The sequence below is a fragment of the Corythoichthys intestinalis genome, chromosome 14, assembly GCF_030265065.1.
Source record: "Corythoichthys intestinalis isolate RoL2023-P3 chromosome 14, ASM3026506v1, whole genome shotgun sequence".
NCBI lineage: Eukaryota > Metazoa > Chordata > Actinopteri > Syngnathiformes > Syngnathidae > Corythoichthys > Corythoichthys intestinalis.
The window spans coordinates 54,227,189-54,299,277 of record NC_080408.1 but is presented as its reverse complement, the minus strand read 5'-3'; positions in this window follow the sequence as shown (position 1 = coordinate 54,299,277).

The window sequence follows — 72,089 nt, the reverse complement described above, 5'->3', positions numbered from 1 at the left end:
AACTTCACCCAATAGTGTATTTTATCACAATCTAGTAGTTACATTTGGAAATTTAGTTCTAGGAAATTTGGTTTGAGCGCAATCATCAAACTTAGGTCAAAAAAGCCATTTAAGCCTTTTCACAGTGAGATCTATGCGATATGGCTGAGAAATGTAATTTTGATGTTAACTCCCAAACTACTGCGCAGAAGTCAACCAAACTTCACCCAATAGTGTATTTTATCACAATCTAGTAGTTACATTTGGAAATTTAGTTTTAGGACATTTGGTTTGAGCGCAATCTTCAAACTTAATTAAAAAAAGTCATTAAAGCCTTTTCACAGTGAGATCTATGCGATATGGCTGAGAAATGTAATTTTGATGTTAACTCCCAAACCGCTGCGCAGAAGTCAACCAAACTTCACCCAATAGTGTATTTTATCACAATCTAGTAGTTACATTTAGAAATTTAGTTCTAGGACATTTGGTTTGAGCGCAATCTTCAAACTTAATTAAAAAAAGTCATTTAAGCCTTTTCACAGTGAGATCTATGCGATTTGGCCGAGAAATGTAATTTTGATGTTCACTCCCAAACCGCTGCGCAGAAGTCAACCAAACTTCACCCAATAGTGTATTGTATCACAATCTATTAGATACATGTGGAAATTTGGTTCTAGGACATTTGATTTGAGCGCAATCCTCAAACTTAGGTCAAAAAAGCCATTTAAGCCTTTTCACAGTGAGATCTATGCGATATGGCCGAGAAATGTAATTTTGATGTTAACTCCCAAACCGCTGCGCAGAAGTCAACCAAACTTCACCCAATAGTGTATTGTATCACAATCTAGTAGTTACATGTGGAAATTTGGTTCTAGGACATTTGATTTGAGCGCAATTCTAAAACTTAGGTCAAAAAAGACATTTAAGCCTTTTCACAGTGAGATCTATGCGATATGGCAGAGAAATGTAATTTTGATGTTAACTCCCAAACCGCTGCGCAGAAGTCAACCAAACTTCACCCAATAGTGTATTTTATCACAATCTAGTAGTTACATTTGGAAATTTAGTTTTAGGACATTTGGTTTGAGCGCAATCTTCAAACTTAATTAAAAAAAGTCATTTAAGCCTTTTCACAGTGAGATCTATGCGATATGGCCGAGAAATGTAATTTTGATGTTCACTCCCAAACCGCTGCGCAGAAGTCAACCAAACTTCACCCATTAGTGTATTGTATCACAATCTAGTAGTTACTTGTGTAAATTTGGTTCTAGGACATTTGATTTGAGCGCAATCCTCAAACTTAGGTCAAAAAAGCCATTTAAGCCTTTTCACAGTGAGATCTACGCGATATGGCTGAGAAATGTAATTTTGATGTTAACTCCCAAACCGCTGCGCAGAAGTCAACCAAACTTCACCCAATAGTGTATTTTATCACAATCTAGTAGTTACATTTAGAAATTTAGTTCGACATTTGGTTTGAGCGCAATCTTCAAACTTAATTAAAAAAAGTCATTTAAGCCTTTTCACAGTGAGATCAATGCGATATGGCCGAGAAATGTAATTTTGATGTTAACTCCCAAACCGCTGCGCAGAAGTCAACCAAACTTCACCCAATAGTGTATTGTATCACAATCTAGTAGTTATATTTGGAAATTTAGTTCTAGGACATTTGGTTTGAGCGCAATCTTCAAACTTAATTAAAAAAAGTCATTTAAGCCTTTTCACAGTGAGATCTATGCGATATGGCCGAGAAATGTAATTTTGATGTTAACTCCCAAACCGCTGCGCAGAAGTCAACCAAACTTCACCCAATAGTGTATTTTATCACAATCTAGTAGTTACATTTGGAAATATAGTTCTAGGACATTTGGTTTGAGCGCAATCTTCAAACTTAATTTAAAAAAGTCATTTAAGCCTTTTCACAGTGAGATCTATGCGATATGGCCGAGAAATGTAATTTTGATGTTAACTCCCAAACCGCTGCGCAGAAGTCAACCAAACTTCACCCAATAGTGTATTTTATCACAATCTAGTAGTTACATTTGGAAATTTAGTTCTAGGACATTTGATTTGAGCGCAATCTTCAAACTTAATTAAAAAAAGTCATTTAAGCGTTTTCACAGTGAGATCTATGCGATATGGCCGAGAAATGTAATTTTGATGTTCACTCCCAAACCGCTGCGCAGAAGTCAACCAAACTTCACCCAATAGTGTATTGTATCACAATCTAGTAGTTACATTTGGAAATTTAGTTCTAGGACATTTGGTTTGAGCGCAATCTTCAAATTTAATTTAAAAAAGTCATTTAAGCCTTTTCACAGTGAGATCTATGCGATATGGCCGAGAAATGTAATTTTGATGTTCACTCCCAAACCGCTGCGCAGAAGTCAACCAAACTTCACCCATTAGTGTATTGTATCACAATCTAGTAGTTACATGTGGAAATTTGGTTCTAGGACATTTGATTTGAGCGCAATCCTCAAACTTAGGTCAAAAAAGCCATTTAAGCCTTTTCACAGTGAGATCTATGCGATATGGCCGAGAAATGTAATTTTGATGTTAACTCCCAAACCGTTGCGCAGAAGTCAACCAAACTTCACCCAATAGTGTATTTTATCACAATCTAGTAGTTACATTTGAAAATTTAGTTTTAGGACATTTGGTTTGAGCGCAATCTTCAAACTTAATTAAAAAAAGTCATTTAAGCCTTTTCACAGTGAGATCTATGCGATATGGCCGAGAAATGTAATTTTGATGTTAACTCCCAAACCGCTGCGCAGAAATCAACCAAACTTCACCCAATAGTGTATTTTATCACAATCTAGTAGTTACATTTGGAAATTTAGTTCTAGGACATTTGGTTTGAGCGCAATCATCAAACTTAGGTCAAAAAAGCCATTTAAGCCTTTTCACAGTGAGATCTATGCGATATGGCTGAGAAATGTAATTTTGATGTTAACTCCCAAAAAGCTGCGCAGAAGTCAACCAAACTTCACCCAATAGTGTATTTTATCACAATCTAGTAGTTACATTTGGAAATTTAGTTTTAGGACATTTGGTTTGAGCGCAATCTTCAAACTTAATTAAAAAAAGTCATTAAATGCTTTTCACGGTGAGATCTATGCGATATGGCTGAGAAATGTAATTTTGATGTTAACTCCCAAACCGCTGCGCAGAAGTCAACCAAACTTCACCCAATAGTGTATTTTATCACAATCTAGTAGTTACATTTAGAAATTTAGTTCTAGGACATTTGGTTTGAGCGCAATCTTCAAACTTAATTAAAAAAAGTCATTTAAGCCTTTTCACAGTGAGATCTATGCGATTTGGCCGAGAAATGTAATTTTGATGTTCACTCCCAAACCGCTGCGCAGAAGTCAACCAAACTTCACCCAATAGTGTATTGTATCACAATCTATTAGATACATGTGGAAATTTGGTTCTAGGACATTTGATTTGAGCGCAATCCTCAAACTTAGGTCAAAAAAGCCATTTAAGCCTTTTCACAGTGAGATCTATGCGATATGGCCGAGAAATGTAATTTTGATGTTAACTCCCAAACCGCTGCGCAGAAGTCAACCAAACTTCACCCAATAGTGTATTGTATCACAATCTAGTAGTTACATGTGGAAATTTGGTTCTAGGACATTTGATTTGAGCGCAATTCTAAAACTTAGGTCAAAAAAGACATTTAAGCCTTTTCACAGTGAGATCTATGCGATATGGCCGAGAAATGTAATTTTGATGTTAACTCCCAAACCGCTGCGCAGAAGTCAACCAAACTTCACCCAATAGTGTATTGTATCACAAACTAGTGTTTACATGTGGAAATTTGGTTCTAGGACATTTGATTTGAGCGCAATCCTCAAACTTAGGTCAAAAAAGCCATTTAAGCCTTTTCACAGTGAGATCTATGCGATATGGCCGAGAAATGTAATTTTGATGTTAACTCCCAAACCGCTGCGCAGAAGTCAACCAAACTTCACCCAATAGTGTATTTTATCACAATCTAGTAGTTACATTTGGAAATTTAGTTCTAGGACATTTGATTTGAGCGCAATCTTCAAACTTAATTAAAAAAAGTCATTTAAGCGTTTTCACAGTGAGATCTATGCGATATGGCCGAGAAATGTAATTTTGATGTTCACTCCAAAACCGCTGTGCAGAAGTCAATCAAACTTCACCCAATAGTGTATTTTATCACAATCTAGTAGTTACATGTGGAAATTTGGTTCTAGGACATTTGATTTGAGCGCAATCCTCAAACTTAGGTCAAAAAAGGCATTTAAGCCTTTTCACAGTGAGATCTATGCGATATGGCCGAGAAATGTAATTTTGATGTTAACTCCCAAACCGCTGCGCAGAAGTAAACCAAACTTCACCCAATAGTGTATTGTATCACAATCTAGTAGTTATATTTGGAAATTTAGTTCTAGGACATTTGGTTTGAGCGCAATCTTCAAACTTAATTAAAAAAAGTCATTTAAGCCTTTTCACAGTGAGATCTATGCGATATGGCCGAGAAATGTAATTTTGATGTTAACTCCCAAACCGCTGCGCAGAAGTCAACCAAACTTCACCCAATAGTGTATTTTATCACAATCTAGTAGTTACATTTGGAAATATAGTTCTAGGACATTTGGTTTGAGCGCAATCTTCAAACTTAATTTAAAAAAGTCATTTAAGCCTTTTCACAGTGAGATCTATGCGATATGGCCGAGAAATGTAATTTTGATGTTAACTCCCAAACCGCTGCGCAGAAGTCAACCAAACTTCACCCAATAGTGTATTGTATCACAATCTAGTAGTTACATTTGGAAATTTAGTTCTAGGACATTTGGTTTGAGCGCAATCTTCAAACTTAATTAAAAAAAGTCATTTAAGGCTTTTCACAGTGAGATCTATGCGATATGGCCGAGAAATGTAATTTTGATGTTAACTCCCAAACCGCTGCGCAGAAGTCAACCAAACTTCACCCAATAGTGTATTTTATCACAATCTAGTAGTTACATTTGGAAATTTAGTTCTAGGACATTTGATTTGAGCGCAATCTTCAAACTTAATTAAAAAAAGTCATTTAAGCGTTTTCACAGTGAGATCTATGCGATATGGCCGAGAAATGTAATTTTGATGTTCACTCCCAAACCGCTGCGCAGAAGTCAACCAAACTTCACCCAATAGTGTATTGTATCACAATCTAGTAGTTACATTTGGAAATTTAGTTCTAGGACATTTGGTTTGAGCGCAATCTTCAAACTTAATTTAAAAAAGTCATTTAAGCCTTTTCACAGTGAGATCTATGCGATATGGCCGAGAAATGTAATTTTGATGTTCACTCCCAAACCGCTGCGCAGAAGTCAACCAAACTTCACCCATTAGTGTATTGTATCACAATCTAGTAGTTACATGTGGAAATTTGGTTCTAGGACATTTGATTTGAGCGCAATCCTCAAACTTAGGTCAAAAAAGCCATTTAAGCCTTTTCACAGTGAGATCTATGCGATATGGCCGAGAAATGTAATTTTGATGTTAACTCCCAAACCGTTGCGCAGAAGTCAACCAAACTTCACCCAATAGTGTATTTTATCACAATCTAGTAGTTACATTTGGAAATTTAGTTTTAGGACATTTGGTTTGAGCGCAATCTTCAAACTTAATTAAAAAAAGTCATTTAAGCCTTTTCACAGTGAGATCTATGCGATATGGCCGAGAAATGTAATTTTGATGTTAACTCCCAAACCGCTGCGCAGAAGTCAACCAAACTTCACCCAATAGTGTATTTTATCACAATCTAGTAGTTACATTTGGAAATTTAGTTCTAGGACATTTGGTTTGAGCGCAATCATCAAACTTAGGTCAAAAAAGCCATTTAAGCCTTTTCACAGTGAGATCTATGCGATATGGCTGAGAAATGTAATTTTGATGTTAACTCCCAAACCGCTGCGCAGAAGTCAACCAAACTTCACCCAATAGTGTATTTTATCACAATCTAGTAGTTACATTTGGAAATTTAGTTTTAGGACATTTGGTTTGAGCGCAATCTTCAAACTTAATTAAAAAAAGTCATTAAAGCCTTTTCACAGTGAGATCTATGCGATATGGCTGAGAAATGTAATTTTGATGTTAACTCCCAAACCGCTGCGCAGAAGACAACCAAACTTCACCCAATAGTGTATTTTATCACAATCTAGTAGTTACATTTAGAAATTTAGTTCTAGGACATTTGGTTTGAGCGCAATCTTCAAACTTAATTAAAAAAAGTCATTTAAGCCTTTTCACAGTGAGATCTATGCGATTTGGCCGAGAAATGTAATTTTGATGTTCACTCCCAAACCGCTGCGCAGAAGTCAACCAAACTTCACCCAATAGTGTATTGTATCACAATCTATTAGATACATGTGGAAATTTGGTTCTAGGACATTTGATTTGAGCGCAATCCTCAAACTTAGGTCAAAAAAGCCATTTAAGCCTTTTCACAGTGAGATCTATGCGATATGGCCGAGAAATGTAATTTTGATGTTAACTCCCAAACCGCTGCGCAGAAGTCAACCAAACTTCACCCAATAGTGTATTGTATCACAATCTAGTAGTTAAATGTGGAAATTTTGTTCTAGGACATTTGATTTGAGCGCAATTCTCAAACTTAGGTCAAAAAAGCCATTTAAGTCTTTTCACAGTGAGATCTATGCGATATGGCCGAGAAATGTCATTTTGATGTTAACTCCCAAACCGCTGCGCAGAAGTCAACCAAACTTCACCCAATAGTGTATTTTATCACAATCTAGTAGTTACATTTGGAAATTTAGTTTTAGGACATTTGGTTTGAGCGCAATCTTCAAACTTAATTAAAAAAAGTCATTTAAGCCTTTTCACAGTGAGATCTATGCGATGTGGCCGAGAAATGTAATTTTGATGTTAACTCCCAAACCGCTGCGCAGAAGTCAACCAAACTTCACCCAATAGTGTATTTTATCACAATCTAGTAGTTACATTTGGAAATTTAGTTCTAGGACATTTGGTTTGAGCGCAATCATCAAACTTAGGTCAAAAAAGCCATTTAAGCCTTTTCACAGTGAGATCTATGCGATATGGCTGAGAAATGTAATTTTGATGTTAACTCCCAAACCGCTGCGCAGAAGTCAACCAAACTTCACCCAATAGTGTATTTTATCACAATCTAGTAGTTACATTTAGAAATTTAGTTCGACATTTGGTTTGAGCGCAATCTTCAAACTTAATTAAAAAAAGTCATTCAAGCCTTTTCACAGTGAGATCTATGCGATATGGCCGAGAAATGTAATTTTGATGTTAACTCCCAAACCGCTGCGCAGAAGTAAACCAAACTTCACCCAATAGTGTATTGTATCATAATCTAGTAGTTACATGTGGAAATTTGGTTCTAGGACATTTGATTTGCGCGCAATCCTCAAACTTAGGTCAAAAAAGCCATTTAAGCCTTTTCACAGTGAGATCTATGCGATATGGCCGAGAAATGTAATTTTGATGTTAACTCCCAAACCGCTGCGCAGAAGTCAACCAAACTTCACCCAATAGTGTATTGTATCACAATCTAGTAGTTACATGTGGAAATTTGGTTCTAGGACATTTGATTTGAGCGCAATCCTCAAACTTAGGTCAAAAAAGTCATTTAAGCGTTTTCACAGTGAGATCTATGCGATATGGCCGAGAAATGTAATTTTGATGTTCACTCCCAAACCGCTGCGCAGAAGTCAACCAAACTTCACCCAATAGTGTATTTTATCACAATCTAGTAGTTACATGTGGAAATTTGGTTCTAGGACATTTGATTTGAGCGCAATCCTCAAACTTAGGTCAAAAAAGCCATTTAAGCCTTTTCACAGTGAGATCTATGCGATATGGCCGAGAAATGTAATTTTGATGTTAACTCCCAAACCGCTGCGCAGAAGTAAACCAAACTTCACCCATTAGTGTATTGTATCACAATCTAGTAGTTACATGTGGAAATTTGGTTCTAGGACATTTGATTTGAGCGCAATCCTCAAACTTAGGTCAAAAAAGCCATTTAAGCCTTTTCACAGTGAGATCTACGCGATATGGCTGAGAAATGTAATTTTGATGTTAACTCCCAAACCGCTGCGCAGAAGTCAACCAAACTTCACCCAATAGTGTATTGTATCACAATCTAGTAGTTACATTTGGAAATTTCGTTCTAGGACATTTGGTTTGAGCGCAATCATCAAACTTAATTAAAAAAGTCATTTCAGCCTTTTCACAGTGAGATCTATGCGATATTGCCGAGAAATGTAATTTTGATGTTAACTCCCAAACCGCTGCGCAGAAGTCAACCAAACTTCACCCAATAGTGTATTTGATCACAATCTAGTAGTTACATTTGGAAATTTAGTTTTAGGACATATGGTTTGAGCGCAATCTTCAAACTTAATTAAAAAAAGTCATTTAAGCCTTTTCACAGTGAGATCTATGCGATATGGCCGAGAAATGTAATTTTGATGTTCACTCCCAAACCGCTGCGCAGAAGTCAACCAAACTTCACCCATTAGTGTATTGTATCACAATCTAGTAGTTACATGTGGAAATTTGGTTCTAGGACATTTGATTTGAGCGCAATCCTCAAACTTAGGTCAAAAAAGCCATTTAAGCCTTTTCACAGTGAGATCTATGCGATATGGCCAAGAAATGTAATTTTGATGTTAACTCCCAAACCGCTGCGCAAAAGTCAACCAAACTTCACCCAATAGTGTATTTTATCACAATCTAGTAGTTACATTTAGAAATTTAGTTTTAGGACATTTGGTTTGAGCGCAATCTTCAAACTTAATTAAAAAAAGTCATTTAAGCCTTTTCACAGTGAGATCTATGCGATATGGCCGAGAAATGTAATTTTGATGTTAACTCCCAAACCGCTGCGCAGAAGTCAACCAAACTTCCCCCAATAGTGTATTTTATCACAAACTAGTGTTTACATGTGGAAATTTGGTTCTAGGACATTTGATTTGAGCGCAATCCTCAAACTTAGGTCAAAAAAGCCATTTAAGCCTTTTCACAGTGAGATCTATGCGATATGGCCGAGAAATGTAATTTTGATGTTAACTCCCAAACCGCTGCGCAGAAGTCAACCAAACTTCACCCAATAGTGTATTGTATCACAATTTAGTAGTTACATGTGGAAATTTTGTTCTAGGACATTTGATTTGAGCGCAATTCTCAAACTTAGGTCAAAAAAGCCATTTAAGTCTTTTCACAGTGAGATCTATGCGATATGGCCGAGAAATGTCATTTTGATGTTAACTCCCAAACCGCTGCGCAGAAGTCAACCAAACTTCACCCAATAGTGTATTTTATCACAATCTAGTAGTTACATTTGGAAATTTAGTTTTAGGACATTTGGTTTGAGCGCAATCTTCAAACTTAATTAAAAAAAGTCATTTAAGCCTTTTCACAGTGAGATCTATGCGATGTGGCCGAGAAATGTAATTTTGATGTTAACTCCCAAACCGCTGCGCAGAAGTCAACCAAACTTCACCCAATAGTGTATTTTATCACAATCTAGTAGTTACATTTGGAAATTTAGTTCTAGGACATTTGGTTTGAGCGCAATCATCAAACTTAGGTCAAAAAAGCCATTTAAGCCTTTTCACAGTGAGATCTATGCGATATGGCTGAGAAATGTAATTTTGATGTTAACTCCCAAACCGCTGCGCAGAAGTCAACCAAACTTCACCCAATAGTGTATTTTATCACAATCTAGTAGTTACATTTAGAAATTTAGTTCGACATTTGGTTTGAGCGCAATCTTCAAACTTAATTAAAAAAAGTCATTTAAGCCTTTTCACAGTGAGATCTATGCGATATGGCCGAGAAATGTAATTTTGATGTTAACTCCCAAACCGCTGCGCAGAAGTAAACCAAACTTCACCCAATAGTGTATTGTATCATAATCTAGTAGTTACATGTGGAAATTTGGTTCTAGGACATTTGATTTGCGCGCAATCCTCAAACTTAGGTCAAAAAAGCCATTTAAGCCTTTTCACAGTGAGATCTATGCGATATGGCCGAGAAATGTAATTTTGATGTTAACTCCCAAACCGCTGCGCAGAAGTCAACCAAACTTCACCCAATAGTGTATTGTATCACAATCTAGTAGTTACATGTGGAAATTTGGTTCTAGGACATTTGATTTGAGCGCAATCCTCAAACTTAGGTCAAAAAAGTCATTTAAGCGTTTTCACAGTGAGATCTATGCGATATGGCCGAGAAATGTAATTTTGATGTTCACTCCCAAACCGCTGCGCAGAAGTCAACCAAACTTCACCCAATAGTGTATTTTATCACAATCTAGTAGTTACATGTGGAAATTTGGTTCTAGGACATTTGATTTGAGCGCAATCCTCAAACTTAGGTCAAAAAAGCCATTTAAGCCTTTTCACAGTGAGATCTATGCGATATGGCCGAGAAATGTAATTTTGATGTTAACTCCCAAACCGCTGCGCAGAAGTAAACCAAACTTCACCCATTAGTGTATTGTATCACAATCTAGTAGTTACATGTGGAAATTTGGTTCTAGGACATTTGATTTGAGCGCAATCCTCAAACTTAGGTCAAAAAAGCCATTTAAGCCTTTTCACAGTGAGATCTATGCGATATGGCCGAGAAATGTAATTTTGATGTTAACTCCCAAACCGCTGCGCAGAAGTAAACCAAACTTCACCCAATAGTGTATTGTATCACAATCTAGTAGTTACATTTGAAAATTTTGTTCTAGGACATTTTGTTTGAGCGCAATCATCAAACTTAATTAAAAAAGTCATTTAAGCCTTTTCACAGTGAGATCTATGCGATATGGCCGAGAAATGTAATTTTGATGTTAACTCCCAAACCGCTGCGCAGAAGTCAACCAAACTTCACCCAATAGTGTATTGTATCACAATCTAGTAGTTACATTTGAAAATTTTGTTCTAGGACATTTTGTTTGAACGCAATCATCAAACTTAATTAAAAAAGTCATTTAAGCCTTTTCACAGTGAGATCTATGCGATATGGCCGAGAAATGTAATTTTGATGTTAACTCCCAAACCGCTGCGCAGAAGTCAACCAAACTTCACCCAATAGTGTATTGTATCACAATCTAGTAGTTACATTTGGAAATTTAGTTCTAGGACATTTGGTTTGAGCGCAATCTTCAAACTTAATTAAAAAAAAGTCATTTAAGCCTTTTCACAGTGAGATCTATGCGATATGGCCGAGAAATGTAATTTTGATGTTAACTCCCAAACCGCTGCGCAGAAGTCAACCAAACTTCACCCAATAGTGTATTTTATCACAATCTAGTAGTTACATTTGGAAATTTAGTTCTAGGACATTTGGTTTGAGCGCAATCTTCAAACTTAATTAAAAAAAGTCATTTAAGGCTTTTCACAGTGAGATCTATGCGATATGGCCGAGAAATGTAATTTTGATGTTAACTCCCAAACCGCTGCGCAGAAGTCAACCAAACTTCACCCAATAGTGTATTTTATCACAATCTAGTAGTTACATTTGGAAATTTAGTTCTAGGACATTTGATTTGAGCGCAATCTTCAAACTTAATTAAAAAAAGTCATTTAAGCGTTTTCACAGTGATATCTATGCGATATGGCCGAGAAATGTAATTTTGATGTTCACTCCAAAACCGCTGTGCAGAAGTCAATCAAACTTCACCCAATAGTGTATTTTATCACAATCTAGTAGTTACATGTGGAAATTTGGTTCTAGGACATTTGATTTGAGCGCAATCCTCAAACTTAGGTCAAAAAAGCCATTTAAGCCTTTTCACAGTGAGATCTATGCGATATGGCCGAGAAATGTAATTTTGATGTTAACTCCCAAACCGCTGCGCAGAAGTAAACCAAACTTCACCCAATAGTGTATTTTATCACAATCTAGTAGTTACATTTGAAAATTTTTTTCTAGGACATTTTGTTTGAGCGCAATCATCAAACTTAATTAAAAAAGTCATTTAAGCCTTTTCACAGTGAGATCTATGCGATATGGCCGAGAAATGTAATTTTGATGTTAACTCCCAAACCGCTGCGCAGAAGTCAACCAAACTTCACCCAATAGTGTATTGTATCACAATCTAGTAGTTACATGTGGAAATTTGGTTCTAGGACATTTGATTTGAGCGCAATCCTCAAACTTAGGTCAAAAAAGCCATTTAAGCCTTTTCACAGTGAGATCTATGCGATATGGCCGAGAAATGTAATTTTGATGTTAACTCCCAAACCGCTGCGCAGAAGTCAACTAAACTTCACCCAATAGTGTATTGTATCACAATCTAGTAGTTACATTTGAAAATTTTGTTCTAGGACATTTTGTTTGAACGCAATCATCAAACTTAATTAAAAAAGTCATTTAAGCCTTTTCACAGTGAGATCTATGCGATATGGCCGAGAAATGTAATTTTGATGTTAACTCCCAAACCGCTGCGCAGAAGTCAACCAAACTTCACCCAATAGTGTATTGTATCACAATCTAGTAGTTACATTTGGAAATTTAGTTCTAGGACATTTGGTTTGAGCGCAATCTTCAAACTTAATTAAAAAAAGTCATTTAAGCCTTTTCACAGTGAGATCTATGCGATATGGCCGAGAAATGTAATTTTGATGTTAACTCCCAAACCGCTGCGCAGAAGTCAACCAAACTTCACCCAATAGTGTATTTTATCACAATCTAGTAGTTACATTTGGAAATTTAGTTCTAGGACATTTGGTTTGAGCGCAATCTTCAAACTTAATTAAAAAAAGTCATTTAAGGCTTTTCACAGTGAGATCTATGCGATATGGCCGAGAAATGTAATTTTGATGTTAACTCCCAAACCGCTGCGCAGAAGTCAACCAAACTTCACCCAATAGTGTATTTTATCACAATCTAGTAGTTACATTTGGAAATTTAGTTCTAGGACATTTGATTTGAGCGTAATCTTCAAACTTAATTAAAAAAAGTCATTTAAGCGTTTTCACAGTGAGATCTATGCGATATGGCCGAGAAATGTAATTTTGATGTTCACTCCCAAACCGCTGCGCAGAAGTCAACCAAACTTCACCCAATAGTGTATTTTATCACAATCTAGTAGTTACATGTGGAAATTTGGTTCTAGGACATTTGATTTGAGCGCAATCCTCAAATTTAGGTCAAAAAAGCCATTTAAGCCTTTTCACAGTGAGATCTATGCGATATGGCCGAGAAATGTAATTTTGATGTTAACTCCCAAACCGCTGCGCAGAAGTAAACCAAACTTCACCCATTAGTGTATTGTATCACAATCTAGTAGTTACATGTGGAAATTTGGTTCTAGGTCATTTGATTTTAGCGCAATCCTCAAACTTAGGTCAAAAAAGCCATTTAAGCCTTTTCACAGTGAGATCTATGCGATATGGCCGAGAAATGTAATTTTGATGTTAACTCCCAAACCGCTGCGCAGAAGTAAACCAAACTTCACCCAATAGTGTATTGTATCACAATCTAGTAGTTACATTTGAAAATTTTGTTCTAGGACATTTTGTTTGAGCGCAATCATCAAACTTAATTAAAAAAGTCATTTAAGCCTTTTCACAGTGAGATCTATGCGATATGGCCGAGAAATGTAATTTTGATGTTAACTCCCAAACCGCTGCGCAGAAGTCAACCAAACTTCACCCAATAGTGTATTGTATCACAATCTAGTAGTTACATTTGAAAATTTTGTTCTAGGACATTTGGTTTGAGCGCAATCATTAAACTTAATTAAAAAAGTCATTTAAGCCTTTTCACAGTGAGATCTATGCGATATGGCCGAGAAATGTAATTTTGATGTTAACTCCCAAACCGCTGCGCAGAAGTCAACCAAACTTCACCCAATAGTGTATTGTATCACAATCTAGTAGTTACATTTGAAAATTTCGTTCTAGGACATTTGGTTTGAGCGCAATCTTCAAACTTAATTAAAAAAAGTCATTTAAGCCTTTTCTAGTTCTATGCGATATGGCCGAGAAATGTAATTTTGATGTTCACTCCCAAACCGCTGCGCAGAAGTCAACCAAACTTCACCCAATAGTGTATTTTATCACAATCTAGTAGTTACATGTGGAAATATGGTTCTAGGACATTTGATTTGAGCGCAATCCTCAAACTTAGGTCAAAAAAGCTATTTAAGCCTTTTCACAGTTAGATCTATGCGATATGGCCGAGAAATGTAATTTTGATGTTAACTCCCAAACCGCTGCGCAGAAGTAAACCAAACTTCACCCAATAGTGTATTTTATCACAATCTAGTAGTTACATTTGAAAATTTTGTTCTAGGACATTTTGTTTGAGCGCAATCATCAAACTTAATTAAAAAAGTCATTTAAGCCTTTTCACAGTGAGATCTATGCGATATGGCCGAGAAATGTAATTTTGATGTTAACTCCCAAACCGCTGCGCAGAAGTCAACCAAACTTCACCCAATAGTGTATTGTATCACAATCTAGTAGTTACATTTGAAAATTTTGTTCTAGGACATTTTGTTTGAACGCAATCATCAAACTTAATTAAAAAAGTCATTTAAGCCTTTTCACAGTGAGATCTATGCGATATGGCCGAGAAATGTAATTTTGATGTTAACTCCCAAACCGCTGCGCAGAAGTCAACCAAACTTCACCCAATAGTGTATTGTATCACAATCTAGTAGTTACATTTGGAAATTTAGTTCTAGGACATTTGGTTTGAGCGCAATCTTCAAACTTAATTAAAAAAAAGTCATTTAAGCCTTTTCACAGTGAGATCTATGCGATATGGCCGAGAAATGTAATTTTGATGTTAACTCCCAAACCGCTGCGCAGAAGTCAACCAAACTTCACCCAATAGTGTATTTTATCACAATCTAGTAGTTACATTTGGAAATTTAGTTCTAGGACATTTGGTTTGAGCGCAATCTTCAAACTTAATTAAAAAAAGTCATTTAAGGCTTTTCACAGTGAGATCTATGCGATATGGCCGAGAAATGTAATTTTGATGTTAACTCCCAAACCGCTGCGCAGAAGTCAACCAAACTTCACCCAATAGTGTATTTTATCACAATCTAGTAGTTACATTTGGAAATTTAGTTCTAGGACATTTGATTTGAGCGCAATCTTCAAACTTAATTAAAAAAAGTCATTTAAGCGTTTTCACAGTGATATCTATGCGATATGGCCGAGAAATGTAATTTTGATGTTCACTCCAAAACCGCTGTGCAGAAGTCAATCAAACTTCACCCAATAGTGTATTTTATCACAATCTAGTAGTTACATGTGGAAATTTGGTTCTAGGACATTTGATTTGAGCGCAATCCTCAAACTTAGGTCAAAAAAGCCATTTAAGCCTTTTCACAGTGAGATCTATGCGATATGGCCGAGAAATGTAATTTTGATGTTAACTCCCAAACCGCTGCGCAGAAGTAAACCAAACTTCACCCAATAGTGTATTTTATCACAATCTAGTAGTTACATTTGAAAATTTTTTTCTAGGACATTTTGTTTGAGCGCAATCATCAAACTTAATTAAAAAAGTCATTTAAGCCTTTTCACAGTGAGATCTATGCGATATGGCCGAGAAATGTAATTTTGATGTTAACTCCCAAACCGCTGCGCAGAAGTCAACCAAACTTCACCCAATAGTGTATTGTATCACAATCTAGTAGTTACATGTGGAAATTTGGTTCTAGGACATTTGATTTGAGCGCAATCCTCAAACTTAGGTCAAAAAAGCCATTTAAGCCTTTTCACAGTGAGATCTATGCGATATGGCCGAGAAATGTAATTTTGATGTTAACTCCCAAACCGCTGCGCAGAAGTCAACTAAACTTCACCCAATAGTGTATTGTATCACAATCTAGTAGTTACATTTGAAAATTTTGTTCTAGGACATTTTGTTTGAACGCAATCATCAAACTTAATTAAAAAAGTCATTTAAGCCTTTTCACAGTGAGATCTATGCGATATGGCCGAGAAATGTAATTTTGATGTTAACTCCCAAACCGCTGCGCAGAAGTCAACCAAACTTCACCCAATAGTGTATTGTATCACAATCTAGTAGTTACATTTGGAAATTTAGTTCTAGGACATTTGGTTTGAGCGCAATCTTCAAACTTAATTAAAAAAAGTCATTTAAGCCTTTTCACAGTGAGATCTATGCGATATGGCCGAGAAATGTAATTTTGATGTTAACTCCCAAACCGCTGCGCAGAAGTCAACCAAACTTCACCCAATAGTGTATTTTATCACAATCTAGTAGTTACATTTGGAAATTTAGTTCTAGGACATTTGGTTTGAGCGCAATCTTCAAACTTAATTAAAAAAAGTCATTTAAGGCTTTTCACAGTGAGATCTATGCGATATGGCAGAGAAATGTAATTTTGATGTTAACTCCCAAACCGCTGCGCAGAAGTCAACCAAACTTCACCCAATAGTGTATTTTATCACAATCTAGTAGTTACATTTGGAAATTTAGTTCTAGGACATTTGATTTGAGCGTAATCTTCAAACTTAATTAAAAAAAGTCATTTAAGCGTTTTCACAGTGAGATCTATGCGATATGGCCGAGAAATGTAATTTTGATGTTCACTCCCAAACCGCTGCGCAGAAGTCAACCAAACTTCACCCAATAGTGTATTTTATCACAATCTAGTAGTTACATGTGGAAATTTGGTTCTAGGACATTTGATTTGAGCGCAATCCTCAAATTTAGGTCAAAAAAGCCATTTAAGCCTTTTCACAGTGAGATCTATGCGATATGGCCGAGAAATGTAATTTTGATGTTAACTCCCAAACCGCTGCGCAGAAGTAAACCAAACTTCACCCATTAGTGTATTGTATCACAATCTAGTAGTTACATGTGGAAATTTGGTTCTAGGACATTTGATTTTAGCGCAATCCTCAAACTTAGGTCAAAAAAGCCATTTAAGCCTTTTCACAGTGAGATCTATGCGATATGGCCGAGAAATGTAATTTTGATGTTAACTCCCAAACCGCTGCGCAGAAGTAAACCAAACTTCACCCAATAGTGTATTGTATCACAATCTAGTAGTTACATTTGAAAATTTTGTTCTAGGACATTTTGTTTGAGCGCAATCATCAAACTTAATTAAAAAAGTCATTTAAGCCTTTTACCAGTGAGATCTATGCGATATGGCCGAGAAATGTAATTTTGATGTTAACTCCCAAACCGCTGCGCAGAAGTCAACCAAACTTCACCCAATAGTGTATTGTATCACAATCTAGTAGTTACATTTGAAAATTTTGTTCTAGGACATTTTGTTTGAACGCAATCATCAAACTTAATTAAAAAAGTCATTTAAGCCTTTTCACAGTGAGATCTATGCGATATGGCCGAGAAATGTAATTTTGATGTTAACTCCCAAACCGCTGCGCAGAAGTCAACCAAACTTCACCCAATAGTGTATTGTATCACAATCTAGTAGTTACATTTGGAAATTTAGTTCTAGGACATTTGGTTTGAGCGCAATCTTCAAACTTAATTAAAAAAAGTCATTTAAGGCTTTTCACAGTGAGATCTATGCGATATGGCCGAGAAATGTAATTTTGATGTTAACTCCCAAACCGCTGCGCAGAAGTCAACCAAACTTCACCCAATAGTGTATTTTATCACAATCTAGTAGTTACATTTGGAAATTTAGTTCTAGGACATTTGATTTGAGCGCAATCTTCAAACTTAATTAAAAAAAGTCATTTAAGCGTTTTCACAGTGAGATCTATGCGATATGGCCGAGAAATGTAATTTTGATGTTCACTCCCAAACCGCTGCGCAGAAGTCAACCAAACTTCACCCAATAGTGTATTTTATCACAATCTAGTAGTTACATGTGGAAATATGGTTCTAGGACATTTGATTTGAGCGCAATCCTCAAACTTAGGTCAAAAAAGCCATTTAAGCCTTTTCACAGTGAGATCTATGCGATATGGCCGAGAAATGTAATTTTGATGTTAACTCCCAAACCGCTGCGCAGAAGTAAACCAAACTTCACCCAATAGTGTATTTTATCACAATCTAGTAGTTACATGTGGAAATTTTGTTCTAGGACATTTTGTTTGAGCGCAATCATCAAACTTAATTAAAAAAGTCATTTAAGCCTTTTCACAGTGAGATCTATGCGATATGGCCGAGAAATGTAATTTTGATGTTAACTCCCAAACCGCTGCGCAGAAGTCAACCAAACTTCACCCAATAGTGTATTGTATCACAATCTAGTAGTTACATTTGAAAATTTTGTTCTAGGACATTTTGTTTGAGCGCAATCATCAAACTTTATTAAAAAAGTCATTTAAGCCTTTTCACAGTGAGATCTATGCGATATGGCCGAGAAATGTAAATTTCATGTTAACTCCCAAACCGCTGCGCAGAAGTCAACCAAACTTCACCCAATAGTGTATTGTATCACATTCTAGTAGTTACATTTAAAAATTTCGTTCTGGGACATTTGGTTTGAGCGCAATCATTAAACTTAATTAAAAAAGTCATTTAAGCCTTTTCACAGTGAGATCTATGCGATATGGCCGAGAAATGTAATTTTGATGTTAACTCCCAAACCGCTGCGCAGAAGTCAACCAAACTTCACCCAATAGTGTATTGTATCACAATCTAGTAGTTACATTTGAAAATTTCGTTCTAGGACATTTGGTTTGAGCGCAATCTTCAAACTTAATTAAAAAAAGTCATTTAAGCCTTTTCTAGTTCTATGCGATATGGCCGAGAAATGTAATTTTGATGTTAACTCCCAAACCGCTGCGCAGAAGTAAACCAAACTTCACCCAATAGTGTATTTTATCACAATCTAGTAGTTACATGTGGAAATTTCGTTCTAGGACATTTGATGTGAGCGCAATCCTCAAACTTAGGTCAAAAAAGCCATTTAAGCCTTTTCACAGTGAGATCTATGCGATATGGCCGAGAAATGTAATTTTGATGTTAACTCCCAAACCGCTGCGCAGAAGTCAACTAAACTTCACCCAATAGTGTATTGTATCACAATCTAGTAGTTACATTTGAAAATTTTGTTCTAGGACATTTTGTTTGAACGCAATCATCAAACTTAATTAAAAAAGTCATTTAAGCCTTTTCACAGTGAGATCTATGCGATATGGCCGAGAAATGTAATTTTGATGTTAACTCCCAAACCGCTGCGCAGAAGTCAACCAAACTTCACCCAATAGTGTATTTTATCACAATCTAGTAGTTACATTTGAAAATTTTGTTCTAGGACATTTTGTTTGAACGCAATCATCAAACTTAATTAAAAAAAGTCATTTAAGCCTTTTCTAGTTCTATGCGATATGGCCGAGAAATGTAATTTTGATGTTCACTCCCAAACCGCTGCGCAGAAGTCAACCAAACTTCACCCAATAGTGTATTTTATCACAATCTAGTAGTTACATGTGGAAATATGGTTCTAGGACATTTGATTTGAGCGCAATCCTCAAACTTAGGTCAAAAAAGCTATTTAAGCCTTTTCACAGTTAGATCTATGCGATATGGCCGAGAAATGTAATTTTGATGTTAACTCCCAAACCGCTGCGCAGAAGTAAACCAAACTTCACCCAATAGTGTATTTTATCACAATCTAGTAGTTACATTTGAAAATTTTGTTCTAGGACATTTTGTTTGAGCGCAATCATCAAACTTAATTAAAAAAGTCATTTAAGCCTTTTCACAGTGAGATCTATGCGATATGGCCGAGAAATGTAATTTTGATGTTAACTCCCAAACCGCTGCGCAGAAGTCAACCAAACTTCACCCAATAGTGTATTGTATCACAATCTAGTAGTTACATTTGAAAATTTTGTTCTAGGACATTTTGTTTGAACGCAATCATCAAACTTAATTAAAAAAGTCATTTAAGCCTTTTCACAGTGAGATCTATGCGATATGGCCGAGAAATGTAATTTTGATGTTAACTCCCAAACCGCTGCGCAGAAGTCAACCAAACTTCACCCAATAGTGTATTGTATCACAATCTAGTAGTTACATTTGGAAATTTAGTTCTAGGACATTTGATTTGAGCGCAATCTTCAAACTTAATTAAAAAAAGTCATTTAAGCGTTTTCACAGTGATATCTATGCGATATGGCCGAGAAATGTAATTTTGATGTTCACTCCAAAACTGCTGTGCAGAAGTCAATCAAACTTCACCCAATAGTGTATTTTATCACAATCTAGTAGTTACATGTGGAAATTTGGTTCTAGGACATTTGATTTGAGCGCAATCCTCAAACTTAGGTCAAAAAAGCCATTTAAGCCTTTTCACAGTGAGATCTATGCGATATGGCCGAGAAATGTAATTTTGATGTTAACTCCCAAACCGCTGCGCAGAAGTAAACCAAACTTCACCCAATAGTGTATTTTATCACAATCTAGTAGTTACATTTGAAAATTTTTTTCTAGGACATTTTGTTTGAGCGCAATCATCAAACTTAATTAAAAAAGTCATTTAAGCCTTTTCACAGTGAGATCTATGCGATATGGCCGAGAAATGTAATTTTGATGTTAACTCCCAAACCGCTGCGCAGAAGTCAACCAAACTTCACCCAATAGTGTATTGTATCACAATCTAGTAGTTACATGTGGAAATTTGGTTCTAGAACATTTGATTTGAGCGCAATCCTCAAACTTAGGTCAAAAAAGCCATTTAAGCCTTTTCACAGTGAGATCTATGCGATATGGCCGAGAAATGTAATTTTGATGTTAACTCCCAAACCGCTGCGCAGAAGTCAACTAAACTTCACCCAATAGTGTATTGTATCACAATCTAGTAGTTACATTTGAAAATTTTGTTCTAGGACATTTTGTTTGAACGCAATCATCAAACTTAATTAAAAAAGTCATTTAAGCCTTTTCACAGTGAGATCTATGCGATATGGCCGAGAAATGTAATTTTGATGTTAACTCCCAAACCGCTGCGCAGAAGTCAACCAAACTTCACCCAATTGTGTATTGTATCACAATCTAGTAGTTACATTTGGAAATTTAGTTCTAGGACATTTGGTTTGAGCGCAATCTTCAAACTTAATTAAAAAAAGTCATTTAAGCCTTTTCACAGTGAGATCTATGCGATATGGCCGAGAAATGTAATTTTGATGTTAACTCCCAAACCGCTGCGCAGAAGTCAACCAAACTTCACCCAATAGTGTATTTTATCACAATCTAGTAGTTACATTTGGAAATTTAGTTCTAGGACATTTGGTTTGAGCGCAATCTTCAAACTTAATTAAAAAAAGTCATTTAAGGCTTTTCACAGTGAGATCTATGCGATATGGCCGAGAAATGTAATTTTGATGTTAACTCCCAAACCGCTGCGCAGAAGTCAACCAAACTTCACCCAATAGTGTATTTTATCACAATCTAGTAGTTACATTTGGAAATTTAGTTCTAGGACATTTGATTTGAGCGTAATCTTCAAACTTAATTAAAAAAAGTCATTTAAGCGTTTTCACAGTGAGATCTATGCGATATGGCCGAGAAATGTAATTTTGATGTTCACTCCCAAACCGCTGCGCAGAAGTCAACCAAACTTCACCCAATAGTGTATTTTATCACAATCTAGTAGTTACATGTGGAAATTTGGTTCTAGGACATTTGATTTGAGCGCAATCCTCAAATTTAGGTCAAAAAAGCCATTTAAGCCTTTTCACAGTGAGATCTATGCGATATGGCCGAGAAATGTAATTTTGATGTTAACTCCCAAACCGCTGCGCAGAAGTAAACCAAACTTCACCCATTAGTGTATTGTATCACAATCTAGTAGTTACATGTGGAAATTTGGTTCTAGGACATTTGATTTTAGCGCAATCCTCAAACTTAGGTCAAAAAAGCCATTTAAGCCTTTTCACAGTGAGATCTATGCGATATGGCCGAGAAATGTAATTTTGATGTTAACTCCCAAACCGCTGCGCAGAAGTAAACCAAACTTCACCCAATAGTGTATTGTATCACAATCTAGTAGTTACATTTGAAAATTTTGTTCTAGGACATTTTGTTTGAGCGCAATCATCAAACTTAATTAAAAAAGTCATTTAAGCCTTTTACCAGTGAGATCTATGCGATATGGCCGAGAAATGTAATTTTGATGTTAACTCCCAAACCGCTGCGCAGAAGTCAACCAAACTTCACCCAATAGTGTATTGTATCACAATCTAGTAGTTACATTTGAAAATTTTGTTCTAGGACATTTTGTTTGAACGCAATCATCAAACTTAATTAAAAAAGTCATTTAAGCCTTTTCACAGTGAGATCTATGCGATATGGCCGAGAAATGTAATTTTGATGTTAACTCCCAAACCGCTGCGCAGAAGTCAACCAAACTTCACCCAATAGTGTATTGTATCACAATCTAGTAGTTACATTTGGAAATTTAGTTCTAGGACATTTGGTTTGAGCGCAATCTTCAAACTTAATTAAAAAAAGTCATTTAAGGCTTTTCACAGTGAGATCTATGCGATATGGCCGAGAAATGTAATTTTGATGTTAACTCCCAAACCGCTGCGCAGAAGTCAACCAAACTTCACCCAATAGTGTATTTTATCACAATCTAGTAGTTACATTTGGAAATTTAGTTCTAGGACATTTGATTTGAGCGCAATCTTCAAACTTAATTAAAAAAAGTCATTTAAGCGTTTTCACAGTGAGATCTATGCGATATGGCCGAGAAATGTAATTTTGATGTTCACTCCCAAACCGCTGCGCAGAAGTCAACCAAACTTCACCCAATAGTGTATTTTATCACAATCTAGTAGTTACATGTGGAAATATGGTTCTAGGACATTTGATTTGAGCGCAATCCTCAAACTTAGGTCAAAAAAGCCATTTAAGCCTTTTCACAGTGAGATCTATGCGATATGGCCGAGAAATGTAATTTTGATGTTAACTCCCAAACCGCTGCGCAGAAGTCAACCAAACTTCACCCAATAGTGTATTGTATCACAATCTAGTAGTTACATTTGAAAATTTTGTTCTAGGACATTTTGTTTGAGCGCAATCATCAAACTTTATTAAAAAAGTCATTTAAGCCTTTTCACAGTGAGATCTATGCGATATGGCCGAGAAATGTAAATTTCATGTTAACTCCCAAACCGCTGCGCAGAAGTCAACCAAACTTCACCCAATAGTGTATTGTATCACATTCTAGTAGTTACATTTAAAAATTTCGTTCTGGGACATTTGGTTTGAGCGCAATCATTAAACTTAATTAAAAAAGTCATTTAAGCCTTTTCACAGTGAGATCTATGCGATATGGCCGAGAAATGTAATTTTGATGTTAACTCCCAAACCGCTGCGCAGAAGTCAACCAAACTTCACCCAATAGTGTATTGTATCACAATCTAGTAGTTACATTTGAAAATTTCGTTCTAGGACATTTGGTTTGAGCGCAATCTTCAAACTTAATTAAAAAAAGTCATTTAAGCCTTTTCACAGTGAGATCTATGCGATATGGCCGAGAAATGTAATTTTGATGTTAACTCCCAAACCGCTGCGCAGAAGTCAACCAAACTTCACCCAATAGTGTATTTTATCACAATCTAGTAGTTACATTTGGAAATTTAGTTCTAGGACATTTGGTTTGAGCGCAATCTTCAAACTTAATTAAAAAAAGTCATTTAAGGCTTTTCACAGTGAGATCTATGCGATATGGCCGAGAAATGTAATTTTGATGTTAACTCCCAAACCGCTGCGCAGAAGTCAACCAAACTTCACCCAATAGTGTATTTTATCACAATCTAGTAGTTACATTTGGAAATTTAGTTCTAGGACATTTGATTTGAGCGTAATCTTCAAACTTAATTAAAAAAAGTCATTTAAGCGTTTTCACAGTGAGATCTATGCGATATGGCCGAGAAATGTAATTTTGATGTTCACTCCCAAACCGCTGCGCAGAAGTCAACCAAACTTCACCCAATAGTGTATTTTATCACAATCTAGTAGTTACATGTGGAAATTTGGTTCTAGGACATTTGATTTGAGCGCAATCCTCAAATTTAGGTCAAAAAAGCCATTTAAGCCTTTTCACAGTGAGATCTATGCGATATGGCCGAGAAATGTAATTTTGATGTTAACTCCCAAACCGCTGCGCAGAAGTAAACCAAACTTCACCCATTAGTGTATTGTATCACAATCTAGTAGTTACATGTGGAAATTTGGTTCTAGGACATTTGATTTTAGCGCAATCCTCAAACTTAGGTCAAAAAAGCCATTTAAGCCTTTTCACAGTGAGATCTATGCGATATGGCCGAGAAATGTAATTTTGATGTTAACTCCCAAACCGCTGCGCAGAAGTAAACCAAACTTCACCCAATAGTGTATTGTATCACAATCTAGTAGTTACATTTGAAAATTTTGTTCTAGGACATTTTGTTTGAGCGCAATCATCAAACTTAATTAAAAAAGTCATTTAAGCCTTTTACCAGTGAGATCTATGCGATATGGCCGAGAAATGTAATTTTGATGTTAACTCCCAAACCGCTGCGCAGAAGTCAACCAAACTTCACCCAATAGTGTATTGTATCACAATCTAGTAGTTACATTTGAAAATTTTGTTCTAGGACATTTTGTTTGAACGCAATCATCAAACTTAATTAAAAAAGTCATTTAAGCCTTTTCACAGTGAGATCTATGCGATATGGCCGAGAAATGTAATTTTGATGTTAACTCCCAAACCGCTGCGCAGAAGTCAACCAAACTTCACCCAATAGTGTATTGTATCACAATCTAGTAGTTACATTTGGAAATTTAGTTCTAGGACATTTGGTTTGAGCGCAATCTTCAAACTTAATTAAAAAAAGTCATTTAAGGCTTTTCACAGTGAGATCTATGCGATATGGCCGAGAAATGTAATTTTGATGTTAACTCCCAAACCGCTGCGCAGAAGTCAACCAAACTTCATCCAATAGTGTATTTTATCACAATCTAGTAGTTACATTTGGAAATTTAGTTCTAGGACATTTGATTTGAGCGCAATCTTCAAACTTAATTAAAAAAAGTCATTTAAGCGTTTTCACAGTGAGATCTATGCGATATGGCCGAGAAATGTAATTTTGATGTTCACTCCCAAACCGCTGCGCAGAAGTCAACCAAACTTCACCCAATAGTGTATTTTATCACAATCTAGTAGTTACATGTGGAAATATGGTTCTAGGACATTTGATTTGAGCGCAATCCTCAAACTTAGGTCAAAAAAGCCATTTAAGCCTTTTCACAGTGAGATCTATGCGATATGGCCGAGAAATGTAATTTTGATGTTAACTCCCAAACCGCTGCGCAGAAGTCAACCAAACTTCACCCAATAGTGTATTGTATCACAATCTAGTAGTTACATTTGAAAATTTTGTTCTAGGACATTTTGTTTGAGCGCAATCATCAAACTTTATTAAAAAAGTCATTTAAGCCTTTTCACAGTGAGATCTATGCGATATGGCCGAGAAATGTAAATTTCATGTTAACTCCCAAACCGCTGCGCAGAAGTCAACCAAACTTCACCCAATAGTGTATTGTATCACATTCTAGTAGTTACATTTAAAAATTTCGTTCTGGGACATTTGGTTTGAGCGCAATCATTAAACTTAATTAAAAAAGTCATTTAAGCCTTTTCACAGTGAGATCTATGCGATATGGCCGAGAAATGTAATTTTGATGTTAACTCCCAAACCGCTGCGCAGAAGTCAACCAAACTTCACCCAATAGTGTATTGTATCACAATCTAGTAGTTACATTTGAAAATTTCGTTCTAGGACATTTGGTTTGAGCGCAATCTTCAAACTTAATTAAAAAAAGTCATTTAAGCCTTTTCTAGTTCTATGCGATATGGCCGAGAAATGTAATTTTGATGTTAACTCCCAAACCGCTGCGCAGAAGTAAACCAAACTTCACCCAATAGTGTATTTTATCACAATCTAGTAGTTACATGTGGAAATTTGGTTCTAGGACATTTGATGTGAGCGCAATCCTCAAACTTAGGTCAAAAAAGCCATTTAAGCCTTTTCACAGTGAGATCTATGCGATATGGCCGAGAAATGTAATTTTGATGTTAACTCCCAAACCGCTGCGCAGAAGTCAACTAAACTTCACCCAATAGTGTATTGTATCACAATCTAGTAGTTACATTTGAAAATTTTGTTCTAGGACATTTTGTTTGAACGCAATCATCAAACTTAATTAAAAAAGTCATTTAAGCCTTTTCACAGTGAGATCTATGCGATATGGCCGAGAAATGTAATTTTGATGTTAACTCCCAAACCGCTGCGCAGAAGTCAACCAAACTTCACCCAATAGTCTATTGTATCACAATCTAGTAGTTACATTTGGAAATTTAGTTCTAGGACATTTGGTTTGAGCGCAATCTTCAAACTTAATTAAAAAAAGTCATTTAAGCCTTTTCACAGTGAGATCTATGCGATATGGCCGAGAAATGTAATTTTGATGTTAACTCCCAAACCGCTGCGCAGAAGTCAACCAAACTTCACCCAATAGTGTATTTTATCACAATCTAGTAGTTACATTTGGAAATTTAGTTCTAGGACATTTGGTTTGAGCGCAATCTTCAAACTTAATTAAAAAAAGTCATTTAAGGCTTTTCACAGTGAGATCTATGCGATATGGCCGAGAAATGTAATTTTGATGTTAACTCCCAAACCGCTGCGCAGAAGTCAACCAAACTTCACCCAATAGTGTATTTTATCACAATCTAGTAGTTACATTTGGAAATTTAGTTCTAGGACATTTAATTTGAGCGTAATCTTCAAACTTAATTAAAAAAAGTCATTTAAGCGTTTTCACAGTGAGATCTATGCGATATGGCCGAGAAATGTAATTTTGATGTTCACTCCCAAACCGCTGCGCAGAAGTCAACCAAACTTCACCCAATAGTGTATTTTATCACAATCTAGTAGTTACATGTGGAAATTTGGTTCTAGGACATTTGATTTGAGCGCAATCCTCAAATTTAGGTCAAAAAAGCCATTTAAGCCTTTTCACAGTGAGATCTATGCGATATGGCCGAGAAATGTAATTTTGATGTTAACTCCCAAACCGCTGCGCAGAAGTAAACCAAACTTCACCCATTAGTGTATTGTATCACAATCTAGTAGTTACATGTGGAAATTTGGTTCTAGGACATTTGATTTTAGCGCAATCCTCAAACTTAGGTCAAAAAAGCCATTTAAGCCTTTTCACAGTGAGATCTATGCGATATGGCCGAGAAATGTAATTTTGATGTTAACTCCCAAACCGCTGCGCAGAAGTAAACCAAACTTCACCCAATAGTGTATTGTATCACAATCTAGTAGTTACATTTGAAAATTTTGTTCTAGGACATTTTGTTTGAGCGCAATCATCAAACTTAATTAAAAAAGTCATTTAAGCCTTTTCACAGTGAGATCTATGCGATATGGCCGAGAAATGTAATTTTGATGTTAACTCCCAAACCGCTGCGCAGAAGTCAACCAAACTTCACCCAATAGTGTATTGTATCACAATCTAGTAGTTACATTTGAAAATTTTGTTCTAGGACATTTTGTTTGAACGCAATCATCAAACTTAATTAAAAAAGTCATTTAAGCCTTTTCACAGTGAGATCTATGCGATATGGCCGAGAAATGTAATTTTGATGTTAACTCCCAAACCGCTGCGCAGAAGTCAACCAAACTTCACCCAATAGTGTATTGTATCACAATCTAGTAGTTACATTTGGAAATTTAGTTCTAGGACATTTGGTTTGAGCGCAACCTTCAAACTTAATTAAAAAAAGTCATTTAAGGCTTTTCACAGTGAGATCTATGCGATATGGCCGAGAAATGTAATTTTGATGTTAACTCCCAAACCGCTGCGCAGAAGTCAACCAAACTTCACCCAATAGTGTATTTTATCACAATCTAGTAGTTACATTTGGAAATTTAGTTCTAGGACATTTGATTTGAGCGCAATCTTCAAACTTAATTTAAAAAAGTCATTTAAGCGTTTTCACAGTGAGATCTATGCGATATGGCCGAGAAATGTAATTTTGATGTTCACTCCCAAACCGCTGCGCAGAAGTCAACCAAACTTCACCCAATAGTGTATTTTATCACAATCTAGTAGTTACATGTGGAAATATGGTTCTAGGACATTTGATTTGAGCGCAATCCTCAAACTTAGGTCAAAAAAGCCATTTAAGCCTTTTCACAGTGAGATCTATGCGATATGGCCGAGAAATGTAATTTTGATGTTAACTCCCAAACCGCTGTGCAGAAGTAAACCAAACTTCACCCAATAGTGTATTTTATCACAATCTAGTAGTTACATGTGGAAATTTTGTTCTAGGACATTTTGTTTGAGCGCAATCATCAAACTTAATTAAAAAAGTCATTTAAGCCTTTTCACAGTGAGATCTATGCGATATGGCCGAGAAATGTAATTTTGATGTTAACTCCCAAACCGCTGCGCAGAAGTCAACCAAACTTCACCCAATAGTGTATTGTATCACAATCTAGTAGTTACATTTGAAAATTTTGTTCTAGGACATTTTGTTTGAGCGCAATCATCAAACTTTATTAAAAAAGTCATTTAAGCCTTTTCACAGTGAGATCTATGCGATATGGCCGAGAAATGTAAATTTCATGTTAACTCCCAAACCGCTGCGCAGAAGTCAACCAAACTTCACCCAATAGTGTATTGTATCACATTCTAGTAGTTACATTTAAAAATTTCGTTCTGGGACATTTGGTTTGAGCGCAATCATTAAACTTAATTAAAAAAGTCATTTAAGCCTTTTCACAGTGAGATCTATGCGATATGGCCGAGAAATGTAATTTTGATGTTAACTCCCAAACCGCTGCGCAGAAGTCAACCAAACTTCACCCAATAGTGTATTGTATCACAATCTAGTAGTTACATTTGAAAATTTCGTTCTAGGACATTTGGTTTGAGCGCAATCTTCAAACTTAATTAAAAAAAGTCATTTAAGCCTTTTCTAGTTCTATGCGATATGGCCGAGAAATGTAATTTTGATGTTCACTCCCAAACCGCTGCGCAGAAGTCAACCAAACTTCACCCAATAGTGTATTTTATCACAATCTAGTAGTTACATGTGGAAATATGGTTCTAGGACATTTGATTTGAGCGCAATCCTCAAACTTAGGTCAAAAAAGCTATTTAAGCCTTTTCACAGTTAGATCTATGCGATATGGCCGAGAAATGTAATTTTGATGTTAACTCCCAAACCGCTGCGCAGAAGTAAACCAAACTTCACCCAATAGTGTATTTTATCACAATCTAGTAGTTACATGTGGAAATTTTGTTCTAGGACATTTTGTTTGAGCGCAATCATCAAACTTAATTAAAAAAGTCATTTAAGCCTTTTCACAGTGAGATCTATGCGATATGGCCGAGAAATGTAATTTTGATGTTAACTCCCAAACCGCTGCGCAGAAGTCAACCAAACTTCACCCAATAGTGTATTGTATCACAATCTAGTAGTTACATTTGAAAATTTTGTTCTAGGACATTTTGTTTGAGCGCAATCATCAAACTTTATTAAAAAAGTCATTTAAGCCTTTTCACAGTGAGATCTATGCGATATGGCCGAGAAATGTAAATTTGATGTTAACTCCCAAACCGCTGCGCAGAAGTCAACCAAACTTCACCCAATAGTGTATTGTATCACAATCTAGTAGTTACATTTGAAAATTTCGTTCTAGGACATTTGGTTTGAGCGCAATCTTCAAATTTAATTAAAAAAAGTCATTTAAGCCTTTTCACAGTGAGATCTATGCGATATGGCCGAGAAATGTAATTTTGATGTTAACTCCCAAACCGCTGCGCAGAAGTAAACCAAACTTCACCCAATAGTGTATTTTATCACAATCTAGTAGTTACATGTGGAAATTTTGTTCTAGGACATTTTGTTTGAGCGCAATCATCAAACTTAATTAAAAAAGTCATTTAAGCCTTTTCACAGTGAGATCTATGCGATATGGCCGAGAAATGTAATTTTGATGTTAACTCCCAAACCGCTGCGCAGAAGTCAACCAAACTTCACCCAATAGTGTATTGTATCACAATCTAGTAGTTACATTTGAAAATTTTGTTCTAGGACATTTTGTTTGAGCGCAATCATCAAACTTTATTAAAAAAGTCATTTAAGCCTTTTCACAGTGAGATCTATGCGATATGGCCGAGAAATGTAAATTTCATGTTAACTCCCAAACCGCTGCGCAGAAGTCAACCAAACTTCACCCAATAGTGTATTGTATCACATTCTAGTAGTTACATTTAAAAATTTCGTTCTGGGACATTTGGTTTGAGCGCAATCATTAAACTTAATTAAAAAAGTCATTTAAGCCTTTTCACAGTGAGATCTATGCGATATGGCCGAGAAATGTAATTTTGATGTTAACTCCCAAACCGCTGCGCAGAAGTCAACCAAACTTCACCCAATAGTGTATTGTATCACAATCTAGTAGTTACATTTGAAAATTTCGTTCTAGGACATTTGGTTTGAGCGCAATCTTCAAACTTAATTAAAAAAAGTCATTTAAGCCTTTTCTAGTTCTATGCGATATGGCCGAGAAATGTAATTTTGATGTTCACTCCCAAACCGCTGCGCAGAAGTCAACCAAACTTCACCCAATAGTGTATTGTATCACAATCTAGTAGTTACATGTGGAAATTTGGTTCTAGGACATTTGATTTGAGCGCAATCCTCAAACTTAGGTCAAAAAAGCCATTTAAGCCTTTTCACAGTGAGATCTATGCGATATGGCCGAGAAATGTAATTTTGATGTTAACTCCCAAACCGCTGCGCAGAAGTCAACCAAACTTCACCCATTAGTGTATTGTATCACAATCTAGTAGTTACATGTGGAAATTTGGTTCTAGGACATTTGATTTGAGCGCAATCCTCAAACTTAGGTCAAAAAAGCTATTTAAGCCTTTTCACAGTGAGATCTATGCGATATGGCCGAGAAATGTAATTTTGATGTTAACTCCCAAACCGCTGCGCAGAAGTAAACCAAACTTCACCCATTAGTGTATTGTATCACAATCTAGTAGTTACATGTGGAAATTTGGTTCTAGGACATTTGATTTGAGCGCAATCCTCAAACTTAGGTCAAAAAAGACATTTAAGCCTTTTCACAGTGAGATCTATGCGATATGGCCGAGAAATGTAATTTTGATGTTAACTCCCAAACCGCTGCGCAGAAGTCAACCAAACTTCACCCAATAGTGTATTGTATCACATTCTAGTACTTACATTTGGAAATTTGGTTCTAGGACATTTGATTTGAGCGCAATCCTCAAACTTAGGTCAAAAAAGCCATTTAAGCCTTTTCACAGTGAGATCTATGCAATATGGCCGAGAAATGTAATTTTGATGTTAACTCCCAAACCGCTGCGCAGAAGTAAACCAAACTTCACCCAATAGTGTATTGTATCACAATCTAGTAGTTACATGTGGAAATTTGGTTCTAGGACATTTGATTTGAGCGCAATCCTCAAACTTAGGTCAAAAAAGCCATTTAAGCCTTTTCACAGTGAGATCTATGCGATATGGCCGAGAAATGTAATTTTGATGTTAACTCCCAAACCGCTGCGCAGAAGTCAACCAAACTTCACCCAAGAGTGTATTTTATCACAATCTAGTAGTTACATTTGGAAATTTAGTTCTAGGACATTTGATTTGAGCGCAATCTTCAAACTTAATTAAAAAAAGTCATTTAAGCGTTTTCACAGTGAGATCTATGCGATATGGCCGAGAAATGTAATTTTGATGTTCACTCCCAAACCGCTGCGCAGAAGTCAACCAAACTTCACCCATTAGTGTATTGTATCACAATCTAGTAGTTACATGTGGAAATTTGGTTCTAGGACATTTGATTTGAGCGCAATCCTCAAACTTAGGTCAAAAAAGCCATTTAAGCCTTTTCACAGTGAGATCTATGCGATATGGCCGAGAAATGTAATTTTGATGTTAACTCCCAAACCACTGCGCAGAATTAAACCAAACTTCACCCATTAGTGTATTGTATCACAATCTAGTAGTTACATGTGGAAATTTGGTTCTAGGACATTTGATTTGAGCGCAATCCTCAAACTTAGGTCAAAAAAGCCATTTAAGCCTTTTCACAGTGAGATCTATGCGATATGGCCGAGAAATGTAATTTTGATGTTAACTCCCAAACCGCTGCGCAGAAGTCAACCAAACTTCACCCAATAGTGTATTGTATCACATTCTAGTACTTACATTTTGAAATTTGGTTCTAGGACATTTGATTTGAGCGCAATCCTCAAACTTAGGTCAAAAAAGCCATTTAAGCCTTTTCACAGTGAGATCTATGCGATATGGCCGAGAAATGTAATTTTGATGTTAACTCCCAAACCGCTGCGCAGAAGTAAACCAAACTTCACCCAATAGTGTATTGTATCACAATCTAGTAGTTACATGTGGAAATTTGATTCTAGGACATTTGATTTGAGCGCAATCCTCAAACTTAGGTCAAAAAAGCCATTTAAGCCTTTTCACAGTGAGATCTATGCGATATGGCCGAGAAATGTAATTTTGATGTTAACTCCCAAACCGCTGCGCAGAAGTCAACCAAACTTCACCCAATAGTGTATTGTATCACAATCTAGTAGTTACATTTGAAAATTTTGTTCTAGGACATTTTGTTTGAACGCAATCATCAAACTTAATTAAAAAAGTCATTTAAGCCTTTTCACAGTGAGATCTATGCGATATGGCCGAGAAATGTAATTTTGATGTTAACTCCCAAACCGCTGCGCAGAAGTCAACCAAACTTCACCCAATAGTGTATTGTATCACAATCTAGTAGTTACATTTGGAAATTTAGTTCTAGGACATTTGGTTTGAGCGCAATCTTCAAACAATTAAAAAAAGTCATTTAAGCCTTTTCACAGTGAGATCTATGCGATATGGCCGAGAAATGTAATTTTGATGTTAACTCCCAAACCGCTGCGCAGAAGTCAACCAAACTTCACCCAATAGTGTATTTTATCACAATCTAGTAGTTACATTTGGAAATTTAGTTCTAGGACATTTGGTTTGAGCGCAATCTTCAAACTTAATTAAAAAAAGTCATTTAAGGCTTTTCACAGTGAAATCTATGCGATATGGCCGAGAAATGTAATTTTGATGTTAACTCCCAAACCGCTGCGCAGAAGTCAACCAAACTTCACCCAATAGTGTATTTTATCACAATCTAGTAGTTACATTTGGAAATTTAGTTCTAGGACATTTGATTTGAGCGCAATCTTCAAACTTAATTAAAAAAAGTCATTTAAGCGTTTTCACAGTGAGATCTATGCGATATGGCCGAGAAATGTAATTTTGATGTTCACTCCCAAACCGCTGCGCAGAAGTCAACCAAACTTCACCCAATAGTGTATTTTATCACAATCTAGTAGTTACATGTGGAAATTTGGTTCTAGGACATTTGATTTGAGCGCAATCCTCAAACTTAGGTCAAAAAAGCCATTTAAGCCTTTTCACAGTGAGATCTATGCGATATGGCCGAGAAATGCAATTTTGATGTTAACTCCCAAACCGCTGCGCAGAAGTAAACCAACCTTCACCCAATAGTGTATTGTATCACAATCTAGTAGTTACATTTGAAAATTTTGTTCTCGGACATTTTGTTTGAGCGCAATCATCAAATTTAATTAAAAAAGTCATTTAAGCCTTTTCACAGTGAGATCTATGCGATATGGCCGAGAAATGTAATTTTGATGTTAACTCCCAAACCGCTGCGCAGAAGTCAACCAAACTTCACCCAATAGTGTATTGTATCACAATCTAGTAGTTACATTTGAAAATTTTGTTCTAGGACATTTTGTTTGAGCGCAATCATCAAACTTTATTAAAAAAGTGATTTAAGCCTTTTCACAGTGAGATCTATGCGATATGGCCGAGAAATGTAAATTTGATGTTAACTCCCAAACTGCTGCGCAGAAGTCAACCAAACTTCACCCAATAGTGTATTGTATCACATTCTAGTAGTTACATTTAAAAATTTCGTTCTAGGACATTTGGTTTGAGCGCAATCATTAAACTTAATTAAAAAAGTCATTTAAGCCTTTTCACAGTGAGATCTATGCGATATGGCCGAGAAATGTAATTTTGATGTTAACTCCCAAACCGCTGCGCAGAAGTAAACCAAACTTCACCCATTAGTGTATTGTATCACAATCTAGTAGTTACATGTGGAAATTTGGTTCTAGGACATTTGATTTGAGCGCAATCCTCAAACTTAGGTCAAAAAACCCATTTAAGCCTTTTCACAGTGAGATCTATGCGATATGGCCGAGAAATGTAATTTTGATGTTAACTCCCAAACCGCTGCGCAGAAGTAAACCAAACTTCACCCAATAGTGTATTGTATCACATTCTAGTAGTTACATTTAAAAATTTCGTTCTAGGACATTTGGTTTGAGCGCTATCATTAAACTTAATAAAAAAGTCATTTAAGCCTTTTCACAGTGAGATCTATGCGATATGGCCGAGAAATGTAATTTTGATGTTAACTCCCAAACCGCTGCGCAGAAGTCAACCAAACTTCACCCAATAGTGTATTGTATCACAATCTAGTAGTTACATTTAAAAATTTTGTTCTAGGACATTTTGTTTGAGCGCAATCATCAAACTTAATTAAAAAAGTCATTTAAGCCTTTTCACAGTGAGATCTATGCGATATGGCCGAGAAATGTAATTTTGATGTTAACTCCCAAACCGCTGCGCAGAAGTCAACCAAACTTCACCCAATAGTGTATTGTATCACAATCTAGTAGTTACATTTGAAAATTTTGTTCTAGGACATTTTGTTTGAGCGCAATCATCAAACTTTATTAAAAAAGTCATTTAAGCCTTTTCACAGTGAGATCTATGCGATATGGCCGAGAAATGTAAATTTCATGTTAACTCCCAAACCGCTGCGCAGAAGTCAACCAAACTTCACCCAATAGTGTATTGTATCACATTCTAGTAGTTACATTTAAAAATTTCGTTCTGGGACATTTGGTTTGAGCGCAATCATTAAACTTAATTAAAAAAGTCATTTAAGCCTTTTCACAGTGAGATCTATGCGATATGGCCGAGAAATGTAATTTTGATGTTAACTCCCAAACCGCTGCGCAGAAGTCAACCAAACTTCACCCAATAGTGTATTGTATCACAATCTAGTAGTTACATTTGAAAATTTCGTTCTAGGACATTTGGTTTGAGCGCAATCTTCAAACTTAATTAAAAAAAGTCATTTAAGCCTTTTCTAGTTCTATGCGATATGGCCGAGAAATGTAATTTTGATGTTCACTCCCAAACCGCTGCGCAGAAGTCAACCAAACTTCACCCAATAGTGTATTTTATCACAATCTAGTAGTTACATGTGGAAATATGGTTCTAGGACATTTGATTTGAGCGCAATCCTCAAACTTAGGTCAAAAAAGCCATTTAAGCCTTTTCACAGTTAGATCTATGCGATATGGCCGAGAAATGTAATTTTGATGTTAACTCCCAAACCGCTGCGCAGAAGTAAACCAAACTTCACCCAATAGTGTATTTTATCACAATCTAGTAGTTACATGTGGAAATTTTGTTCTAGGACATTTTGTTTGAGCGCAATCATCAAACTTAATTAAAAAAGTCATTTAAGCCTTTTCACAGTGAGATCTATGCGATATGGCCGAGAAATGTAATTTTGATGTTAACTCCCAAACCGCTGCGCAGAAGTCAACCAAACTTCACCCAATAGTGTATTGTATCACAATCTAGTAGTTACATTTGAAAATTTCGTTCTAGGACATTTGGTTTGAGCCAATCTTCAAACTTAATTAAAAAAAGTCATTTAAGCCTTTTCTAGTTCTATGCGATATGGCCGAGAAATGTAATTTTGATGTTCACTCCCAAACCGCTGCGCAGAAGTAAACCAAACTTCACCCATTAGTGTATTGTATCACAATCTAGTAGTTACATGTGGAAATTTGGTTCTAGGACATTTGATTTGAGCGCAATCCTCAAACTTAGGTCAAAAAAGCCATTTAAGCCTTTTCACAGTGAGATCTATGCGATATGGCCGAGAAATGTAATTTTGATGTTAACTCCCAAACCGCTGCGCAGAAGTCAACCAAACTTCACCCAATAGTGTATTGTATCACATTCTAGTACTTACATTTGGAAATTTGGTTCTAGGACATTTGATTTGAGCGCAATCCTCAAACTTAGGTCAAAAAAGCCATTTAAGCCTTTTCACAGTGAGATCTATGCGATATGGCCGAGAAATGTAATTTTGATGTTAACTCCCAAACCGCTGCGCAGAAGTAAACCAAACTTCACCCAATAGTGTATTGTATCACAATCTAGTAGTTACATGTGGAAATTTGGTTCTAGGACATTTGATTTGAGCGCAATCCTCAAACTTAGGTCAAAAAAGCCATTTAAGCCTTTTCACAGTGAGATCTATGCGATATGGCCGAGAAATGTAATTTTGATGTTAACTCCCAAACCGCTGCGCAGAAGTCAACCAAACTTCACCCAATAGTGTATTGTATCACAATCTAGTAGTTACATTTGAAAATTTTGTTCTAGGACATTTTGTTTGAACGCAATCATCAAACTTAATTAAAAAGTCATTTAAGCCTTTTCACAGTGAGATCTATGCGATATGGCCGAGAAATGTAATTTTGATGTTAACTCCCAAACCGCTGCGCAGAAGTCAACCAAACTTCACCCAATAGTGTATTGTATCACAATCTAGTAGTTACATTTGGAAATTTAGTTCTAGGACATTTGGTTTGAGCGCAATCTTCAAACAATTAAAAAAAGTCATTTAAGCCTTTTCACAGTGAGATCTATGCGATATGGCCGAGAAATGTAATTTTGATGTTAACTCCCAAACCGCTGCGCAGAAGTCAACCAAACTTCACCCAAGAGTGTATTTTATCACAATCTAGTAGTTACATTTGGAAATTTAGTTCTAGGACATTTGATTTGAGCGCAATCTTCAAACTTAATTAAAAAAAGTCATTTAAGCGTTTTCACAGTGAGATCTATGCGATATGGCCGAGAAATGTAATTTTGATGTTCACTCCCAAACCGCTGCGCAGAAGTCAACCAAACTTCACCCATTAGTGTATTGTATCACAATCTAGTAGTTACATGTGGAAATTTGGTTCTAGGACATTTGATTTGAGCGCAATCCTCAAACTTAGGTCAAAAAAGCCATTTAAGCCTTTTCACAGTGAGATCTATGCGATATGGCCGAGAAATGTAATTTTGATGTTAACTCCCAAACCACTGCGCAGAATTAAACCAAACTTCACCCATTAGTGTATTGTATCACAATCTAGTAGTTACATGTGGAAATTTGGTTCTAGGACATTTGATTTGAGCGCAATCCTCAAACTTAGGTCAAAAAAGCCATTTAAGCCTTTTCACAGTGAGATCTATGCGATATGGCCGAGAAATGTAATTTTGATGTTAACTCCCAAACCGCTGCGCAGAAGTCAACCAAACTTCACCCAATAGTGTATTGTATCACATTCTAGTACTTACATTTGGAAATTTGGTTCTAGGACATTTGATTTGAGCGCAATCCTCAAACTTAGGTCAAAAAAGCCATTTAAGCCTTTTCACAGTGAGATCTATGCGATATGGCCGAGAAATGTAATTTTGATGTTAACTCCCAAACCGCTGCGCAGAAGTCAACCAAACTTCACCCAATAGTGTATTGTATCACAATCTAGTAGTTACATTTGGAAATTTAGTTCTAGGACATTTGGTTTGAGCGCAATCTTCAAACAATTAAAAAAAGTCATTTAAGCCTTTTCACAGTGAGATCTATGCGATATGGCCGAGAAATGTAATTTTGATGTTAACTCCCAAACCGCTGCGCAGAAGTCAACCAAACTTCACCCAATAGTGTATTTTATCACAATCTAGTAGTTACATTTGGAAATTTAGTTCTAGGACATTTGGTTTGAGCGCAATCTTCAAACTTAATTAAAAAAAGTCATTTAAGGCTTTTCACAGTGAGATCTATGCGATATGGCCGAGAAATGTAATTTTGATGTTAACTCCCAAACCGCTGCGCAGAAGTCAACCAAACTTCACCCAATAGTGTATTTTATCACAATCTAGTAGTTACATTTGGAAATTTAGTTCTAGGACATTTGATTTGAGCGCAATCTTCAAACTTAATTAAAAAAAGTCATTTAAGCGTTTTCACAGTGAGATCTATGCGATATGGCCGAGAAATGTAATTTTGATGTTCACTCCCAAACCGCTGCGCAGAAGTCAACCAAACTTCACCCAATAGTGTATTTTATCACAATCTAGTAGTTACATGTGGAAATTTGGTTCTAGGACATTTGATTTGAGCGCAATCCTCAAACTTAGGTCAAAAAAGCCATTTAAGCTTTTTCACAGTGAGATCTATGCGATATGGCCGAGAAATGCAATTTTGATGTTAACTCCCAAACCGCTGCGCAGAAGTAAACCAACCTTCACCCAATAGTGTATTGTATCACAATCTAGTAGTTACATTTGAAAATTTTGTTCTCGGACATTTTGTTTGAGCGCAATCATCAAATTTAATTAAAAAAGTCATTTAAGCCTTTTCACAGTGAGATCTATGCGATATGGCCGAGAAATGTAATTTTGATGTTAACTCCCAAACCGCTGCGCAGAAGTCAACCAAACTTCACCCAATAGTGTATTGTATCACAATCTAGTAGTTACATTTGAAAATTTTGTTCTAGGACATTTTGTTTGAGCGCAATCATCAAACTTTATTAAAAAAGTGATTTAAGCCTTTTCACAGTGAGATCTATGCGATATGGCCGAGAAATGTAAATTTGATGTTAACTCCCAAACCGCTGCGCAGAAGTCAACCAAACTTCACCCAATAGTGTATTGTATCACATTCTAGTAGTTACATTTAAAAATTTCGTTCTAGGACATTTGGTTTGAGCGCAATCATTAAACTTAATTAAAAAAGTCATTTAAGCCTTTTCACAGTGAGATCTATGCGATATGGCCGAGAAATGTAATTTTGATGTTAACTCCCAAACCGCTGCGCAGAAGTCAACCAAACTTCACCCATTAGTGTATTGTATCACAATCTAGTAGTTACATTTAAAAATTTTGTTCTAGGACATTTTGTTTGAGCGCAATCATCAAACTTAATTAAAAAAGTCATTTAAGCCTTTTCACAGTGAGATCTATGCGATATGGCCGAGAAATGTACTTTTGATATTAACTCCCAAACCGCTGCGCAGAAGTCAACCAAACTTCACCCAATAGTGTATTGTATCACAATCTAGTAGTTACATTTGAAAATTTTGTTCTAGGACATTTTGTTTGAACGCAATCATCAAACTTAATTAAAAAAGCCATTTAAGCCTTTTCACAGTTAGATCTATGCGATATGGCCGAGAAATGTAATTTTGATGTTAACTCCCAAACCGCTGCGCAGAAGTAAACCAAACTTCACCCATTAGTGTATTGTATCACAATCTAGTAGTTACATGTGGAAATTTGGTTCTAGGACATTTGATTTGAGCGCAATCCTCAAACTTAGGTCAAAAAACCCATTTAAGCCTTTTCACAGTGAGATCTACGCGATATGGCCGAGAAATGTAATTTTGATGTTAACTCCCAAACCGCTGCGCAGAAGTAAACCAAAATTCACCCAATAGTGTATTGTATCACATTCTAGTAGTTACATTTAAAAATTTCGTTCTAGGACATTTGGTTTGAGCGCAATCATTAAACTTAATAAAAAAGTCATTTAAGCCTTTTCACAGTGAGATCTATGCGATATGGCCGAGAAATGTAATTTTGATGTTAACTCCCAAACCGCTGCGCAGAAGTCAACCAAACTTCACCCAATAGTGTATTGTATCACAATCTAGTAGTTACATTTGAAAATGTTGTTCTAGGACATTTTTTTTGAGCGCAATCATCAAACTTTATTAAAAAAGTCATTTAAGCCTTTTCACAGTGAGATCTATGCGATATGGCCGAGAAATGTAAATTTCATGTTAACTCCCAAACCGCTGCGCAGAAGTCAACCAAACTTCACCCAATAGTGTATTGTATCACATTCTAGTAGTTACATTTAAAAATTTCGTTCTAGGACATTTGGTTTGAGCGCAATCATTAAACTTGATTAAAAAAGTCATTTAAGCCTTTTCACAGTGAGATCTATGCGATATGGCCGAGAAATGTAATTTTGATGTTAACTCCCAAACCGCTGCGCAGAAGTCAACCAAACTTCACCCAATAGTGTATTGTATCACAATCTAGTAGTTACATTTAAAAATTTTGTTCTAGGACATTTTGTTTGAGCGCAATCATCAAACTTAATTAAAAAAGTCATTTAAGCCTTTTCACAGTGAGATCTATGCGATATGGCCGAGAAATGTAATTTTGATGTTAACTCCCAAACCGCTGCGCAGAAGTCAACCAAACTTCACCCAATAGTGTATTGTATCACAATCTAGTAGTTACATTTGAAAATTTTGTTCTAGGACATTTTGTTTGAGCGCAATCATCAAACTTTATTAAAAAAGTCATTTAAGCCTTTTCACAGTGAGATCTATGCGATATGGCCGAGAAATGTAAATTTCATGTTAACTCCCAAACCGCTGCGCAGAAGTCAACCAAACTTCACCCAATAGTGTATTGTATCACATTCTAGTAGTTACATTTAAAAATTTCGTTCTGGGACATTTGGTTTGAGCGCAATCATTAAACTTAATTAAAAAAGTCATTTAAGCCTTTTCACAGTGAGATCTATGCGATATGGCCGAGAAATGTAATTTTGATGTTAACTCCCAAACCGCTGCGCAGAAGTCAACCAAACTTCACCCAATAGTGTATTGTATCACAATCTAGTAGTTACATTTGAAAATTTCGTTCTAGGACATTTGGTTTGAGCGCAATCTTCAAACTTAATTAAAAAAAGTCATTTAAGCCTTTTCTAGTTCTATGCGATATGGCCGAGAAATGTAATTTTGATGTTCACTCCCAAACCGCTGCGCAGAAGTCAACCAAACTTCACCCAATAGTGTATTTTATCACAATCTAGTAGTTACATGTGGAAATATGGTTCTAGGACATTTGATTTGAGCGCAATCCTCAAACTTAGGTCAAAAAAGCCATTTAAGCCTTTTCACAGTTAGATCTATGCGATATGGCCGAGAAATGTAATTTTGATGTTAACTCCCAAACCGCTGCGCAGAAGTAAACCAAACTTCACCCAATAGTGTATTTTATCACAATCTAGTAGTTACATGTGGAAATATGGTTCTAGGACATTTGATTTGAGCGCAATCCTCAAACTTAGGTCAAAAAAGCCATTTAAGCCTTTTCACAGTTAGATCTATGCGATATGGCCGAGAAATGTAATTTTGATGTTAACTCCCAAACCGCTGCGCAGAAGTAAACCAAACTTCACCCAATAGTGTATTTTATCACAATCTAGTAGTTACATGTGGAAATTTTGTTCTAGGACATTTTGTTTGAGCGTAATCATCAAACTTAATTAAAAAAGTCATTTAAGCCTTTTCACAGTGAGATCTATGCGATATGGCCGAGAAATGTAATTTTGATGTTAACTCCCAAACCGCTGCGCAGAAGTCAACCAAACTTCACCCAATAGTGTATTGTATCACAATCTAGTAGTTACATTTGAAAATTTTGTTCTAGGACATTTTGTTTGAGCGCAATCATCAAACTTTATTAAAAAAGTCATTTAAGCCTTTTCACAGTGAGATCTATGCGATATGGCCGAGAAATGTAAATTTGATGTTAACTCCCAAACCGCTGCGCAGAAGTCAACCAAACTTCACCCAATAGTGTATTGTATCACAATCTAGTAGTTACATTTGAAAATTTCGTTCTAGGACATTTGGTTTGAGCGCAATCTTCAAACTTAATTAAAAAAAGTCATTTAAGCCTTTTCTAGTTCTATGCGATATGGCCGAGAAATGTAATTTTGATGTTCACTCCCAAACCGCTGCGCAGAAGTCAACCAAACTTCACCCAATAGTGTATTGTATCACAATCTAGTAGTTACATGTGGAAATATGGTTCTAGGACATTTGATTTGAGCGCAATCCTCAAACTTAGGTCAAAAAAGCCATTTAAGCCTTTTCACAGTGAGATCTATGCGATATGGCCGAGAAATGTAATTTTGATGTTAACTCCCAAACCACTGCGCAGAATTAAACCAAACTTCACCCATTAGTGTATTGTATCACAATCTAGTAGTTACATGTGGAAATTTGGTTCTAGGACATTTGATTTGAGCGCAATCCTCAAACTTAGGTCAAAAAAGCCATTTAAGCCTTTTCACAGTGAGATCTATGCGATATGGCCGAGAAATGTAATTTTGATGTTAACTCCCAAACCGCTGCGCAGAAGTCAACCAAACTTCACCCAATAGTGTATTGTATCACATTCTAGTACTTACATTTTGAAATTTGGTTCTAGGACATTTGATTTGAGCGCAATCCTCAAACTTAGGTCAAAAAAGCCATTTAAGCCTTTTCACAGTGAGATCTATGCGATATGGCCGAGAAATGTAATTTTGATGTTAACTCCCAAACCGCTGCGCAGAAGTAAACCAAACTTCACCCAATAGTGTATTGTATCACAATCTAGTAGTTACATGTGGAAATTTGATTTTAGGACATTTGATTTGAGCGCAATCCTCAAACTTAGGTCAAAAAAGCCATTTAAGCCTTTTCACAGTGAGATCTATGCGATATGGCCGAGAAATGTAATTTTGATGTTAACTCCCAAACCGCTGCGCAGAAGTCAACCAAACTTCACCCAATAGTGTATTGTATCACAATCTAGTAGTTACATTTGAAAATTTTGTTCTAGGACATTTTGTTTGAACGCAATCATCAAACTTAATTAAAAAAGTCATTTAAGCCTTTTCACAGTGAGATCTATGCGATATGGCCGAGAAATGTAATTTTGATGTTAACTCCCAAACCGCTGCGCAGAAGTCAACCAAACTTCACCCAATAGTGTATTGTATCACAATCTAGTAGTTACATTTGGAAATTTAGTTCTAGGACATTTGGTTTGAGCGCAATCTTCAAACAATTAAAAAAAGTCATTTAAGCCTTTTCACAGTGAGATCTATGCGATATGGCCGAGAAATGTAATTTTGATGTTAACTCCCAAACCGCTGCGCAGAAGTCAACCAAACTTCACCCAATAGTGTATTTTATCACAATCTAGTAGTTACATTTGGAAATTTAGTTCTAGGACATTTGGTTTGAGCGCAATCTTCAAACTTAATTAAAAAAAGTCATTTAAGGCTTTTCACAGTGAGATCTATGCGATATGGCCGAGAAATGTAATTTTGATGTTAACTCCCAAACCGCTGCGCAGAAGTCAACCAAACTTCACCCAATAGTGTATTTTATCACAATCTAGTAGTTACATTTGGAAATTTAGTTCTAGGACATTTGATTTGAGCGCAATCTTCAAACTTAATTAAAAAAAGTCATTTAAGCGTTTTCACAGTGAGATCTATGCGATATGGCCGAGAAATGTAATTTTGATGTTCACTCCCAAACCGCTGCGCAGAAGTCAACCAAACTTCACCCAATAGTGTATTTTATCACAATCTAGTAGTTACATGTGGAAATTTGGTTCTAGGACATTTGATTTGAGCGCAATCCTCAAACTTAGGTCAAAAAAGCCATTTAAGCCTTTTCACAGTGAGATCTATGCGATATGGCCGAGAAATGCAATTTTGATGTTAACTCCCAAACCGCTGCGCAGAAGTAAACCAACCTTCACCCAATAGTGTATTGTATCACAATCTAGTAGTTACATTTGAAAATTTTGTTCTCGGACATTTTGTTTGAGCGCAATCATCAAATTTAATTAAAAAAGTCATTTAAGCCTTTTCACAGTGAGATCTATGCGATATGGCCGAGAAATGTAATTTTGATGTTAACTCCCAAACCGCTGCGCAGAAGTCAACCAAACTTCACCCAATAGTGTATTGTATCACAATCTAGTAGTTACATTTGAAAATTTTGTTCTAGGACATTTTGTTTGAGCGCAATCATCAAACTTTATTAAAAAAGTGATTTAAGCCTTTTCACAGTGAGATCTATGCGATATGGCCGAGAAATGTAAATTTGATGTTAACTCCCAAACCGCTGCGCAGAAGTCAACCAAACTTCACCCAATAGTGTATTGTATCACATTCTAGTAGTTACATTTAAAAATTTCGTTCTAGGACATTTGGTTTGAGCGCAATCATTAAACTTAATTAAAAAAGTCATTTAAGCCTTTTCACAGTGAGATCTATGCGATATGGCCGAGAAATGTAATTTTGATGTTAACTCCCAAACCGCTGCGCAGAAGTCAACCAAACTTCACCCATTAGTGTATTGTATCACAATCTAGTAGTTACATTTAAAAATTTTGTTCTAGGACATTTTGTTTGAGCGCAATCATCAAACTTAATTAAAAAAGTCATTTAAGCCTTTTCACAGTGAGATCTATGCGATATGGCCGAGAAATGTACTTTTGATATTAACTCCCAAACCGCTGCGCAGAAGTCAACCAAACTTCACCCAATAGTGTATTGTATCACAATCTAGTAGTTACATTTGAAAATTTTGTTCTAGGACATTTTGTTTGAACGCAATCATCAAACTTAATTAAAAAAGCCATTTAAGCCTTTTCACAGTTAGATCTATGCGATATGGCCGAGAAATGTAATTTTGATGTTAACTCCCAAACCGCTGCGCAGAAGTAAACCAAACTTCACCCATTAGTGTATTGTATCACAATCTAGTAGTTACATGTGGAAATTTGGTTCTAGGACATTTGATTTGAGCGCAATCCTCAAACTTAGGTCAAAAAACCCATTTAAGCCTTTTCACAGTGAGATCTATGCGATATGGCCGAGAAATGTAATTTTGATGTTAACTCCCAAACCGCTGCGCAGAAGTAAACCAAACTTCACCCAATAGTGTATTGTATCACATTCTAGTAGTTACATTTAAAAATTTCGTTCTAGGACATTTGGTTTGAGCGCAGTCATTAAACTTAATAAAAAAGTCATTTAAGCCTTTTCACAGTGAGATCTATGCGATATGGCCGAGAAATGTAATTTTGATGTTAACTCCCAAACCGCTGCGCAGAAGTCAACCAAACTTCACCCAATAGTGTATTGTATCACAATCTAGTAGTTACATTTGAAAATGTTGTTCTAGGACATTTTTTTTGAGCGCAATCATCAAACTTTATTAAAAAAGTCAATTAAGCCTTTTCACAGTGAGATCTATGCGATATGGCCGAGAAATGTAAATTTCATGTTAACTCCCAAACCGCTGCGCAGAAGTCAACCAAACTTCACCCAATAGTGTATTGTATCACATTCTAGTAGTTACATTTAAAAATTTCGTTCTAGGACATTTGGTTTGAGCGCAATCATTAAACTTGATTAAAAAAGTCATTTAAGCCTTTTCACAGTGAGATCTATGCGATATGGCCGAGAAATGTAATTTTGATGTTAACTCCCAAACCGCTGCGCAGAAGTCAACCAAACTTCACCCAATAGTGTATTGTATCACAATCTAGTAGTTACATTTGAAAATTTCGTTCTAGGACATTTGGTTTGAGCGCAATCTTCAAACTTAATTAAAAAAAGTCATTTAAGCCTTTTCTAGTTCTATGCGATATGGCCGAGAAATGTAATTTTGATGTTCACTCCCAAACCGCTGCGCAGAAGTCAACCAAACTTCACCCAATAGTGTATTTTATCACAATCTAGTAGTTACATGTGGAAATATGGTTCTAGGACATTTGATTTGAGCGCAATCCTCAAACTTAGGTCAAAAAAGCCATTTAAGCCTTTTCACAGTTAGATCTATGCGATATGGCCGAGAAATGTAATTTTGATGTTAACTCCCAAACCGCTGCGCAGAAGTAAACCAAACTTCACCCAATAGTGTATTTTATCACAATCTAGTAGTTACATGTGGAAATTTTGTTCTAGGACATTTTGTTTGAGCGTAATCATCAAACTTAATTAAAAAAGTCATTTAAGCCTTTTCACAGTGAGATCTATGCGATATGGCCGAGAAATGTAATTTTGATGTTAACTCCCAAACCGCTGCGCAGAAGTCAACCAAACTTTACCCAATAGTGTATTGTATCACAATCTAGTAGTTACATTTGAAAATTTTGTTCTAGGACATTTTGTTTGAGCGCAATCATCAAACTTTATTAAAAAAGTCATTTAAGCCTTTTCACAGTGAGATCTATGCGATATGGCCGAGAAATGTAAATTTGATGTTAACTCCCAAACCGCTGCGCAGAAGTCAACCAAACTTCACCCAATAGTGTATTGTATCACAATCTAGTAGTTACATTTGAAAATTTCGTTCTAGGACATTTGGTTTGAGCGCAATCTTCAAACTTAATTAAAAAAAGTCATTTAAGCCTTTTCTAGTTCTATGCGATATGGCCGAGAAATGTAATTTTGATGTTCACTCCCAAACCGCTGCGCAGAAGTCAACCAAACTTCACCCAATAGTGTATTGTATCACAATCTAGTAGTTACATGTGGAAATATGGTTCTAGGACATTTGATTTGAGCGCAATCCTCAAACTTAGGTCAAAAAAGCCATTTAAGCCTTTTCACAGTGAGATCTATGCGATATGGCCGAGAAATGTAATTTTGATGTTAACTCCCAAACCGCTGCGCAGAAGTAAACCAAACTTCACCCAATAGTGTATTTTATCACAATCTAGTAGTTACATGTGGAAATTTTGTTCTAGGACATTTTGTTTGAGCGCAATCATCAAACTTAATTAAAAAAGTCATTTAAGCCTTTTCACAGTGAGATCTATGCGATATGGCCGAGAAATGTAATTTTGATGTTAACTCCCAAACCGCTGCGCAGAAGTCAACCAAACTTCACCCAATAGTGTATTGTATCACAATCTAGTAGTTACATTTGAAAATTTTGTTCTAGGACATTTTGTTTGAGCGCAATCATCAAACTTTATTAAAAAAGTCATTTAAGCCTTTTCACAGTGAGATCTATGCGATATGGCCGAGAAATGTAAATTTCATGTTAACTCCCAAACCGCTGCGCAGAAGTCAACCAAACTTCACCCAATAGTGTATTGTATCACATTCTAGTAGTTACATTTAAAAATTTCGTTCTGGGACATTTGGTTTGAGCGCAATCATTAAACTTAATTAAAAAAGTCATTTAAGCCTTTTCACAGTGAGATCTATGCGATATGGCCGAGAAATGTAATTTTGATGTTAACTCCCAAACCGCTGCGCAGAAGTCAACCAAACTTCACCCAATAGTGTATTGTATCACAATCTAGTAGTTACATTTGAAAATTTCGTTCTAGGACATTTGGTTTGAGCGCAATCTTCAAACTTAATTAAAAAAAGTCATTTAAGCCTTTTCTAGTTCTATGCGATATGGCCGAGAAATGTAATTTTGATGTTCACTCCCAAACCGCTGCGCAGAAGTCAACCAAACTTCACCCAATAGTGTATTGTATCACAATCTAGTAGTTACATGTGGAAATTTGGTTCTAGGACATTTGATTTGAGCGCAATCCTCAAACTTAGGTCAAAAAAGCCATTTAAGCCTTTTCACAGTGAGATCTATGCGATATGGCCGAGAAATGTAATTTTGATGTTAACTCCCAAACCGCTGCGCAGAAGTCAACCAAACTTCACCCATTAGTGTATTGTATCACAATCTAGTAGTTACATGTGGAAATTTGGTTCTAGGACATTTGATTTGAGCGCAATCCTCAAACTTAGGTCAAAAAAGCTATTTAAGCCTTTTCACAGTGAGATCTATGCGATATGGCCGAGAAATGTAATTTTGATGTTAACTCCCAAACCGCTGCGCAGAAGTAAACCAAACTTCACCCATTAGTGTATTGTATCACAATCTAGTAGTTACATGTGGAAATTTGGTTCTAGGACATTTGATTTGAGCGCAATCCTCAAACTTAGGTCAAAAAAGCCATTTAAGCCTTTTCACAGTGAGATCTATGCGATATGGCCGAGAAATGTAATTTTGATGTTAACTCCCAAACCGCTGCGCAGAAGTCAACCAAACTTCACCCAATAGTGTATTGTATCACATTCTAGTACTTACATTTGGAAATTTGGTTCTAGGACATTTGATTTGAGCGCAATCCTCAAACTTAGGTCAAAAAAGCCATTTAAGCCTTTTCACAGTGAGATCTATGCGATATGGCCGAGAAATGTAATTTTGATGTTAACTCCCAAACCGCTGCGCAGAAGTAAACCAAACTTCACCCAATAGTGTATTGTATCACAATCTAGTAGTTACATGTGGAAATTTGGTTCTAGGACATTTGATTTGAGCGCAATCCTCAAACTTAGGTCAAAAAAGCCATTTAAGCCTTTTCACAGTGAGATCTATGCGATATGGCCGAGAAATGTAATTTTGATGTTAACTCCCAAACCGCTGCGCAGAAGTCAACCAAACTTCACCCAATAGTGTATTGTATCACAATCTAGTAGTTACATTTGAAAATTTTGTTCTAGGACATTTTGTTTGAACGCAATCATCAAACTTAATTAAAAAGTCATTTAAGCCTTTTCACAGTGAGATCTATGCGATATGGCCGAGAAATGTAATTTTGATGTTAACTCCCAAACCGCTGCGCAGAAGTCAACCAAACTTCACCCAATAGTGTATTGTATCACAATCTAGTAGTTACATTTGGAAATTTAGTTCTAGGACATTTGGTTTGAGCGCAATCTTCAAACAATTAAAAAAAGTCATTTAAGCCTTTTCACAGTGAGATCTATGCGATATGGCCGAGAAATGTAATTTTGATGTTAACTCCCAAACCGCTGCGCAGAAGTCAACCAAACTTCACCCAAGAGTGTATTTTATCACAATCTAGTAGTTACATTTGGAAATTTAGTTCTAGGACATTTGATTTGAGCGCAATCTTCAAACTTAATTAAAAAAAGTCATTTAAGCGTTTTCACAGTGAGATCTATGCGATATGGCCGAGAAATGTAATTTTGATGTTCACTCCCAAACCGCTGCGCAGAAGTCAACCAAACTTCACCCATTAGTGTATTGTATCACAATCTAGTAGTTACATGTGGAAATTTGGTTCTAGGACATTTGATTTGAGCGCAATCCTCAAACTTAGGTCAAAAAAGCCATTTAAGCCTTTTCACAGTGAGATCTATGCGATATGGCCGAGAAATGTAATTTTGATGTTAACTCCCAAACCACTGCGCAGAATTAAACCAAACTTCACCCATTAGTGTATTGTATCACAATCTAGTAGTTACATGTGGAAATTTGGTTCTAGGACATTTGATTTGAGCGCAATCCTCAAACTTAGGTCAAAAAAGCCATTTAAGCCTTTTCACAGTGAGATCTATGCGATATGGCCGAGAAATGTAATTTTGATGTTAACTCCCAAACCGCTGCGCAGAAGTCAACCAAACTTCACCCAATAGTGTATTGTATCACATTCTAGTACTTACATTTTGAAATTTGGTTCTAGGACATTTGATTTGAGCGCAATCCTCAAACTTAGGTCAAAAAAGCCATTTAAGCCTTTTCACAGTGAGATCTATGCGATATGGCCGAGAAATGTAATTTTGATGTTAACTCCCAAACCGCTGCGCAGAAGTAAACCAAACTTCACCCAATAGTGTATTGTATCACAATGTAGTAGTTACATGTGGAAATTTGATTCTAGGACATTTGATTTGAGCGCAATCCTCAAACTTAGGTCAAAAAAGCCATTTAAGCCTTTTCACAGTGAGATCTATGCGATATGGCCGAGAAATGTAATTTTGATGTTAACTCCCAAACCGCTGCGCAGAAGTCAACCAAACTTCACCCAATAGTGTATTGTATCACAATCTAGTAGTTACATTTGAAAATTTTGTTCTAGGACATTTTGTTTGAACGCAATCATCAAACTTAATTAAAAAAGTCATTTAAGCCTTTTCACAGTGAGATCTATGCGATATGGCCGAGAAATGTAATTTTGATGTTAACTCCCAAACGGCTGCGCAGAAGTCAACCAAACTTCACCCAATAGTGTATTGTATCACAATCTAGTAGTTACATTTGGAAATTTAGTTCTAGGACATTTGGTTTGAGCGCAATCTTCAAACAATTAAAAAAAGTCATTTAAGCCTTTTCACAGTGAGATCTATGCGATATGGCCGAGAAATGTAATTTTGATGTTAACTCCCAAACCGCTGCGCAGAAGTCAACCAAACTTCACCCAATAGTGTATTTTATCACAATCTAGTAGTTACATTTGGAAATTTAGTTCTAGGACATTTGGTTTGAGCGCAATCTTCAAACTTAATTAAAAAAAGTCATTTAAGGCTTTTCACAGTGAGATCTATGCGATATGGCCGAGAAATGTAATTTTGATGTTAACTCCCAAACCGCTGCGCAGAAGTCAACCAAACTTCACCCAATAGTGTATTTTATCACAATCTAGTAGTTACATTTGGAAATTTAGTTCTAGGACATTTGATTTGAGCGCAATCTTCAAACTTAATTAAAAAAAGTCATTTAAGCGTTTTCACAGTGAGATCTATGCGATATGGCCGAGAAATGTAATTTTGATGTTCACTCCCAAACCGCTGCGCAGAAGTCAACCAAACTTCACCCAATAGTGTATTTTATCACAATCTAGTAGTTACATGTGGAAATTTGGTTCTAGGACATTTGATTTGAGCGCAATCCTCAAACTTAGGTCAAAAAAGCCATTTAAGCCTTTTCACAGTGAGATCTATGCGATATGGCCGAGAAATGCAATTTTGATGTTAACTCCCAAACCGCTGCGCAGAAGTAAACCAACCTTCACCCAATAGTGTATTGTATCACAATCTAGTAGTTACATTTGAAAATTTTGTTCTCGGACATTTTGTTTGAGCGCAATCATCAAACTTAATTAAAAAAGTCATTTAAGCCTTTTCACAGTGAGATCTATGCGATATGGCCGAGAAATGTAATTTTGATGTTAACTCCCAAACCGCTGCGCAGAAGTCAACCAAACTTCACCCAATAGTGTATTGTATCACAATCTAGTAGTTACATTTGAAAATTTTGTTCTAGGACATTTTGTTTGAGCGCAATCATCAAACTTTATTAAAAAAGTGATTTAAGCCTTTTCACAGTGAGATCTATGCGATATGGCCGAGAAATGTAAATTTGATGTTAACTCCCAAACCGCTGCGCAGAAGTCAACCAAACTTCACCCAATAGTGTATTGTATCACATTCTAGTAGTTACATTTAAAAATTTCGTTCTAGGACATTTGGTTTGAGCGCAATCATTAAACTTAATTAAAAAAGTCATTTAAGCCTTTTCACAGTGAGATCTATGCGATATGGCCGAGAAATGTAATTTTGATGTTAACTCCCAAACCGCTGCGCAGAAGTCAACCAAACTTCACCCATTAGTGTATTGTATCACAATCTAGTAGTTACATGTGGAAATTTGGTTCTAGGACATTTGATTTGAGCGCAATCCTCAAACTTAGGTCAAAAAAGCCATTTAAGCCTTTTCACAGTTAGATCTATGCGATATGGCCGAGAAATGTAATTTTGATGTTAACTCCCAAACCGCTGCGCAGAAGTAAACCAAACTTCACCCATTAGTGTATTGTATCACAATCTAGTAGTTACATGTGGAAATTTGGTTCTAGGACATTTGATTTGAGCGCAATCCTCAAACTTAGGTCAAAAAACCCATTTAAGCCTTTTCACAGTGAGATCTATGCGATATGGCCGAGAAATGTAATTTTGATGTTAACTCCCAAACCGCTGCGCAGAAGTAAACCAAACTTCACCCAATAGTGTATTGTATCACATTCTAGTAGTTACATTTAAAAATTTCGTTCTAGGACATTTGGTTTGAGCGCAATCATTAAACTTAATAAAAAAGTCATTTAAGCCTTTTCACAGTGAGATCTATGCGATATGGCCGAGAAATGTAATTTTGATGTTAACTCCCAAACCGCTGCGCAGAAGTCAACCAAACTTCACCCAATAGTGTATTGTATCACAATCTAGTAGTTACATTTGAAAATGTTGTTCTAGGACATTTTTTTTGAGCGCAATCATCAAACTTTATTAAAAAAGTCATTTAAGCCTTTTCACAGTGAGATCTATGCGATATGGCCGAGAAATGTAAATTTCATGTTAACTCCCAAACCGCTGCGCAGAAGTCAACCAAACTTCACCCAATAGTGTATTGTATCACATTCTAGTAGTTACATTTAAAAATTTCGTTCTAGGACATTTGGTTTGAGCGCAATCATTAAACTTAATTAAAAAAGTCATTTAAGCCTTTTCACAGTGAGATCTATGCGATATGGCCGAGAAATGTAATTTTGATGTTAACTCCCAAACCGCTGCGCAGAAGTCAACCAAACTTCACCCAATAGTGTATTGTATCACAATCTAGTAGTTACATGTGGAAATTTGGTTCTAGGACATTTGATTTGAGCGCAATCCTCAAACTTAGGTCAAAAAAGCCATTTAAGCCTTTTCACAGTGAGATCTATGCGATATGGCCGAGAAATGTAATTTTGATGTTAACTCCCAAACCGCTGCGCAGAAGTAAACCAAACTTCACCCATTAGTGTATTGTATCACAATCTAGTAGTTACATGTGGAAATTTGGTTCTAGGACATTTGATTTGAGCGCAATCCTCAAACTTAGGTCAAAAAAGCCATTTAAGCCTTTTCACAGTGAGATCTATGCGATATGGCCGAGAAATGTAATTTTGATGTTAACTCCCAAACCGCTGCGCAGAAGTAAACCAAACTTCACCCATTAGTGTATTGTATCACAATCTAGTAGTTACATGTGGAAATTTGGTTCTAGGACATTTGATTTGAGCGCAATCCTCAAACTTAGGTCAAAAAAGCCATTTAAGCCTTTTCACAGTGAGATCTATGCGATATGGCCGAGAAATGTAATTTTGATGTTAACTCCCAAACCGCTGCGCAGAAGTAAACCAAACTTCACCCAATAGTGTATTGTATCACATTCTAGTAGTTACATTTAAAAATTTCGTTCTAGGACATTTGGTTTGAGCGCAATCATTAAACTTAATAAAAAAGTCATTTAAGCCTTTTCACAGTGAGATCTATGCGATATGGCCGAGAAATGTAATTTTGATGTTAACTCCCAAACCGCTGCGCAGAAGTCAACCAAACTTCACCCAATAGTGTATTGTATCACAATCTAGTAGTTACATTTGAAAATTTCGTTCGAGGACATTTGGTTTGAGCGCAATCATCAAACTTAATTAAAAAAGTCATTTAAGCCTTTTCACAGTGAGATCTATGCGATATGGCCGAGAAATGTAATTTTGATGTTAACTCCCAAACCGCTGCGCAGAAGTCAACCAAACTTCACCCAATAGTGTATTTTATCACAATCTATTAGTTACATTTGGAAATTTAGTTCTAGGACATTTGGTTTGAGCGCAATCTTCAAACTTAATTAAAAAAAGTCATTTAAGCCTTTTCACAGTGAGATCTATGCGATATGTAAGAGAAATGTAATGTTGATGTTAACTCCCAAACCGCTGCGCAGAAGTCAACCAAACTTCACCCAATAGTGTATTGTATCACAATCTAGTAGTTACATTTGGAAATTTAGTTCTAGGACATTTGGTTTGAGCGCAATTTTCAAACTTAATTAAAAAAAGTCATTTAAGCCTTTTCACAGTGAGATCTATGCGATATGGCCGAGAAATGTAATTTTGATGTTCACTCCCAAACCGCTGCGCAGAAGTCAACCAAACTTCACCCAATAGTGTATTGTATCACAATCTGGTAGTTACATGTGGAAATTTGGTTCTAGGACATTTGATTTGAGCGCAATCCTCAAACTTAGGTCAAAAAAGCCAATTAAGCCTTTTCACAGTGAGATCTATGCGATATGGCCGAGAAATGTAATTTTGATGTTAACTCCCAAACCGCTGCGCAGAAGTCAACCAAACTTCACCCAATAGTGTATTGTATCACAATCTAGTAGTTACATTTGGAAATTTCGTTCTAGGACATTTGGTTTGAGCGCAATCATCAAACTTAATTAAAAAAGTCATTTAAGCCTTTTCACAGTGAGATCTATGCGATATTTCCGAGAAATGTAATTTTGATGTTAACTCCCAAACCGCTGCGCAGAAGTCAACCAAACTTCACCCAATAGTGTATTTTATCACAATCTAGTAGTTACATTTAGAAATTTAGTTCTAGGACATTTGGTTTGAGCGCAATCTTCAAACTTAATTAAAAAAAGTCATTTAAGCCTTTTCACAGTGAGATCTATGCGATATTGCCTAGAAATGTAATTTTGATGTTCACTCCCAAACCGCTGCGCAGAAGTCAACCAAACTTCACCCAAGAGTGTATTGTATCACAATCTAGTAGTTAAATTTAGAAATTTGGTTCTAGGACATTTGGTTTGAGCGCAATCCTCAAACTTAGGTCAAAAAAGCCATTTAAGCCTTTTCACAGTGAGATCTATGCGATATGGCCGAGAAATGTAATTTTGATGTTAACTCCCAAACCGCTGCGCAGAAGTCAACCAAACTTCACCCAATAGTGTATTGTATCACAATCTAGTAGTTACATGTAAAAATTTGGTTCTAGGACATTTGATTTGAGCGCAATCCTCAAACTTAGGTCAAAAAAGCCATTTAAGCCTTTTCACAGTGAGATCTACGCGATATGGACGAGAAATGTAATTTTGATGTTAACTCCCAAACCGCTGCGCAGAAGTCAACCAAACTTCACCCAATACTGTATTGTATCACAATCTAGTAGTTACATGTGGAAATTTGGTTCTAGGACATTTGATTTGAGCGCAATCCTCAAACTTAGGTCAAAAAAGCCATTTAAGCCTTTTCACAGTGAGATCTATGCGATATGGCCGAGAAATGTAATTTTGATGTTAACTCCCAAACCGCTGCGCAGAAGTCAACCAAACTTCACCCAATAGTGTATTGTATCACAATCTAGTAGTTACATTTGGAAATTTGGTTCTAGGACATTTGGTTTGAGCGCAATCATCAAACTTAATTAAAAAAGTCATTTAAGCCTTTTCACAGTGAGATCTACGCGATATGGCCGAGAAATGTAATTTTGATGTTAACTCCCAAACCGCTGCGCAGAAGTCAACCAAACTTCACCCAATAGTGTATTGTATCACAATCTAGTAGTTACATGTGGAAATTTGGTTCTAGAACATTTGATTTGAGCGCAATCCTCAAACTTAGGTCAAAAAAGCCATTTAAGCCTTTTCACAGTGAGATCTATGCGATATGGCCGAGAAATGTAATTTTGATGTTAACTCCCAAACCGCTGCGCAGAAGTAAACCAAACTTCACCCAATAGTGTATTGTATCACAATCTAGTAGTTACATGTGGAAATTTGGTTCTAGGACATTTGATTTGAGCGCAATCCTCAAATTTAGGTCAAAAAAGCCATTTAAGCCTTTTCACAGTGAGATCTACGCGATATGGCCGAGAAATGTAATTTTGATGTTAACTCCCAAACCGCTGCGCAGAAGTCAACCAAGCTTCACCCAATAGTGTATTTTATCACAATCTATTAGTTACATTTGGAAATTTAGTTCTAGGACATTTGGTTTGAGCGCAATCTTCAAACTTAATTAAAAAAAGTCATTTAAGCCTTTTCACAGTGAGATCTATGCGATATGGCCGAGAAATGTAATTTTGATGTTCACTCCCAAACCGCTGCGCAGAAGTCAACCAAACTTCACCCAATAGTGTATTGTATCACAATCTGGTAGTTACATGTGGAAATTTGGTTCTAGGACTTTTGATTTGAGCGCAATCCTCAAACTTAGGTCAAAAAAGCCATTTAAAGGGGATGTTTCGGCAAAGGGGGTGTGAGACATCAATAGAACCATTATGCGCCAAGATAACAAATATTGATAAAGTTAACAAAAAAATCAATCACATTAATGAGCAATTATCGAAAATAGATCGAAAATGACGAACACTACCGAAAGTGTTCCGGAAACAGCCGAATGGGGCGGCGACGTCACGACAAGTGATTGAAAGTCGAGGCGGAGCTAGGTGCCATTGTTTTTTAACGACGAGAGAGTAGCGTTGGGGTTTGTTTGACCAAAACATCACAACAATGGTTCAAAACTGCTGTGCTATGTGGTGTACAAATAGTTGTTTATCGGAATATAGTATCCATGAGTTCCTGAACGCGAAAAAAAAAGCTGGACTACACAGAAAATGGGTAAAGTTCGTCCGTGCAAAGAGGGTTAATTTTCTAGACACAGCCTCCGGCACGCTTTTCTGTGGTGCGCATTTTCCAACTGAAAGCTTCTCGAACTATGGACAAGAGAAATCGGGTTTTGCTAAAAGATTGCTGCTCAAAGGAGATGCGGTGCCGACCATAGATGCACAGCCACCTAAATGTCCCGAGATATCAAGAGAGAGACGATGACTGCTAAAGGAGGCTAAAGCTACGCAAAGAAGGGAGCAGCCAAGCTTGAAATGGCCAGAGTGAGTACTCTTTTATAATTAATAAAAAAAAATGTCACGCCTTTGGATACAGGACTCGACACATGTATAAATGATCGTTCGTAAAATATATAGAACAAATCCTCTGATCCCGTTCATATTTGTGTCTGTTGGCAGAGCGAAAAGCTATGATAGCGCAATAAATTATAATTATTCTATGCATTCCTTTATTTTGCAGTCACGGTGTATCAGCTTCACAAAAAGAAATGCTAAACAAATCATTGGTGTTTCCCACACGATCTGCTGCCGATGTTTCATCAGTGTCATTGCTCCCCTCAATGACCGTTTCATTACGCTGCATTGGCGTTCGTTTGGGCTCAAATTGGTCACCTATAACACCGATTAAAGCTTTGCAACTCTCCTCGTCACCATTAGATGAACATTCGTTACGTCCTTCTACGTCGGATTCGTCGCTGAAACTAGAAACGAAATTGTCTGCCATCATCGCCGCCATTCAGTATTAAAGCACTGAGCCTTTTTCTTGTTGAAGAAACAGCCCTCACTGCCAACTCTGAATTCTCTTTTATTGACAACGAGCGGTGTTTCTTCATGAGGGAACCTGGAATATGTGCAGGACGAACACAATGCATCAGCATAAACAGCTCAAAACACCCCTAATTCTCCCCACACTAGAAGGAATTATATTGATGCAGACAGGCGCTGCCCCCCTAGTGGCCGGTGGCACTCTCTTCACTTGACGTGACGTCACGCACACAATCTGCCAGATCTCGGGCGCCGGTCGTTTTAGCTTGACAATCGAGCCAAATTTCTCTCATTTTCTTGTGTGTAATTACACGAAGTGGCATGATATGAATACAAAAGGCATGCGTTTATGGATAAATGATGGAATATCAAAATTTTCCCAGGGCGCTACATCCCCTTTAAGCCTTTTCACAGTGAGATCTATGCGATATGGCCGAGAAATGTAATTTTGATGTTAACTCCCAAACCGCTGCGCAGAAGTCAACAAAACTTCACCCAATAGTGTATTGTATCACAATCTAGTAGTTACATTTGGAAATTTCGTTCTAGGACATTTGGTTTGAGCGCAATCATCAAACTTAATTAAAAAAGTCATTTAAGCCTTTTCACAGTGAGATCTATGCGATATGGCCGAGAAATGTAATTTTGATGTTAACTCCCAAACCGCTGCGCAGAAGTCAACCAAACTTCACCCAATAGTGTATTTTATCACAATCTAGTAGTTACATTTAGAAATTTAGTTCTAGGACATTTGGTTTGAGCGCAATCTTCAAACTTAATTAAAAAAAGTCATTTAAGCCTTTTCACAGTGAGAGCTATGCGATATTGCCTAGAAATGTAATTTTGATGTTCACTCCCAAACCGCTGCGCAGAAGTCAACCAAACTTCACCCAATAGTGTATTGTATCACAATCTAGTAGTTAAATTTAGAAATTTGGTTCTAGGACATTTGGTTTGAGCGCAATCCTCAAACTTAGGTCAAAAAAGCCATTTAAGCCTTTTCACAGTGAGATCTATGCGATATGGCCGAGAAATGTAATTTTGATGTTAACTCCCAAACCGCTGCGCAGAAGTCAACCAAACTTCACCCAATAGTGTATTGTATCACAATCTAGTAGTTACATTTGGAAATTTAGTTCTAGGACATTTGATTTGAGCGCAATCTTCAAACTTAATTAAAAAAAGTCATTTAAGCGTTTTCACAGTGAGATCTATGCGATATGGCCGAGAAATGTAATTTTGATGTTCACTCCCAAACCGCTGCGCAGAAGTCAACCAAACTTCACCCAATAGTGTATTTTATCACAATCTAGTAGTTACATGTGGAAATTTGGTTCTAGGACATTTGATTTGAGCGCAATCCTCAAACTTAGGTCAAAAAAGCCATTTAAGCCTTTTCACAGTGAGATCTATGCGATATGGCCGAGAAATGCAATTTTGATGTTAACTCCCAAACCGCTGCGCAGAAGTAAACCAACCTTCACCCAATAGTGTATTGTATCACAATCTAGTAGTTACATTTGAAAATTTTGTTCTCGGACATTTTGTTTGAGCGCAATCATCAAATTTAATTAAAAAAGTCATTTAAGCCTTTTCACAGTGAGATCTATGCGATATGGCCGAGAAATGTAATTTTGATGTTAACTCCCAAACCGCTGCGCAGAAGTCAACCAAACTTCACCCAATAGTGTATTGTATCACAATCTAGTAGTTACATTTGAAAATTTTGTTCTAGGACATTTTGTTTGAGCGCAATCATCAAACTTTATTAAAAAAGTGATTTAAGCCTTTTCACAGTGAGATCTATGCGATATGGCCGAGAAATGTAAATTTGATGTTAACTCCCAAACCGCTGCGCAGAAGTCAACCAAACTTCACCCAATAGTGTATTGTATCACATTCTAGTAGTTACATTTAAAAATTTCGTTCTAGGACATTTGGTTTGAGCGCAATCATTAAACTTAATTAAAAAAGTCATTTAAGCCTTTTCACAGTGAGATCTATGCGATATGGCCGAGAAATGTAATTTTGATGTTAACTCCCAAACCGCTGCGCAGAAGTCAACCAAACTTCACCCATTAGTGTATTGTATCACAATCTAGTAGTTACATTTAAAAATTTTGTTCTAGGACATTTTGTTTGAGCGCAATCATCAAACTTAATTAAAAAAGTCATTTAAGCCTTTTCACAGTGAGATCTATGCGATATGGCCGAGAAATGTACTTTTGATATTAACTCCCAAACCGCTGCGCAGAAGTCAACCAAACTTCACCCAATAGTGTATTGTATCACAATCTAGTAGTTACATTTGAAAATTTTGTTCTAGGACATTTTGTTTGAACGCAATCATCAAACTTAATTAAAAAAGCCATTTAAGCCTGTTCACAGTGAGATCTATGCGATATGGCCGAGAAATGTAATTTTGATGTTAACTCCCAAACCGCTGCGCAGAAGTAAACCAAACTTCACCCAATAGTGTATTGTATCACAATGTAGTAGTTACATGTGGAAATTTGATTCTAGGACATTTGATTTGAGCGCAATCCTCAAACTTAGGTCAAAAAAGCCATTTAAGCCTTTTCACAGTGAGATCTATGCGATATGGCCGAGAAATGTAATTTTGATGTTAACTCCCAAACCGCTGCGCAGAAGTCAACCAAACTTCACCCAATAGTGTATTGTATCACAATCTAGTAGTTACATTTGAAAATTTTGTTCTAGGACATTTTGTTTGAACGCAATCATCAAACTTAATTAAAAAAGTCATTTAAGCCTTTTCACAGTGAGATCTATGCGATATGGCCGAGAAATGTAATTTTGATGTTAACTCCCAAACGGCTGCGCAGAAGTCAACCAAACTTCACCCAATAGTGTATTGTATCACAATCTAGTAGTTACATTTGGAAATTTAGTTCTAGGACATTTGGTTTGAGCGCAATCTTCAAACAATTAAAAAAAGTCATTTAAGCCTTTTCACAGTGAGATCTATGCGATATGGCCGAGAAATGTAATTTTGATGTTAACTCCCAAACCGCTGCGCAGAAGTCAACCAAACTTCACCCAATAGTGTATTTTATCACAATCTAGTAGTTACATTTGGAAATTTAGTTCTAGGACATTTGGTTTGAGCGCAATCTTCAAACTTAATTAAAAAAAGTCATTTAAGGCTTTTCACAGTGAGATCAATGCGATATGGCCGAGAAATGTAATTTTGATGTTAACTCCCAAACCGCTGCGCAGAAGTCAACCAAACTTCACCCAATAGTGTATTTTATCACAATCTAGTAGTTACATTTGGAAATTTAGTTCTAGGACATTTGATTTGAGCGCAATCTTCAAACTTAATTAAAAAAAGTCATTTAAGCGTTTTCACAGTGAGATCTATGCGATATGGCCGAGAAATGTAATTTTGATGTTCACTCCCAAACCGCTGCGCAGAAGTCAACCAAACTTCACCCAATAGTGTATTTTATCACAATCTAGTAGTTACATGTGGAAATTTGGTTCTAGGACATTTGATTTGAGCGCAATCCTCAAACTTAGGTCAAAAAAGCCATTTAAGCCTTTTCACAGTGAGATCTATGCGATATGGCCGAGAAATGCAATTTTGATGTTAACTCCCAAACCGCTGCGCAGAAGTAAACCAACCTTCACCCAATAGTGTATTGTATCACAATCTAGTAGTTACATTTGAAAATTTTGTTCTCGGACATTTTGTTTGAGCGCAATCATCAAACTTAATTAAAAAAGTCATTTAAGCCTTTTCACAGTGAGATCTATGCGATATGGCCGAGAAATGTAATTTTGATGTTAACTCCCAAACCGCTGCGCAGAAGTCAACCAAACTTCACCCAATAGTGTATTGTATCACAATCTAGTAGTTACATTTGAAAATTTTGTTCTAGGACATTTTGTTTGAGCGCAATCATCAAACTTTATTAAAAAAGTGATTTAAGCCTTTTCACAGTGAGATCTATGCGATATGGCCGAGAAATGTAAATTTGATGTTAACTCCCAAACCGCTGCGCAGAAGTCAACCAAACTTCACCCAATAGTGTATTGTATCACATTCTAGTAGTTACATTTAAAAATTTCGTTCTAGGACATTTGGTTTGAGCGCAATCATTAAACTTAATTAAAAAAGTCATTTAAGCCTTTTCACAGTGAGATCTATGCGATATGGCCGAGAAATGTAATTTTGATGTTAACTCCCAAACCGCTGCGCAGAAGTCAACCAAACTTCACCCATTAGTGTATTGTATCACAATCTAGTAGTTACATGTGGAAATTTGGTTCTAGGACATTTGATTTGAGCGCAATCCTCAAACTTAGGTCAAAAAAGCCATTTAAGCCTTTTCACAGTTAGATCTATGCGATATGGCCGAGAAATGTAATTTTGATGTTAACTCCCAAACCGCTGCGCAGAAGTAAACCAAACTTCACCCATTAGTGTATTGTATCACAATCTAGTAGTTACATGTGGAAATTTGGTTCTAGGACATTTGATTTGAGCGCAATCATCAAACTTAATTAAAAAAGTCATTTAAGCCTTTTCACAGTGAGATCTATGCGATATGGCCGAGAAATGTAATTTTGATGTTAACTCCCAAACCGCTGCGCAGAAGTCAACCAAACTTCACCCAATAGTGTATTTTATCACAATCTAGTAGTTACATTTAGAAATTTAGTTCTAGGACATTTGGTTTGAGCGCAATCTTCAAACTTAATTAAAAAAAGTCATTTAAGCCTTTTCACAGTGAGATCTATGCGATATTGCCTAGAAATGTAATTTTGATGTTCACTCCCAAACCGCTGCGCAGAAGTCAACCAAACTTCACCCAAGAGTGTATTGTATCACAATCTAGTAGTTAAATTTAGAAATTTGGTTCTAGGACATTTGGTTTGAGCGCAATCCTCAAACTTAGGTCAAAAAAGCCATTTAAGCCTTTTCACAGTGAGATCTATGCGATATGGCCGAGAAATGTAATTTTGATGTTAACTCCCAAACCGCTGCGCAGAAGTCAACCAAACTTCACCCAATAGTGTATTGTATCACAATCTAGTAGTTACATGTAAAAATTTGGTTCTAGGACATTTGATTTGAGCGCAATCCTCAAACTTAGGTCAAAAAAGCCATTTAAGCCTTTTCACAGTGAGATCTACGCGATATGGACGAGAAATGTAATTTTGATGTTAACTCCCAAACCGCTGCGCAGAAGTCAACCAAACTTCACCCAATAGTGTATTGTATCACAATCTAGTAGTTACATGTGGAAATTTGGTTCTAGGACATTTGATTTGAGCGCAATCCTCAAACTTAGGTCAAAAAAGCCATTTAAGCCTTTTCACAGTGAGATCTATGCGATATGGCCGAGAAATGTAATTTTGATGTTAACTCCCAAACCGCTGCGCAGAAGTCAACCAAACTTCACCCAATAGTGTATTGTATCACAATCTAGTAGTTACATTTGGAAATTTGGTTCTAGGACATTTGGTTTGAGCGCAATCATCAAACTTAATTAAAAAAGTCATTTAAGCCTTTTCACAGTGAGATCTACGCGATATGGCCGAGAAATGTAATTTTGATGTTAACTCCCAAACCGCTGCGCAGAAGTCAACCAAACTTCACCCAATAGTGTATTGTATCACAATCTAGTAGTTACATGTGGAAATTTGGTTCTAGAACATTTGATTTGAGCGCAATCCTCAAACTTAGGTCAAAAAAGCCATTTAAGCCTTTTCACAGTGAGATCTATGCGATATGGCCGAGAAATGTAATTTTGATGTTAACTCCCAAACCGCTGCGCAGAAGTAAACCAAACTTCACCCAATAGTGTATTGTATCACAATCTAGTAGTTACATGTGGAAATTTGGTTCTAGGACATTTGATTTGAGCGCAATCCTCAAATTTAGGTCAAAAAAGCCATTTAAGCCTTTTCACAGTGAGATCTACGCGATATGGCCGAGAAATGTAATTTTGATGTTAACTCCCAAACCGCTGCGCAGAAGTCAACCAAGCTTCACCCAATAGTGTATTTTATCACAATCTATTAGTTACATTTGGAAATTTAGTTCTAGGACATTTGGTTTGAGCGCAATCTTCAAACTTAATTAAAAAAAGTCATTTAAGCCTTTTCACAGTGAGATCTATGCGATATGGCTGAGTAATGTAATTTTGATGTTAACTCCCAAACCGCTGCGCAGAAGTCAACCAAACTTCACCCAATAGTGTATTTTATCACAATCTAGTAGTTACATTTGGAAATTTAGTTCTAGGACATTTGGTTTGAGCGCAATAATCAAACTTAGGTCAAAAAAGCCATTTAAGCCTTTTCACAGTGAGATCTATGCGATATGGCCGAGAAATGTAATTTTGATGTTAAGTCCCAAACCGCTGTGCAGAAGTCAACCAAACTTCACCCAATAGTGTATTGTATCACAATCTAGTAGTTACATGTGGAAATTTGTTTCTAGGACATTTGATTTGAGCGCAATCCTCAAACTTAGGTTAAAAAAGCCATTTAAGCCTTATCACAGTGAGATCTATGCGATATGTCCGAGAAATGTAATTTTGATGTTAACTCCCAAACCGCTGCGCAGAAGTCAACCAAACTTCACCCAATAGTGTATTGTATCACAATCTAGTAGTTACATTTGGAAATTTAGTTCTAGGACATTTGGTTTGAGCGCAATCTTCAAACTTAATTAAAAAAAGTCATTTAAGCCTTTTCACAGTGAGATCTATGCGATATGGCCGAGAAATGTAATTTTGATGTTCACTCCCAAACCGCTGCGCAGAAGTCAACCAAACTTCACCCAATAGTGTATTGTATCACAATCTGGTAGTTACATGTGGAAATTTGGTTCTAGGACTTTTGATTTGAGCGCAATCCTCAAACTTAGGTCAAAAAAGCCATTTAAAGGGGATGTTTCGGCAAAGGGGGTGTGAGACATCAATAGAACCATTATGCGCCAAGATAACAAATATTGATAAAGTTAACAAAAAAATCAATCACATTAATGAGCAATTATCGAAAATAGATCGAAAATGACGAACACTACCGAAAGTGTTCCGGAAACAGCCGAATGGGGCGGCGACGTCACGACAAGTGATTGAAAGTCGAGGCGGAGCTAGGTGCCATTGTTTTTTAACGACGAGAGAGTAGCGTTGGGGTTTGTTTGACCAAAACATCACAACAATGGTTCAAAACTGCTGTGCTATGTGGTGTACAAATAGTTGTTTATCGGAATATAGTATCCATGAGTTCCTGAACGCGAAAAAAAAAGCTGGACTACACAGAAAATGGGTAAAGTTCGTCCGTGCAAAGAGGGTTAATTTTCTAGACACAGCCTCCGGCACGCTTTTCTGTGGTGCGCATTTTCCAACTGAAAGCTTCTCGAACTATGGACAAGAGAAATCGGGTTTTGCTAAAAGATTGCTGCTCAAAGGAGATGCGGTGCCGACCATAGATGCACAGCCACCTAAATGTCCCGAGATATCAAGAGAGAGACGATGACTGCTAAAGGAGGCTAAAGCTACGCAAAGAAGGGAGCAGCCAAGCTTGAAATGGCCAGAGTGAGTACTCTTTTATAATTAATAAAAAAAAATGTCACGCCTTTGGATACAGGACTCGACACATGTATAAATGATCGTTCGTAAAATATATAGAACAAATCCTCTGATCCCGTTCATATTTGTGTCTGTTGGCAGAGCGAAAAGCTATGATAGCGCAATAAATTATAATTATTCTATGCATTCCTTTATTTTGCAGTCACGGTGTATCAGCTTCACAAAAAGAAATGCTAAACAAATCATTGGTGTTTCCCACACGATCTGCTGCCGATGTTTCATCAGTGTCATTGCTCCCCTCAATGACCGTTTCATTACGCTGCATTGGCGTTCGTTTGGGCTCAAATTGGTCACCTATAACACCGATTAAAGCTTTGCAACTCTCCTCGTCACCATTAGATGAACATTCGTTACGTCCTTCTACGTCGGATTCGTCGCTGAAACTAGAAACGAAATTGTCTGCCATCATCGCCGCCATTCAGTATTAAAGCACTGAGCCTTTTTCTTGTTGAAGAAACAGCCCTCACTGCCAACTCTGAATTCTCTTTTATTGACAACGAGCGGTGTTTCTTCATGAGGGAACCTGGAATATGTGCAGGACGAACACAATGCATCAGCATAAACAGCTCAAAACACCCCTAATTCTCCCCACACTAGAAGGAATTATATTGATGCAGACAGGCGCTGCCCCCCTAGTGGCCGGTGGCACTCTCTTCACTTGACGTGACGTCACGCACACAATCTGCCAGATCTCGGGCGCCGGTCGTTTTAGCTTGACAATCGAGCCAAATTTCTCTCATTTTCTTGTGTGTAATTACACGAAGTGGCATGATATGAATACAAAAGGCATGCGTTTATGGATAAATGATGGAATATCAAAATTTTCCCAGGGCGCTACATCCCCTTTAAGCCTTTTCACAGTGAGATCTATGCGATATGGCCGAGAAATGTAATTTTGATGTTAACTCCCAAACCGCTGCGCAGAAGTCAACAAAACTTCACCCAATAGTGTATTGTATCACAATCTAGTAGTTACATTTGGAAATTTCGTTCTAGGACATTTGGTTTGAGCGCAATCATCAAACTTAATTAAAAAAGTCATTTAAGCCTTTTCACAGTGAGATCTATGCGATATGGCCGAGAAATGTAATTTTGATGTTAACTCCCAAACCGCTGCGCAGAAGTCAACCAAACTTCACCCAATAGTGTATTTTATCACAATCTAGTAGTTACATTTAGAAATTTAGTTCTAGGACATTTGGTTTGAGCGCAATCTTCAAACTTAATTAAAAAAAGTCATTTAAGCCTTTTCACAGTGAGAGCTATGCGATATTGCCTAGAAATGTAATTTTGATGTTCACTCCCAAACCGCTGCGCAGAAGTCAACCAAACTTCACCCAATAGTGTATTGTATCACAATCTAGTAGTTAAATTTAGAAATTTGGTTCTAGGACATTTGGTTTGAGCGCAATCCTCAAACTTAGGTCAAAAAAGCCATTTAAGCCTTTTCACAGTGAGATCTATGCGATATGGCCGAGAAATGTAATTTTGATGTTAACTCCCAAACCGCTGCGCAGAAGTCAACCAAACTTCACCCAATAGTGTATTGTATCACAATCTAGTAGTTACATTTGGAAATTTAGTTCTAGGACATTTGATTTGAGCGCAATCTTCAAACTTAATTAAAAAAAGTCATTTAAGCGTTTTCACAGTGAGATCTATGCGATATGGCCGAGAAATGTAATTTTGATGTTCACTCCCAAACCGCTGCGCAGAAGTCAACCAAACTTCACCCAATAGTGTATTTTATCACAATCTAGTAGTTACATGTGGAAATTTGGTTCTAGGACATTTGATTTGAGCGCAATCCTCAAACTTAGGTCAAAAAAGTCATTTAAGCCTTTTCACAGTGAGATCTATGCGATATGGCCGAGAAATGCAATTTTGATGTTAACTCCCAAACCGCTGCGCAGAAGTAAACCAACCTTCACCCAATAGTGTATTGTATCACAATCTAGTAGTTACATTTGAAAATTTTGTTCTCGGACATTTTGTTTGAGCGCAATCATCAAATTTAATTAAAAAAGTCATTTAAGCCTTTTCACAGTGAGATCTATGCGATATGGCCGAGAAATGTAATTTTGATGTTAACTCCCAAACCGCTGCGCAGAAGTCAACCAAACTTCACCCAATAGTGTATTGTATCACAATCTAGTAGTTACATTTGAAAATTTTGTTCTAGGACATTTTGTTTGAGCGCAATCATCAAACTTTATTAAAAAAGTGATTTAAGCCTTTTCACAGTGAGATCTATGCGATATGGCCGAGAAATGTAAATTTGATGTTAACTCCCAAACCGCTGCGCAGAAGTCAACCAAACTTCACCCAATAGTGTATTGTATCACATTCTAGTAGTTACATTTAAAAATTTCGTTCTAGGACATTTGGTTTGAGCGCAATCATTAAACTTAATTAAAAAAGTCATTTAAGCCTTTTCACAGTGAGATCTATGCGATATGGCCGAGAAATGTAATTTTGATGTTAACTCCCAAACCGCTGCGCAGAAGTCAACCAAACTTCACCCATTAGTGTATTGTATCACAATCTAGTAGTTACATTTAAAAATTTTGTTCTAGGACATTTTGTTTGAGCGCAATCATCAAACTTAATTAAAAAAGTCATTTAAGCCTTTTCACAGTGAGATCTATGCGATATGGCCGAGAAATGTACTTTTGATATTAACTCCCAAACCGCTGCGCAGAAGTCAACCAAACTTCACCCAATAGTGTATTGTATCACAATCTAGTAGTTACATTTGAAAATTTTGTTCTAGGACATTTTGTTTGAACGCAATCATCAAACTTAATTAAAAAAGCCATTTAAGCCTTTTCACAGTTAGATCTATGCGATATGGCCGAGAAATGTAATTTTGATGTTAACTCCCAAACCGCTGCGCAGAAGTAAACCAAACTTCACCCATTAGTGTATTGTATCACAATCTAGTAGTTACATGTGGAAATTTGGTTCTAGGACATTTGATTTGAGCGCAATCCTCAAACTTAGGTCAAAAAACCCATTTAAGCCTTTTCACAGTGAGATCTATGCGATATGGCCGAGAAATGTAATTTTGATGTTAACTCCCAAACCGCTGCGCAGAAGTAAACCAAACTTCACCCAATAGTGTATTGTATCACATTCTAGTAGTTACATTTAAAAATTTCGTTCTAGGACATTTGGTTTGAGCGCAATCATTAAACTTAATAAAAAAGTCATTTAAGCCTTTTCACAGTGAGATCTATGCGATATGGCCGAGAAATGTAATTTTGATGTTAACTCCCAAACCGCTGCGCAGAAGTCAACCAAACTTCACCCAATAGTGTATTGTATCACAATCTAGTAGTTACATTTGAAAATGTTGTTCTAGGACATTTTTTTTGAGCGCAATCATCAAACTTTATTAAAAAAGTCATTTAAGCCTTTTCACAGTGAGATCTATGCGATATGGCCGAGAAATGTAAATTTCATGTTAACTCCCAAACCGCTGCGCAGAAGTCAACCAAACTTCACCCAATAGTGTATTGTATCACATTCTAGTAGTTACATTTAAAAATTTCGTTCTAGGACATTTGGTTTGAGCGCAATCATTAAACTTAATTAAAAAAGTCATTTAAGCCTTTTCACAGTGAGATCTATGCGATATGGCCGAGAAATGTAATTTTGATGTTAACTCCCAAACCGCTGCGCAGAAGTCAACCAAACTTCACCCAATAGTGTATTGTATCACAATCTAGTAGTTACATTTAAAAATTTTGTTCTAGGACATTTTGTTTGAGCGCAATCATCAAACTTAATTAAAAAAGTCATTTAAGCCTTTTCACAGTGAGATCTATGCGATATGGCCGAGAAATGTAATTTTGATGTTAACTCCCAAACCGCTGCGCAGAAGTAAACCAAACTTCACCCAATAGTGTATTGTATCACATTCTAGTAGTTACATTTAAAAATTTCGTTCTAGGACATTTGGTTTGAGCGCAATCATTAAACTTAATAAAAAAGTCATTTAAGCCTTTTCACAGTGAGATCTATGCGATATGGCCGAGAAATGTAATTTTGATGTTAACTCCCAAACCGCTGCGCAGAAGTCAACCAAACTTCACCCAATAGTGTATTGTATCACAATCTAGTAGTTACATTTGAAAATGTTGTTCTAGGACATTTTTTTTGAGCGCAATCATCAAACTTTATTAAAAAAGTCATTTAAGCCTTTTCACAGTGAGATCTATGCGATATGGCCGAGAAATGTAAATTTCATGTTAACTCCCAAACCGCTGCGCAGAAGTCAACCAAACTTCACCCAATAGTGTATTGTATCACATTCTAGTAGTTACATTTAAAAATTTCGTTCTAGGACATTTGGTTTGAGCGCAATCATTAAACTTAATTAAAAAAGTCATTTAAGCCTTTTCACAGTGAGATCTATGCGATATGGCCGAGAAATGTAATTTTGATGTTAACTCCCAAACCGCTGCGCAGAAGTCAACCAAACTTCACCCAATAGTGTATTGTATCACAATCTAGTAGTTACATTTAAAAATTTTGTTCTAGGACATTTTGTTTGAGCGCAATCATCAAACTTAATTAAAAAAGTCATTTAAGCCTTTTCACAGTGAGATCTATGCGATATGGCCGAGAAATGTAATTTTGATGTTAACTCCCAAACCGCTGCGCAGAAGTCAACCAAACTTCACCCAATAGTGTATTGTATCACAATCTAGTAGTTACATTTGAAAATTTTGTTCTAGGACATTTTGTTTGAGCGCAATCATCAAACTTTATTAAAAAAGTCATTTAAGCCTTTTCACAGTGAGATCTATGCGATATGGCCGAGAAATGTAAATTTCATGTTAACTCCCAAACCGCTGCGCAGAAGTCAACCAAACTTCACCCAATAGTGTATTGTATCACATTCTAGTAGTTACATTTAAAAATTTCGTTCTGGGACATTTGGTTTGAGCGCAATCATTAAACTTAATTAAAAAAGTCATTTAAGCCTTTTCACAGTGAGATCTATGCGATATGGCCGAGAAATGTAATTTTGATGTTAACTCCCAAACCGCTGCGCAGAAGTCAACCAAACTTCACCCAATAGTGTATTGTATCACAATCTAGTAGTTACATTTGAAAATTTCGTTCTAGGACATTTGGTTTGAGCGCAATCTTCAAACTTAATTAAAAAAAGTCATTTAAGCCTTTTCTAGTTCTATGCGATATGGCCGAGAAATGTAATTTTGATGTTCACTCCCAAACCGCTGCGCAGAAGTCAACCAAACTTCACCCAATAGTGTATTTTATCACAATCTAGTAGTTACATGTGGAAATATGGTTCTAGGACATTTGATTTGAGCGCAATCCTCAAACTTAGGTCAAAAAAGCCATTTAAGCCTTTTCACAGTTAGATCTATGCGATATGGCCGAGAAATGTAATTTTGATGTTAACTCCCAAACCGCTGCGCAGAAGTAAACCAAACTTCACCCAATAGTGTATTATATCACAATCTAGTAGTTACATGTGGAAATTTTGTTCTAGGACATTTTGTTTGAGCGCAATCATCAAACTTAATTAAAAAAGTCATTTAAGCCTTTTCACAGTGAGATCTATGCGATATGGCCGAGAAATGTAATTTTGATGTTAACTCCCAAACCGCTGCGCAGAAGTCAACCAAACTTCACCCAATAGTGTATTGTATCACAATCTAGTAGTTACATTTGAAAATTTTGTTCTAGGACATTTTGTTTAAGCGCAATCATCAAACTTTATTAAAAAAGTCATTTAAGCCTTTTCACAGTGAGATCTATGCGATATGGCCGAGAAATGTAAATTTCATGTTAACTCCCAAACCGCTGCGCAGAAGTCAACCAAACTTCACCCAATAGTGTATTGTATCACATTCTAGTAGTTACATTTAAAAATTTCGTTCTGGGACATTTGGTTTGAGCGCAATCATTAAACTTAATTAAAAAAGTCATTTAAGCCTTTTCACAGTGAGATCTATGCGATATGGCCGAGAAATGTAATTTTGATGTTAACTCCCAAACCGCTGCGCAGAAGTCAACCAAACTTCACCCAATAGTGTATTGTATCACAATCTAGTAGTTACATTTGAAAATTTCGTTCTAGGACATTTGGTTTGAGCGCAATCTTCAAACTTAATTAAAAAAAGTCATTTAAGCCTTTTCTAGTTCTATGCGATATGGCCGAGAAATGTAATTTTGATGTTAACTCCCAAACCGCTGCGCAGAAGTAAACCAAACTTCACCCAATAGTGTATTATATCACAATCTAGTAGTTACATGTGGAAATTTTGTTCTAGGACATTTTGTTTGAGCGCAATCATCAAACTTAATTAAAAAAGTCATTTAAGCCTTTTCACAGTGAGATCTATGCGATATGGCCGAGAAATGTAATTTTGATGTTAACTCCCAAACCGCTGCGCAGAAGTAAACCAAACTTCACCCAATAGTGTATTTTATCACAATCTAGTAGTTACATGTGGAAATTTTGTTCTAGGACATTTTGTTTGAGCGCAATCATCAAACTTAATTAAAAAAGTCATTTAAGCCTTTTCACAGTGAGATCTATGCGATATGGCCGAGAAATGTAATTTTGATGTTAACTCCCAAACCGCTGCGCAGAAGTCAACCAAACTTCACCCAATAGTGTATTGTATCACAATCTAGTAGTTACATTTGAAAATTTTGTTCTAGGACATTTTGTTTGAGCGCAATCATCAAACTTTATTAAAAAAGTCATTTAAGCCTTTTCACAGTGAGATCTATGCGATATGGCCGAGAAATGTAAATTTCATGTTAACTCCCAAACCGCTGCGCAGAAGTCAACCAAACTTCACCCAATAGTGTATTGTATCACATTCTAGTAGTTACATTTAAAAATTTCGTTCTGGGACATTTGGTTTGAGCGCAATCATTAAACTTAATTAAAAAAGTCATTTAAGCCTTTTCACAGTGAGATCTATGCGATATGGCCGAGAAATGTAATTTTGATGTTAACTCCCAAACCGCTGCGCAGAAGTCAACCAAACTTCACCCAATAGTGTATTGTATCACAATCTAGTAGTTACATTTGAAAATTTCGTTCTAGGACATTTGGTTTGAGCGCAATCTTCAAACTTAATTAAAAAAAGTCATTTAAGCCTTTTCTAGTTCTATGCGATATGGCCGAGAAATGTAATTTTGATGTTCACTCCCAAACCGCTGCGCAGAAGTCAACCAAACTTCACCCAATAGTGTATTGTATCACAATCTAGTAGTTACATGTGGAAATTTGGTTCTAGGACATTTGATTTGAGCGCAATCCTCAAACTTAGGTCAAAAAAGC